Source organism: Leptodactylus fuscus, chromosome 11 (assembly GCF_031893055.1).
Source record: "Leptodactylus fuscus isolate aLepFus1 chromosome 11, aLepFus1.hap2, whole genome shotgun sequence".
Taxonomy (NCBI): Eukaryota; Metazoa; Chordata; class Amphibia; order Anura; family Leptodactylidae; genus Leptodactylus; species Leptodactylus fuscus.
The window spans coordinates 49,238,343-49,289,711 of NC_134275.1; the positions used below are offsets into that span (position 1 = coordinate 49,238,343).

At 46.7% G+C, this 51,369-nt stretch overlaps 3 protein-coding genes across 3 annotated transcripts; 1 reads left to right on the plus strand and 2 right to left on the minus strand.

Annotated features, from left to right (window-relative positions):
• Positions 1–369: 369 nt before the first annotated feature.
• On the minus strand, positions 370–1,425 carry LOC142184834 (G-protein coupled receptor 4-like). The gene has a single exon (XM_075259934.1). The coding sequence runs from the start codon at positions 1,402–1,404 to the stop codon at positions 370–372; it is 1,035 nt and encodes a 344-aa protein (XP_075116035.1). The 5' UTR covers positions 1,405–1,425.
• A 6,015-nt stretch (positions 1,426–7,440) lies between these two features.
• LOC142184308 (G-protein coupled receptor 4-like) lies at positions 7,441–8,478 on the minus strand. The gene has a single exon (XM_075259091.1). The coding sequence runs from the start codon at positions 8,476–8,478 to the stop codon at positions 7,441–7,443; it is 1,038 nt and encodes a 345-aa protein (XP_075115192.1).
• A 19,501-nt stretch (positions 8,479–27,979) lies between these two features.
• SHKBP1 (SH3KBP1 binding protein 1) lies at positions 27,980–44,445 on the plus strand. The gene is made up of 18 exons (XM_075259926.1): positions 27,980–28,075; positions 31,024–31,077; positions 31,232–31,277; positions 31,702–31,775; positions 31,861–31,919; positions 32,003–32,083; positions 32,758–32,928; positions 34,577–34,667; positions 35,805–35,995; positions 36,076–36,191; positions 37,212–37,299; positions 37,685–37,801; positions 37,894–38,064; positions 38,654–38,809; positions 38,890–38,986; positions 39,104–39,288; positions 41,520–41,652; positions 42,161–44,445. The coding sequence occupies exons 1-18, from the start codon at positions 28,017–28,019 to the stop codon at positions 42,711–42,713; spliced, it is 2,442 nt and encodes an 813-aa protein (XP_075116027.1). The 5' UTR covers positions 27,980–28,016; the 3' UTR covers positions 42,714–44,445.
• The last annotated feature ends 6,924 nt before the right edge of the window (positions 44,446–51,369 follow it).

Consider the following 51,369-nt stretch of genomic DNA (forward strand, 5'->3'; position numbering starts at 1 on the left):
GTTCCTGCTGATGTAAATGGTTTTCTAGGATGGATATAAAAAAAAGAGTAAAAGAAAATGTAATTTTATTTTAAAGAATATTCAGCTATTACAAGAGACATTGATATGTAAACGTGTATTTTCCCACAGGGCTAAGTGCAACGGGTTAAATAAAAGGAAGTTTCCAGAGTTTTCCATGAACTGCCTGGATTTGTAGTCTTATGAGGAATAAAAGGAGGGAAGGCATTAAACAAGTCTCTGGGGTTTCTTCTGTTATTGCTTTCCATGCGTACAGATGGTTTATAGACAGAGGAAATAGATACGGATAACTCGCCATCTTGGAGACCAATAGCTCAGGATGCAACGTATCACATCCACCGACCTTCCTGATCACACTGCAGTGTCCTGTTTCTTCTCCAGCAGATGGTCGTGTTCTATGTTCTGGACGACTGTGTTACCTCCACCATTCTTTGAAGTCCGCCGAGAGCTCCGTGCGTGGCGAAGGGATCGAAAGCCGGACCACACTGCTCGGACTTCCTTCAGGAGATCTTGCTTAATGCTTTCGCTGACAAAGATGTTGATGAAAGGGTCCAAGGCACTGCTAAGACTGGTCAAGGCGAAGGTGATGCGATACGCTGGACGTACCTTCATCTCTATATTGCAGGTGCAGATGTTACGGTCACTGACATAAGAGCGGATGAAGAGCACAATGTGATACGGAAGGAAGCAGATGACAAAAATGGCCGTCATGGTCAGCAAGAGTCCAATGATCTTCTGTTTTTGCTCTTTTTCCAAGCTTCGACTCCGGTGAACCACCCGAACGACAGAGCAGTAAGAGACCACTAGAAGTATCATGGGGATGAGGAAGACAACAAAGATACGGAAATAGTTGACTCGAGCCATCCACTGCTCCATCGGGTACTTCTCATAGCAAAGCTTGACATTCTGACTGGAGTTGAAGAGTTCATCCCGAGCAAGGAACACAGAATGGGACCCCAAGATAATCAGCCAGACCAAGGTACATGTTATCAAGGCGCCTCTCATAGTCCGCAGTGCCCTGGCGCGGAATGGGAATACCGTGCCTATGAACCGGTCAACGGCGATACAGCTGAGGAATGCGATGGTCGTGTACAGGTTGGCATTGAAGAAAAATCCTACAATCTTGCAACTGAGAGCCCCAAAAAGCCAGTCATCTTTGGCTGTGTAAGCGATCCATACTGGAAGTGTAAAGATATACAAGAGGTCTGAGGCACAGAGATTGGCAAGATAGACACCAAGTACATTACCCCGCTTGACATGCTGATAGATAACACCTACGGCTGCAACGTTACCAACCAGACCAAAGATGAAAACCAATCCATAGATCACGGGGAAGAGCGTGGCTTCGTAAGGGGCAAAATAGTCGCAGGTTATTCCACAGGCCATGGAAGAATCGTTCAGGACCCTCAGACACCTAATGGGAAATAAATACAGTCATGTAAATGTGTGTACAACAGGACATGTCAAAGAACAGAAGAATGGAGCGGCACGTAATGCTTACCATACCGGGCCTGGGGGGGTTAGGCTACATGTACACAATTGTGTGCGTTGTCAATGTAACGTGTGTCTAGCACACTGACCCAGTCTTTTCTAAGACCTTGTACACATAACGTCTACTATTACAGGTCCATGTGGGGGAACCTGGTGCTAGGAGGCAAAATTTAAGACTCTAGGCTCCTTCATTGAAATGTATGGTCCTGCGGAGGACACGGAGAGCACAAGAATACCACCCATGTGCAGTCTCTACCGTTTTTGCTCACAGACCCGCACACGCACATATTCGTGTCCATGTGTAGACATTGTAGGTTAGCCACCTAGGGCCCCATTAAAGAGCGAAGTGCGATTAGGACTAGAGATGAGCGAGTACTGTTCGGATCAGCCGATCCAAACAGCACGCACGCATTGAAATGAATGGAAGCACCTGGTACTTCTGCTTTGACGCCAGCCGCTTAACCCCCCGCGTGCCGGCTACGTCCATTCATTTCAATGCGTGCGTGCTGTTCGGATCGGCTGATCCGAACAGTACTCGCTCATCTCTAGTTAGGACTAATAATGTGACAGGTCTGGGGTCCTCCTCAGCACATTGGTCAGGGAACAGAACATGGTACAAGTGGAATAGACTGGGGTGACCGGCTAACCCTGAACTGAGAACTGGACCTGCGGAGGAGACTGAGGCAAGGGAACTGCAGGACAAGAAGAATTTATGCATGACTGCCATTAGTGGTGCAGGACGGACCTCACAGGCTTATAATGGGGTCAGTTGGGTTCCACTACGACCTTCATTGTTTGGATGGGCAAAGAGCCTCTGATGCAGGTGTGAACAGAACCTGGTGGACTAGGCTGCTGAACGATCAGGACGTCCCGCCATCAATCAGACGTGTTTTCTGACCAAGCTTCTATGGTTGACTTGGAATTTGTTGTCAACACAAAGAAAAAATTCCCAGAACCCCATTTTAGCTCGGAGACACATCCTGTCCTGCGGATCGGTGGATGTCCGGATCTCTCCGCTGATGAATACCCTTATTATGGAGTCATTCCATCTCAATGATAAATTCATTATGCTAGACTGGTCCTCGTAGTCAGCGGCTGCTCCATCGCTGTACACACAGTGTCCGTGTTTGGTTACAGGGAAATCCATACAGGCGGCAGATGTGCTACGATCAATGGCGGTCGCTGACCTGCACTTACACAACACCTCGCTCACAAACGACTTGTTAGATGTGAAAAGAAACATTTCCATTTCTGAATCAGAGAACCGTGAAGGAACCGAATGCGTTAGGTCATCGCTTAACCCTTAAGGACGCCGGGCAGTTTGTACGTTAACGCTCGGTGACCTTTTCAGATGGCTATGTGACGGCTTATTCTTGTACTTTCATTTGCCAGTGTTTGGGGTACATATATAATGTTCTGATCACCTTTTATTAACTTTTTGGTCTATGTAAAAAAGAAATCAAAATTCTAATATTCTTTGCACATTGTTGTTACGGCTGCCCTCACCTCCTACGTGGCCCCAGCCTCACCCGCGCACCCGTTCTCCTTCCATCTGCATGCGCAGCAGCACCGAGGCAGATCTAATGCATCTTTTAAAGTCTTTTTTTTTTTTTTTTTAAAGGATTTATCCATTTTTTAAATGGATCCCATCCATGCACAGCAGCCAGAGCCGGCCGTGGCACGTAACAGCGCCCCCCGCCAGTGCTTTACATACAAACTCCAACGGGCAGCCCCACTACCAATGTGTGTAGCTGGAATGCCGGCAAGAGGCTGTGTGTAGCCAGCCAGCAAGAGGCAGGGTGTAGGTGGCCGGCGTGGCAGCAGCGCCTGGAACATGTGGACTGCCGCCATGTTCATCACCGTGTCCTTGGTCAATCGCCACGCCCACATTTCGCTGCCACCGCTGGCTCCATAGCCCGCCCACACCCCGCCATGCACCAATAGGAGTTGCGTGGAAAGACCTGTGCTGGTGTAATGCCAGGTCCTACAGCGGAGCCGGAGTGAACTTTTGACGGTCGCGGTGGCGATTTGGGGTGAGTGACCCACATTTAGAGTAGCCTATCCTTCCTTCCTGGGCAATATGTCGGTGTGTGAAATTTCAAAAAAATCCATTCAGCCATTTGGCTGCGATTGAGGAACAAACATCCAAATACACAAACTTTCATAATATTAGTAGGATATGACTCGGTGGCTTCGTCCGGCAGGACGTTACGATTATGGAGATACCAGATTAGTAGGATATGACTCGGTGGCTTCGTCCGGCAGGACGTTACGAATATGGAGATACCAGATTTCTATCGGATTTATTATGTTTACTAATAAAACGTCACTTTTTGATAATGAAGGATTTTCCAGGGGTCTCTGTATTCGGACCCCCGAGAACCTTCATACTGTATTGTTAGTGGAGATTTGTCAGCGTTCACTGTAAGGGTTAAATAACACTAATTTTGTATAATTATTACTCACATGGGGACACCCAACATGTTTATCTGTTTTTAAAGAGAAACCTTCATGTCCTCAGAGATGAGGGTATTATATACCACTACAGTACAATGACCACTTTGCCGGTAGGCGCCCGGTGCTGGAGATAGTGTTGCAGTTCGTTTCGATGACATCAACACAGGTCCTTCAGCCTTTCTAGGATAGGATCATGCTAGGCAGTGGGTGGAGCTACACGCTATTTTGTGGGCGGAGCTATATAGGATGAAGCTGGACAGTGTGAAAGCTGAAAGAAAATTGAGTCTCATGGAAGATCAGGAGACTACAGAACATGCAGGCTGTGTGTGGGCAAGAGGAGGATATCGGGTGTAGAGTTTCAGTGAGTACGACAGGGAATGCGTTGCTCTGCCTCTGATGGGGGAGGGGGAGAACTTTGGCACATTTCAGCACCATCCTTCAGCCCTTTGTAACACAGAAGCTGCTCAGACAGTCACATAACAAAACCCCTGTAATCACAATTGCTCGATGTAGCAGAGCTTACGCAACGCAGTAACACACCTCTGTAGGCTCTCCATATGCAAACATGTACATACAGCTTGCATATACATGCAGTGATGTAGCAGAGCCAAGACGCGGGAGCAGGTTGATCGAACTTTGGCACATTTCAGCAACATCCATTCAGGCCTTTGTAACACAGAAGCTGCTCACACACTAACATAAGAACATAACTATAATCCAAAAGGCCAGATGTAGCAGAGCTTAAGCAGCGCTGTAGCACAGCTGAGTACGCTCTCCATATGCAGAGATGTACATACAACTGAGTTTGCTGCGCATATGCTGCGATGTAGCAGAGCCGAGACGCGGGAGCAGGCGGATCATCCACAGCAGCAATTGGTTAATTGCGGGCAGATGCTAGTATAATAATATATATATTTATTTATTATATATACACACACATACAGCCACTTTAAGTTCATGTAATGTCTGCGACGACTATCTTGGAAACCTTGTGATAGACACCATGTGACTCGCCATTGCAAGTAATTCAACATTTCACCCATGTTTTAAAGTTTCGTATCCACATTGGATGGATATAATGACGGCCTTGTGTGTTCCATGGACCATTGTCGAACATCCTGGGCGTATCGTCCATAGCAACCAATGACCACAGGTCTTTATATTCCCATTATGAAATTAATGCTGAGCTCCGATTTGTTGCCGTGGGTAACATCGCTCATACGGCCGCCATATGCCTCTGCGCTGCAGGGACGAGGTTGGCTAGGAGCGGCCCCGGGCCCAGTGACCCTGGAGGACCAATGCAAACTACGGATACGGTGGAAACCTGTGGTAGAAGAAGTCGCTGACTTAGTTTCCAGGCTGTAGCCACTGCACCTTCTCATGACCAATGTGGCGCTCAGAAGCCGCACTTGTACTCCGCCTGTGCACTCCTCTTATTCTCCTCTGGGGGCACTATAGAGATGTGGAGAGAGGATCCAGGAGGAGCACTGGCGGTGCGCACAGGCAGAGAAGAGTACAAGAGCGACGCCTCAGTCATCGGATGGTGCAGAACACAGTTCAGTGCAGGGGATGAGATACTGAAGATATTCAGGGGGGGGGCTACTATTTATAGTAACAGAGCCCCTCACATATAAGTAATGAAGTAATAGTATTACTTAGGGAATATTACAGTAATTTTAGTTTTTTTTTTTACTAGGACACCACAAACCACCAATTTCTAGAAAAAACTTTATTAAAATTTTGTCCATTGACATCAAAGAAGATCTTTACATACAGGGGTGTAGCTAGAGATCATCAAGGTAGTAAAAGGGAAATGCGGGGTTAATAATTTCATTATTTTTTTCCCCAAATACTGCAAGGGTCAAGCAAGGTCAATGAAAGGTCTCGCTATCTTTTTCCGACCATCAGCGCCACTCTTATCTATGGGATGCGCTTGGTATTGCAGCTGAGTCTTTACGCGGTGACACGAGCCACAGAAGAAGAAAAATCCTGTGTAATCTTAGCCTCGCCGCTGCATAACCCAACATAGAACATCCCTCTAAAATTAACCTGATAAAAAGGCTCAGTCACATTCCCACGTCCAGTCCTAGGACACCATCGCAGTAGTGGCTCACTCACAGTGTATTCACTAATAGTGCACTATAGAAGTTACTAATTCTTTACATTATAAGGTTCCTTAAAGGGGCTAGAAGTAAGAAAGATGGCTACCGTGTATCAGAAACAGCCCCCCCTTCCCCCCTTGTTCATGGGCTTTATCTGGTATTGCAGCTCAGCCCTATGCCCAGACTTACATTAGAGCACATGGTCATGGAGAAGAGCAGCTTCACCTGAGGAAGACAGCAGCCATGTTTTTCTAGATTCAAGGGGTTTTCTGGGACTTTAATCTTTATGGCCTATCCTTACCATAGCCAATGAGTAGCAGATGACTTAGCGTTCACTTCCCAATTCCCCCCTGAGCACCATGTTATCACCATTGGGTGCCAGGCATAGCGCCATACATTTTGTAGTGGCCGTGTCTGGTATTACATCTTACTCTGACTCACTAGAATAGAAGCTGCAGTACCGAACATGGCAACTACAAGATGTGAAGCGCTGTGCAATGACCGCCATGAGATGCGTTGGCCCCATCGGTGAGATGATCAGTCGGTTAGTGGGAACTGAAACCTAAGGATGGGCCGTCAATATCAAAGTCTGCATCAGGATAGTAGAGCAGGAAGAACACGACGGTAACAAAGTCAACACATTGGACCTGACACTGCCGGCACACCCTACACCTGAGATACATCACAATGATTTGTCTATTGTTCTCTGGTAGCAGCCATATAAAATGTTAATACTCCATGATAAATCCATCTGTATACGGGGCCCTGAGGTCTCCTGGACTGGACTGTCTGGGCCTTCACAACCTGATTTCCTTTATTTCTGCCTCAGATCTGATACAGATCAATAATTTCTAATATTTGATACAAAATCTAATCCAGAGGAAAGTAGAAACCCCGGCCCACCTCTCTCCGGCTACAGTCACATCTGCGCTGGTTCAGCAGAAACCCCAGAAGACAGTCCTGCACCCCGTCTTGTGTGTCTGGCAAGGTTTGGACAATTCTAGTGAACAGGACCGTTATGTGCAGATGTGAACCCGCCCTAATACTGCCACAAAAATAATACAAAAACACTGAGATCACAAATCCGTCTTGTCGGTCTGTGCTCCACGGCCTAGTGATCTCAGAAGAGGACAACTTGGCAGGTTGTCTTGAAGGGTTTCTATATCAAACACTGTATTCCAGGACATTCAGCCAAGGGTCGCCATAGATCACTCAAGTCATGGTCCGTAAATTTAGAATATAGCGAGGCCGGTGATGGAGCCCCTTCCCATTCATCTTATCTAGTCCTGTTTGATTGTTTTTGTTGGTGATTTCTCGCGCAAGCTACATATCTTGTCAAACCTACGATGGCTCCCGGTGAAAGTCCCTTTGTCTAGAGTCGAGTCTGCACTTTGGTTTGATGTGTGCACTGGAAACCATCATTGTTTTTCGCGGCTTCTTCACACACAAAGTTAAGGCACCGCCTCTTGAGGTTTTCGTTTCTTCCTCGATATAGCAAACAATGCCAGACGTTTCGGATTTCCGCCATCAAATCCCGCTTTACCCCTTCACTAACAAAGATATTAATGAAAGGGTCTAGAGCAGTACTGAGGCTCGTGAGGGCAAAGGTGATCCGATAGGCCGGTCTGACCCGCTGCTCAATCTCACAGTTACAGTGGTTAAGGTCGCTGACGTACGAGCGGATGAAGAGGACCACGTGGTACGGGAGGTAGCAGACGATGAAGATGGTGGTCATGGACAGAAGGAGGCCAGTGATTCTTCTTTTGTGCTCCACGTCCAGGCATGCTTGATGGATAGCGCGGATGATAGAGCAGTAAGAGAAGACGAGAAGAATCAACGGGATGAGAAATACCACAAAGATTCTAAAATAATTGAGACGCGCCATCCATTGCTCCATGGGATACTTCTCATAGCACAGCTCCACATTTTGACTAGAGGTAAAGAGATCATTACGGCTCAAGAAATAACCGTGGGATCCAAGGATAATAAACCACACCACCACACAAATCATCAACGCCTTCTTCATGCTCCGAAGCGTCCTGGAGCGAAGTGGAAAAACAGTGGCAATAAAGCGGTCTGTGGCTATACAACTGAGGAAGGAGATGGTGGTGTAGAGATTGGCATTGAAGAAAAAGCCCACTATCTTACAAGTGAGAGTCCCAAAAACCCAGTCCTCCTTGGCAGTGTAGACTATCCAGACTGGAAGGGTGAAGATGTACATGAGGTCCGAGGCACAAAGGTTGGCTAGGTAGACTCCCAAGATGTTGTTCTTCTTTATTAGATGGACGATGACTCCGATTGCCGTTAGGTTACCCAGCAGTCCCACGATAAAGACGCTACTGTAGATGATGGGGAACAGGATGGCTTCATATTTGTCTGGGAACGGGCACGATACAGTCTCGTTACACATTGTCGCACAGCGCGGCCTGTAGATCCTAGTGAATAATAGTATACAAGATCAGAGCTGTCCCACTAATCCTCCATGGATACTTACACAACATATATACATATACACACAGGCACCGCCATTATGGAGAACTACTAAAGCCAACTCCCACCCAAAAATAACACCAACATCTAACTCAAGTCACAAAGAGTAAACCAATACAAGAGAACCAATCACCCATTCCTTCCTTAAGAGTAGACTATAACACCATTTGGAGGTGCGACAATGATCCTCGGCATTACAATAAGAACACTACAATGGCATCCGTGGCCAAGACGTCAGCAGATGACACGATCGGCTTCTAGAACCCTATGGAGGTGCGACAATAAACCTCGGCATTACAATAAGAACACTACAATGGCATCCGTGGCCAAGACGTCAGCAGATGACACGATCGGCTTCTCGGACCCTATGGAGGTTCAGCCAGTCAATGAGTAGAACAGAGTTGCCATATGGCAAGAAGGCCACCTATCCCGATCTCCCAGTAGAACTCCCCGATAGATTGAGATTTCTTTTTATTTGCATGCTCTCGTCTTCATTTCACAAGATCCTTACATTCCTATTACAAAATATTCTCTGTGTCCTGCTAAAAACCTCTTCAAAAAAACTGAACAACCAACTGCAGACAGAAAAAAGTACCTGAATTTTAGGTTGGCTACAGTACACCCCCATATGCAATCCCTCATGTCACACTCAGAGGTTCATTCTCCTCATCCCATTAAAAAAACACTTGCACCCTTGGCTGATCTGAGCATGCTCACGGTTGCCCAAATTTTACATTTTTTTACCTACTCCGCAACAACTCCTCTAATCTCTGCTTTAAGGGGATGAGGTGTAGGGGATATGAGATATGGAGACCAAAAATAACAATAAAAAAAAAAAAAAAAAAAGCCCACATCTCTCCAGCCTACGTGCTTGGGGTAACGTAATCCTATTTCCATCTAGAGATTCTACAAGGTCTCGGCTATTTCACAAGTAAACACTAAGGAGAGCCCATTGTGATAGTTCACCCTCCTCGCCAGAGACCAGACAGTCCTTACAATGGCTTTATGGCTGCGTCTGGGTGAGAAGGAGTTAAATAAACACAGGACTCCTCGCTTCATCGAGTCCCAAATTATCTGGATTTTTCCAACCTGAACTGAAAAGCCCTCAAGTACCTCATTTCCTGAGTTGCTAGGCCCAGAGGGAAACCAGGGCTCTGTTTATAGTGATACCAGGAGGACAAGGAGCTTCTGCAGGACGGATCTAAAACGGCAACGCCACCCGAAATACATACACGAGGTCCTAGTCCACCCCCCTCCCGCTATAGCCCGGGCACAACTGATCCATACACACAACCCGAATGTTTGTCCATATGTCATCTTTTATTATCAGTTATAAGTAGGGTTGAGCGATCGGGATTGGAAAAGATCGGATTCCAATCGGTGATCAAGTAAATTTCACGATCGCGATCGGAATTCCGACAATGTTTTTCAGCGGGATTGAGATTGGAGGTTATCTCAAGATCGGCTCAGCCCTAAAAGTGACTTTTTCCCATAGAGAAGCATTGACTAGGGTTGAGGATCGGAAAAGATCGGATTCCGATCGGCGATCGAGCAAATTTCACAATCGAGATCAGCTGGAAAATGATCGGAAATCGGATTTTAAAATCGATCTTGAAATCTCAAGATCGGCTCAACCCAAGTTATAAGGGATCATTTCTATGACCTGTGGTATTTATGGATCTGTGCGCGGGTCATAGGACAGAGCTGCAATATATGGAGTAGGTTGTATATATGGGGTAGGGTGTATATATGGGGTAGGGTGTACATATGGAGTAGGTTGTAGCGCCGAGATCAGCAAAAAGCATGGACAGCCCACGGATGCCATCTGTTCTTCATTGACCCGCACAAGTCTACGCTCACACCACATCGGTATCCAACATTTGGCATATACTTCAGGGCACATTTCCAACAATATGTCAAATATATTCATAAAAGGTCGAATATAGAAAGGTCTATTCCCCATGACAATGGCAGAATGCCCTGGTGCTCTACCTTGTGACTTCCATAGGTCCAGACTGGGCATAAGGATCTGGTTTGCCCAATGGAACCTTCATTGGGCACTTTTTGGACACTTTTGAACAATGTGCCGAGCCCTATGTGAGTCCCCGACGCTGCAGCAACAAACGACTTCTTCTTACAGGTTCATGCAGACCCCTCTACTGAAACTACAAGATGGAGAGTGTGAGCCAAGATGTCTGAGAAGGGGACACATCTTATCTGGTTAACACAGTAGAAGGAACCGACGACAGAAGACGCTAAAGGGAAGAAGGAGCCAATGACAGAAGATGCTAGAGAGAAGAAGGACTCAATCACAGAAGACGCTAGAGGGTAGAAGGAGTCAACGACAGAGGACCCCAGAGAGTAGAAGGAGCTAATGACAGAGGACCCCAGGTGAAGACAAAGTCCCTCCCTAAATGAAAGGAGCCCCAGAGAGGAGACAAATTCCACACATTGGTCCCGGTCACAATATTATCGGCCATCACCAGGGGACTGGTTGCTACGACCACCCTTGGACTAGGAATTTGGTGACACCACAAAGAACAAGGCCTGTGGTCCTAGATTAATGATAGTCATGTGGAATGAAGGACAGCCTAGAGCCTTGTTCACACTGGGTTGTATAAACCTGTGGATTGAGTCTTTCAATGATTGTCGCAGGTCTGTAATAGGAGAGAATAATAACCCGGAGCTTTAGGTGGATTCTCATTCAACTTCCCCAATTCCAACCACAGCCCAGACATTGAGTCACGAGACCCAAACCCTTTCATGTCTGTACAAGAAAAACAGCAAACAATTCCCCGCCGTGTCCCGGAGATCGCTGCGGTGGCTTTAATGTCCCAAAGGTGGGGGCAGGTAAACACGACTGAATGTAGATCTATAGTCCTGGGACTGGGAACTGCGTGGGCCGATCTATAGGCCCTCCTGGTATCTGCACCACGCAATGTCTAGATATTCATTATAGTATACCAAGACCCAACATTCAATCTACGCCTCTCCCCTCCCCCTCTATAGCTCTCTATCTATCTATCTATCTATCTATCTATCTATCTATCTATCTATCTATATACATAGGTCAGGCGAGGACGTGATCCCAAATCAAACTATCTGAACACAGAATTAACTAAAATAATCATCCAATAAACCCAATAGACACACAATGCGCCATTTATAAAATACGGGTTTTCTTTAAGGTACCAAAACCATCACTGAGTTGGGTCAAAAATCATCAAAAACAGACAAAAACCTGTACTAACACAAAAAAAAAAAAAAAAAAGAAAAAAAAAAAGAAAAAATCTATTCATCCTGTATCGCAGCTGAGAAAGGGACTTGTGAACATAATCCAACTCTGCGCCCCTTATAGGACCCCCCCGGCTGTATAAGTGGCACCTCTGATGTTGGACTGATCCACTTCCTTGGGGCCCCCAAATAGAAACTAGGCACTCCACCCTTGTTCACACAGTGCAGGTTTTGATGCAGTATTCATCCGAGAGAGGAACAGCAGGAGACATAAGAGCCATCCCTGACCCATGTGAACAAGACTTTCATGCTGGAGAGGAGAAGCTTTGGGCTATAGTCACACTCTGCCTTGGTTTTGGACATAAAAACCCCAACAAAAACTTCCCATGTGACTCCAGTTGCCATCAGTATATACTGTGTACTGTGTATAAACCCCTGCTATATACAGATTACTGACTGCACAAGACTGCCATCCCCTCCACACTACTGAGGACTTGCATTCAGCACAGCAGTTGCAGTCATGCAGGCAACACACACATATATATATATATATATATATATATATATATATATATATATATATATATATACATACACACACACACACACATAAGCACACACATACATATGTACGTACATACATACATTCACACACAAATATACATAAGCACACACATACATACATGTACGCACACATACATACACAAATATACATAGACACACACATACATACATACATACACACATGCACCCCCTTACCCGGCTCCAGCACCTTCCTCCTTCAGGTCTCCTCTGCTCAGTCAGTTCCTACAATGTGTCTGAGCCTTGCCAGCTCCTCTCATCTGCACAGGGGGCAGGAGTGACACTCACTGGTGTAATGTCTGTCCTGTCACATCCTAGATTAACCCCCTCATGGCCGCTGCACACAATAGACAGAGATGTTTCCTGTATATACAGAGTCTGATACGTCTGAGACAAAGGCTAGAAGTATTGTCGGGGTGAGACCCGGACAGACATTTGTAGCTTTCGCCACAGACGGATCCTTCTCCTGTATTAACAAATAAACTATGGGTTTTGTCACCTTGTATACACTTCATTATGAGCGTCTGTGTATTCAGTGTACAGGGGCATCTGCCATTCAGGACTATTGGAAAGCTGGGTCATAGTGATCTACCTTGTGTGTAGTGATCATAGACCCCTGCTATGAGAGTTTCTCCCTTTAGTAAGAGCAGAGCTCCAGCCTAGGGGTAAATTCAGAGATTTTTACACAGATTTTCTGGCAGAAAACGTCTCATTCATTTCTATGGGAGAAAAAACTCAGTGTGACGCAATATAACAAATCCAAAGCCGCGGGAGCTTCAGCATCCAAAAGACTCCATGTCAACGTTCCCTTAAAAGGCGACATCTTTCTGCCTGATCAGCTAAAGACAGTATATATATATATATATATATATATATATATATATATATATATATATACATACCCTGAGAGTAGGGTCCTCAGGGGTTATACAGTCACTCAGGTGGGGGGTTGGGGTCTCTCGTAGATCGGGGTCCTTCCTGCCCCATTACTCACTCACTGCCATTCTCACCTATCATTGCTGCCAATAAACATCGAAACCCTTCTCAAGTATCTGCCATATAATGACACAGGGCAGGAGGTGGCGGGAAGCTTAACTAAGTGTCCTAGGGAGAACCAAACCGCCATCCCATACACACAGCACACGTCTCCGCCTGCGTCATACAATGCACATCTCCGCCATATCGTACACACAATGCACATCTGCACCATACCGTACACACAATGCACATCTCCGCCATACCGTACACACAATGCACATCTCCGTCATACCGTACACACAATGCACATCTGCGCCATACCGTACACACAATGCACATCTGCGCCATACTGTACACACAATGCACATCTGCGCCATACCGTACACACAATGCACATCTGCGCCATACCGTACACACAATGCACATCTGCGCCATACCGTACACACAATGCACATCTCCGCCATACCGTACACACAAGGCGCACACCTCCGCCATAGCTAGTATTTCACTATTACCTGACTTGTCTAAACCTGCCATATAGCCATTTATTTATTCACGTCTTGGAGGGGGGACAGTTAAAGCAAATATGTGAATAAGTCACCACTCAAGGACCTGCTCTTTGTCCTGCTGATGGTTTCCGCACTTGTATCAGACATCGACTTCCAATGGGGCTTATTATGTCAGAGTTGTACAGAAAGTTGGGAGAATCCGGCCCCCGCTCCCCGGTGATTACTTATTCTCTTATTTTATACATCTGAACCTGTCACAAAAAGCCACCAAATACTGACCGATAATATTCTAAGCAGAAATATAGAAGCTAAATGATACCGCCATATATTATCCAATAACTAACATAACACTGCTGTTTAGTATCCAACAGTGCTAACATAATACCGCCATATAGTATCCAATAGTACTAACATAATACCTCCATATACTCCTAACAGAATACCTTCATATATTACCCAATGGTACTAACATAATACTACCATATAGTATCCAATAGTACTAACATAATACCGCCATATAGTATCCAATAGAACTAACATAATACCTCCATATACTCCTAACAGAATACCTTCATATATTACCCAATGGTACTAACATAATACTACCATATAGTATCCAATAGTACTAACATAATACCGCCATATAGTATCCAATAGTACTAACATAATACCTCCATATACTCCTAACATAATACCTTCATATATTACCCAATGGTACTAACATAATACCGCCATATAGTCCTAACATAACACCTTCATATATTATCCAAAGGTAATAGTAATAAATATGGTAATGCTAATAATACCGCCATATAGTATCCAATAGTACTAACATAATACTGCTATATAGTACTACACATAACGGACAGTAACTGATGGCTGGTGGCTGATGGCTCTCAGTTACTGTCTCATATGTCCGTTGCCCATAGACCTCAATGTTAAAAGAAACCCCAGACACTGTTTTTCCCGCCATCTACACTGGAGAGATGAGGCCATTCATAGATTGTCAGCTCTTGTGACCAGGCCCCTCACTCCTCAGCAGTGATGTCCATGTAGAGGAGACATCGGCCGCCCTGTAATAATGGATTTACTGGTTTATTGTTTTACTGTAACAACAATGGAGTTAATTGCGTCGGGATCACAGCGGGAGGCGAGAGATCGGGGAAGGGGCGAAAGTCTGCCCCATATTATCCTCCTGCCAGGCCTATCTCTCAGGGTCTTTGTACGGGCGCTCACTACCCCCCATTGTCTGCTCTGCCCATTGTCATGGTGTATTCATTACATTATAGGAACAGAAACCCCTCCCTCCCGCCCCCTCCCCACACCTCTGCGTCCCCCCCTCACCCCCGGGCTATAGTGCTCGATTTATTATTAAGTTTTGAAATTTTTTAAATTGTGAATAAAACCTGATTGAGCGAAGCAGAAAGGGTGTAAAGCGGGTAAAGGGTTTGTTCGGGATTCGCTAAACATGGCGGCTTCCCTCATAGATGACCCCAAACACATCAGACACAACCAGGGGTTACCCAGGGACTCCCTTGCCTTCTTTTGGGATCTCCTCTCCCATTGTCACCTGTACTACTACCCCAATCATCTAGTCTGCCTGACCCCTTAGTAAAGGTAAGTACCAGGAGACGTGGAGGACGGGTCAGGTCCGGTGTTGGGTTCTGGTTCGAATCACAGGACACCGGGTCAGAACCAGCCCGAGAGGTTTGAGCCAAATAAAGAACCCGGGGGCAATAACAGCCCTGGAGAAGCCCTTTAAGGAGGGGGACATTTAATGACTAAATTATATCACTTATCCTAAACCCCTCCAGGTCTCCACGACAGCTGTGACCTCTCTCTTATAATATATATATATATATATATATATATATATATATATATAGTTAAAGGCAGACATATACACTGTACCGCCATATAGGGGTGTACATGGGCCCCATCACACACAATCCACAAATGGGATATGAAGCAGCAAAACTTAAAGTGTATCCGATACTCCCCGATGTGATACTGGTGTGCAGAGGAGAGTACTGTATATAACACTGTATAGAGAGCATGATACAGGTAGGGCATCACAGTATATACAGTACATTATACATCAGATGGCGGCCTATAAACCAGTTGCAGATTTTATTGCAGTTTTACAATCCCCTGTATATGAATATATGGTAAGTGTCGCTCCTTTCAATAGAAGCGATAAAATCTGCAAAATAAAGGCATTTTATGGAGTGGACAAAGAGTGCCATATAGAATATAAGAGTGGAGTGCCATATAGAATATAGAAGAGTGCCATATAGAATATAAGAGTGGAGTGCCATATAGAATATAAGAGCGCCATATAGAATATAGAAGAGCGCCATATAGAATAAGAGTGCCATATATATTATAGAAGAGTGCCATATACTGTATAATATAGAAGAGTGCCATATAGAATATAGAAGTGTGCCGAATATAATATAATATAATATAATATAATATAATATAATATAATATAATATAATATAATATAATATAATATAATATAATATAGAAGAGTGCCATATAGAATATAATATAGAAAGGGGACACCAGATTCAATCACAGCAAAATATTCGCCATATAGTTTGTGAACAATTGAATAAACTAATAGATCTCAATCTCTTTGGGTAAATCTGTTTGTTTCAGTTTCTTTCTATATATTGTATATATATATATATTATATGTATATACGTATTATATGTATATATGAACGGCTTTTAATATTCTCAAGCACTTAAGGCCAAAGTATCACAAGAACTCCTGATGAAGTGTCCTGAGCCCCATTACTGGGAGTAGCTGTGACTGTGGCCCCCCCTGCTGGAAAGAAACTAATTGTCTACAATCTATGGGGGGGGGGGGGGGGAGGGGTGTGTTGGAGTCTTTCCCAATACTAGAGGTGTCCTACACATAAGAGATATTTACACACATACAATATTGGGGACGTTCTCACTTGCGCCCGTGTCCGTCCTGTGTCATTCTGCCGGGTTTCCATCCTCAGCCCCGGAGAGACTGGACAGGAGACGTCTTCCAGCTGGTCCGTTTTAAAACCCATTCACAAAGTCCTGCATGTCCAACCTTTGTGTCCAGCAAAAAAAAAAAAAAAAAAAAAAAAAAAGGTTTCCCCACAAAGAGGCTCCATGAGGACCCGGCGGTTTGCTTTTAAAATCCATTCAAATGACTGACCACCGGGAAGACGTCCCCTGTCCAGTGTCTACGGGGTGGAGGATGGAAACCCGGCGGAATGGAACAGGGCGGACACGGGTGCAAGTGTGAGCGCCCCCATACATACACTATACATATAATATATATATATATATATATATATATATATATATATATATATATATATATATATATATATGCGCATCGCCATCCGCTTGCAATCTAAAAAACATCAATCAACAGACCCCAAGGCTGAGGCCACTAATCAGGGAAAAGTTTTGGAGCAAAATTTGCAACAAAAATCACAAGATGATTCAAAATGAACGTGAGATAAAGGAATCTTCTTATGCGCCTCCTTTTCTTAAGAATAGCAGGGAGAAAGTAAAGGGCTGAAGTGATTTCATTCTCCTCGTAGTGAATCGAGTATTCAGCCGGCACAACTCACATGAAAGAATATTTTTTTTATTTTTTGCCTAAAGCAACCTTAAGCTTTGTCTCCTCCTATACAAAAAACGTAAATAACGTCAGTTTTTCGGTGATGAGTGGCAGATACCACTGTGAGAGTGGACGGGGGACGAGCGGCAGATACCACTGTGAGAGTGGATGGGGGACGAGCAGCCGCTTTCTTATACAGTCATGGCCAAACGTTTTGAGAATGATACAAATATTAATTTTTACAAAGTCTACTGCTTCAGTTTTCCTAATGGCAATTTGCATATACTCCAGAATGTTATAAAGAGTGATCAGCTTAACAGCAATTACTTGCAAAGTCAATATTTGCCTAGAAAATGAACTTTATCCCCCAAAACACATTTCAACATCATTGCAGCCCTGCCTTAAAAGGACCAGCTAACATCGTTTCAGTGATTGCTCCATTAACACAGGTGTGGGTGTTGATGAGGACAGGGCTGGAGAGCAATCTGTCATGAATAAAGTAAGAATGACACCACTGGACACTTTAAAAGGAGGCTGGTGCTTGGCATCATTGTTTCTCTTCTGTTAACCATGGTTATCGCTAAAGAAACACGTGCAGTCATCATTTCACTGCACAAAAATGGCCCAACAGGGAAGTGTATCGCAGCTAGAAAGATTGCACCTCAGTCAACAATCTGTCGCATCATCAAGAACTTCAAGGAGAGAGGTTCCATTGTTGGCAAAAAGGCTCCAGGGCAACCAAGAAAGACCAGCATACGCCAAGACCGTCTCTTAAAAGTGTTTCAGCTGCGGGAACGGGCTACCAGCAGTGCAGAGCTTGCTCAGGAATGGCAGCAGGCAGGTGTGAGTGCATCTGCACGCACTGTGAGGCGGAGACTCTTGGAGCAAGGCCTGGTCTCAAGGAGGGCAGCAAAGAAGCCACTTCTCTCCAGAAAAAACATCAGGGACAGACTGATATTCTGCAAAAGGTACAGGGAGTGGACTGCTGAGGACTGGGGTAAAGTCATTTTCTCTGATGAATCCCCTTTTCGTTTTGTTTGGGACATCTGGAAAACAGCTTATTCGGAGAAGACGAGGTGAGCGCTACCACCAGTCTTGTCTCATGCCAACTGTAAAGCATCCTGAAACCATTCATGTGTGGGGTCGCTTCTCAGCCAAGGGAATCGGCTCTCTCACAGTCTTGCCTAAAAACACAGCCATGAATAAAGAATGGTACCAGAATGTCCTCCAAGATCAACTTCTCCCAACCGTCCAAGAGCAGTTTGGCGATCAACAATGCCTTTTCCAGCATGATGGAGCACCTTGCCATAAAGCAAAGGTGATAACTAAATGGCTCAGGGAACAAAACATAGAGATTTTGGGTCCATGGCCTGGAAACTCCCCAGATCTTAATCCCATTGAGAACTTGTTGTCAATCATCAAGAGACGGGTGGACAAACAAAAACCTACAAATTCTGACAAAATGCAAGCATTGATTGTGCAAGAATGGACTGCTATCAGTCAGGATTTGGTCCAGAAGTTGATTGAGAGCATGCCAGGGAGAATTGCAGAGGTCCTGAAGAAGAAGGGTCAACACTGCAAATATTAACTTGCTGCAATAACTCATTCTGTCAATATAAGCTTTTGTTACTCATAATATGATTGCAATCCTATTTCTGTATGTGAGAAAAACATCTGACAAACATAAAAACCAGAGGGCAGCAGATCATGTGAGAATAGAAGATTTGTGTCATTCTCAAAACTTTTGGCCATGACTGTACATTGGAGAGGTTTACAATAAGGGCTTCCATGTTTGACTTGTCTTTCTGTCCCTACATGTCAGGCTCAGCAGGCTCGTCCTCATTTTTATAATTCTAGATAAGATTGAATTTTGACCTAGGGGAGAATTCACACACGGCAGACATTTCAGAGATGTAGATGTCCATGGGGTGATTCCTGCTGCCCCCGTTTAGGTGAGATTTCTGCAGCGAATTTGTTGCGTCTCCTTTCACAAGCGACAAATTTTGTTTGTGGAGTTTGAAATGTGAATGTAAAGTAAATGAGGAAAGCTCGATCCAGGATGGAGGGGATTTCTGCAACCAATCTGTGATGTGCAAATTCACCCCAAATATCTGACTTGACCATTTCAAGTCTATAAAGCTCAGGATCCTGATAATCTGAAGTGTTACTTCTATAGAAGAGGCTTTTGTGAGATTCTGCTCTTTGGTGGTAAAATAAAAGCACATTATTAGAGAGGAACTAAATAGTCAAAAGCCATTGCAGAACAAACCGCGTCTGAAGAAGAAGCCACAAGACTGAACAAGGCCGGCAGAGGTTATGTCTTAGGTTTAAAAGAAAGGCTTGTAAATATTGTCTCCCTAAATGCAGGGGCGGCAGGCGGGTGATGGTCTTACCTGTTAGGTTTTAGATGAAGGCAGTCACAGTCTGTAGCCGCCGATACTCGGTGTGTGATAGTTTGTTAGTAATATCTGCACACAACATACATCACTGTGCGCAACCCATCCAACTGGAAAGACATCACTGCACGCAATCCACCCAATGGGGAAGACGTCACTGCGCGCAACCCATCCAAAGGGGAAGACGTCACTGCGCGCAACCAACCGAACGGGGAAGACATCACTGCATGCAACAAAACCAACAGGGAAGACATCACTGCGCGCAACCATCCCAATGGGGAAGAAGAAGAGTCTTGCAGCTCATTGGGTGTGTTCCAATACTGGAACGGGCACAATTTTTAAGGCATATAACTTGTTCAATAACATTCCCCGACATTACACACATCCACATTTGCTAATTAACAGGGCAATTGTTTTTGTCTGGGTCTTTAGGAGATGACTGCGGAGTCACAGGTGAGCACGGACCACAGGCTGAGAAGAGAATGCGCACAGGGGTCCCTGTCCATAGGGTCTAGACCTTTTGTGCACAGAGAGCCTATCTGCACCCCCAACCAGCCATTGTACCCAGAGCAGCCCCTCGCACAGTCAGACGAGGTTCACACTCATTTCTGTGGTCATTGGCCCTGTTCACATCATGTTGTCCATGCCAGGTCTGTGACGAGATCCCCATAATGCCGTTTCCCATCACGCTGTCCGCACACAAAGCTGCGCCATTTTGTCAGGGCCTTTTAATGGGGTCTCCTATTGAAGCCCATGACACAGATGTGAACACGGCCTTACACCATGCCCACCCTCACCCCCCAGGATGGAGCAGTATCCCCCTAGTGGTACACATGATGTAATGCTATTTATTGTGGGGGTGGGAAATAACCTGCAGTTACCGGGTTTGCACATAATCCTTCCCAATGGCCGCCTACACACTTTGTGCCTGTATTTTGCGATGGGGCCCCCGCAGCGCCCCCCACAGGGTCACATAATAGAGATCTGCTCCACTGCACTTATTACAAGGTTTCTCCATAAATATTTCTTACATTATATGAAGACGTTTATTTACCTGTGAAGACTTCCAGGGGAGCGGAAGGTTTTCTCGGATTTTATACCATCATGCTCAGCTGGTTTGCAGATTCCTTTCCTTATTATGGGATGTTCAAAGACAAAAAAAACTGCAAACACCACAACCTCTCCTTATACTCCGTGTAAGATTCAGATTTTCAGACACCAGTGTCGAATTTTATAGCAGAAAACTAGTTAAACGCCCCCTCCCCCCTAGGGAGTGTCTGCAGGGTGAAACCTATTAAACTCACAGCAGTTACATAGGTCGGGCTCACCTGAAAGCAATGCTGATATTTATTCATTTTTTACAATATGCAAATGAGCAGCCTGGAGCACTGAGGGCGGTCCCATCGCTCTAAACCACTGCAACCCTCAGTACTCTAATAGCCTGGGCCAGTCTTGTTATTCAAAGCATGGAGGGAGGGGCGGCGGTTTGGAACAGCAGGGAGGTCGGGGATCATGGCCGCCTATTCTGGTTCTGTCCATGATTAGCTGAGATGGAAGCGACTCTGTAAAAAGGTCCTCACATTAGAGAAAAGTCAGTGGAAAGTCTATGGAGAGCCCTGACAAGGTGAATAAATACATGCTAGGCAGAGTCAAGTGTACATGTGTATGGTGTAGTCAGGAGGAATAGCTATTGGTCAAATAAGCTTTAGACTGACAGCTAGTGAAGGTTTCTGGGACCTGTGGCTCGCCCGCACATGGCTGTAATGTACCCAGAATTTTCAGACCATATTTTGGTTGCAAATCCCATTCCAAGCAGATTATAGGGGTCTGCGATGCTGCAAATTTTGGTAATTTGGCCCAAGGATAGGACTGAATTTGCAGCCATAATACAGTCTGGTAGATCCAGGTACATTATGGCTGTATACAGGAGGCCAGGCATGCATGTACATGAGGAGGTGTAAGGAAATGTAATAGAACAGAGGCAAATGTAAAAAGCAAAAGGCATATACAGGCATATCTAACCTGAGAGAAAGACTCAACTTAATACCCTCACTCTGTATCTACATACCCTGGCCAAGGCAGACTAGCTTGTTCACCCCAGTCCCCTGGGGCACATCCCCTACCCCTAATATATGACATAGTCAGGCTGGAGCCCACAGTCCATATTCAGCAGGCTGGCACAATACTCTGTATATGAAGGTGCACCCACTAATGTTTCCTCATCCCGGTCAGACAACCAGTGATCACTGGGGAGTTTTTGCCGTTGAACCCACCGGGCAGCGATCTGTAACCTGGGAGTCAATGAAGAGTCAAGCATGATCCTGGAACCAACTGGAGAGAATCCACCGGCAAAAATAGTCTGAGATTCCTGTTCATGCAACTGCCTAACAAAGAAGCCTCAATGGAAGACTCTGCTTTATTCTGAGTGTGGGAATTCCTTGAGGCGCTCAACCCTCAGGAGCAACAAAACCAATGGTGCACAAGTATCAGGGTAATAAGGACGTATTCACATGAGTGGAATGGACATCTATCTATCTATCTCATGACCATATATACGGCCTCTTCCCTCTGATTAGAGCTGACCCCTCGGCGTACGTGCACACTATGTGGGTTATGCATACAGAAAATCTATTGTAATACGGTGACATTTAAGTCAATGAGATTTTCTTGCCTCTTGTACACATTGCAGAATTTTTTCAGTGTGGAAGTTGTCAAACGGTGCGATGAACATCACAGAAAATCGGTGGCAAAATGTGTAATAAAGCTGAATGTAATCCAAGCAGATTGGCCACAAATTAGTGTCAAAATCCATTGTGGAAAAGGGTGTAAATGTGACAGAACCTTATAGATTGTTATAGGGCCGGACTTGCATCCCTCAGTGTTATTGGACAACACAATGAAATAAGTGCTGTCCAAGTAATGTTGTGTGACCACGAGCGGCGCCAGCCTGATATATGTGGTGAGGTCGGGTTATTACACCAGGGGTCAGGATCAGCTCCATAAGTGGCTTCTCCTTTAGGGAATGAATGACAACTTTGAGGGTCTCACCATAAAACACAATCATTCTCCCAATAAGATAAAGGGTCACCCGCGTATACAATTTCACGCAGATTATGCATTTTGTGGACTATTAGAAAACTATGGCGGTCGTACGACCAGGTGTATTTTCTGTGGAATCCATTACCCATAGGAATCTACAAAACTAAGGACCTGGTGTATAGAACGGCCTGATGGGGACAGAAAGGACCCTGCTGTGGTCTCCATCTGATGAAAGAATTGCCCCGGGATTCCTTTGTGAGGCCATATCATACATTACTACAAACCTCCCCCTCCTTACCCGTCGTTCACATCAGCGTTCGTATTCTGTCCGGGTTAGTCTGCATGGGGACTCCCCGAACGGAATACCAAACGCAACTGCAAGCGCTGTGCAATAGAAACACACGGACCCCATAGACTATAATGGGATCCGTGTGCTTGCCGCATGCTGCCCGCACGAATCATGCGGACAGGAAAGTAGATTGTGAACTACTTTCATGTCCACATGATCCCTGTGGAGATCTGGCGGCAAGCACACGGACCCCATTATAGTCCACGGGGTCCATGTGCTTTCATTGGCACACCGCTTGCAGTTGCGGTCGGTATTCCGTTCAGGGGGGTTCTCATGGGGACTCCCCCGGACAGAATACGAACGCAGATGTGAACGAGGCCTTACTACAATCACAGTGAACGCATCAGGTGTGAGCTTGTGTTGTAACCCTGCACGAGATCACATTACAAAACATCACAAGTTATGTCACCATGAATCCCCGGCACTTTAGGAATGCAAAAAGACCCCGATCCAGACAACGTGAGAGTACTGAATGAACTGTGTGAATGAAAGATATTACAATCTAACAGGCCACCCAATTGTGGACTAATGGTATAACCATAGAATACTGCACCACTACCAGTCTGAACACAGACATAAACAAACAGTTAGGGAGCCTTCACACAGAGTAAACGCGCGTGTATTTTTGCAAAATACACGTGTAAAAAATAAGACTCCCATTGACTTCAATGACATTTTACAGGCGTATTTTTACACGTGTAAAAATATCATTGAAGTCAATGGGAGTCTTATTTTTACACATGTATTTTGCAAAAATACACGCGCGTTTACTCCGTGTGAAGGCTCCCTAATAAACGGGACAATGCAAATCCAGCCCTTGTACTAGTAAGCAAAGCAATACACTTACCTGGAGGAGGAGGCGGCTGTATACAGGGAGCACCTACACGGTGGCTGTATACAGGACTCATGATCAGCAGGGAAGCAGTAACAAGACACCCAGGTGCTTCAGATTGGGTGGATACTTAGGATCTTCTACCCCCTCCCCAGGTCAGACCCTCCCTGCTGCAGGCGATGCTTTTACATGTCATGTTTAGAATTTTTGTCATTTAACCCTTTGCAGCACTGGAAGGATGGAAACGACTGTGACGGTGGATATGGTGGTTGGTGCTGCAGGCAATAGACAGAATACAAAGTAAGGGTACATTCACACTGAGTAAACGCTAGCTTATTATGTAGAGTAAAATTACACTTGTAAATTTTGCTATCCCATTGACTTCAATGACATTTTACAGGCGTATTTTTACAGGCGTATTTTTTACAGGCGTATTTTTTACAGGCGTATTTTTACACTTGTAAAAAAATATCATTGAAGTCAATGGGATAGCAAAATTTACAAGTGTAATTTTACTCTACAAAATAAGCTAGCGTTTACTCAGTGTGAATGCACCCTAAGGGTGCATTCACACTGAGTAAACGCTAGCTTATTTTGTAGAGTAAAATTACACTTGTAAATTTTGCTATCCCATTGACTTCAATGATATTTTTTTACAAGTGTAAAAATACGCCTGTAAAAAATACGCCTGTAAAAAATACGCCTGTAAAAATACGCCTGTAAAATGTCATTGAAGTCAATGGGATAGCAAAATTTACAAGTGTAATTTTACTTTACAAAATAAGCTAGCGTTTACTCAGTGTGAATGCACCCTAAGGCTATAAAGTGTCAGCTGTGCAAAGAGGAGTCTGATACTGAAATATTCAGGATGGAAATGCCTCCGAGACCCCCTCTGATAAAAAGTAGTCTTATACCTAGGCTTCTTAAGGGTGCATTCAGACTACGTAACGCCGGGCGTGTATGAGAGCCGTACACGCCGGCATTACGGCAGATTGCCGAACACTTCCCATTCACTTCAATGGGAGCGCTCGTAAACGCCGCTGTTACGAGCGCTCCCATTGAAGTGAATGGGAAGTGTTCGGCAGTCTGCCGTAATGCCGGCGTGTACGGCTCTCATACACGCCCGGCGTTACGTAGTCTGAATGCACCCTAAGGGTGCAACGTAGCAGTCATTGGATGGCACCAAAGCCCAGCCTGTATGTGGTTAGCAATGATCGCACGATTATACCGTATAACAATGCACAGGCGACGGCAGTGTAATAACGCAACCTAAGGTCAGAGCAGGCGCATGTGGACAAAACCCAACAATCAGGATTATACAGGTAAAGACGTCTGTTTATCCTACAGAATTGTGCGCTTGGACTAATTGGGATGAGGTTTTGTTCACAAAAGGAAGTCACAACAGTAAGACTAAGGCCGGGGCCCCACGGGACGTAAACGCAGCGCTAAAGCGCTGCGGAAAGAACCGCTGGGTGATTGCATTGCGGTTCTCTCCGCAGCGCTTTTAAGAGAAAGTTCAGAGTTTTCCTCTGCGAACTTTCTTTTTACCATTATGTCTACGGGAAAGCCGGTGGTGTTTCCACAGATATAATTGACATGCTGCGATTTGCAAAGCTGCGACGGCTTTGCAAATCGCAACGTGTCCGCGCTGCGATCTTTTCCGCAAAGTGGGGATGGGATTCGCATGAATCCCATCCACTTTGCCTGCACTGTACAACGCCGCGATTTTTCTCGCAGCGTCTCCGCTGCAGGCAAATTGCGGCGTTTACGTCCCGTGAGGCCCCGGCCTAAAGCCACACCATGTGGAAACGCAGCGTATTTTATTACAGATTTTGCTGCGTTTTTTTTTTTTTTGAGCCAAAGCCAGGAGTGGATTCAGCAGAAGAAGAACTTTCTAGATATCGCCCAATCCTTCTGTAGCCATTCCTGCCTTTGGCTCAGAAAAAGAGCAACAATCTGCAACAATGAAACCTGCATTTCCGCAACGTGGGGCCTCAGCCTAAAAGGTTACTCAGGATTGAGGAGAAGGGGCCTGTTATCTTTGCAGAAATCGTGCCCTCATGTCGATGGACGGTATCTGGTATTGGAGCGAAGATCTTATTCACATGAACACCATTAACAAATGATTACATAAATAGCCCCATTTACATGAATGATTACAGAATCTCTCCACCTTGGCGTTGAATCTGGTGGCCATGAGGCCCACCTCAGGGAGACCCCACTTCAGGGTGATCCTGAGTGAGGGACCTCTCGCCTGACACCGTGATTCCCCGACTCACCTGGTCCGCTGGTATGTTCAAGGATTATGAACAGGGGAGGGATACGTTTGATTGAGGTCTGTCTCCCTGAGCAGGGACGATGACCTGGTACCTCCCTGATTGTTTAAATCGAGAACCCGTCATGTTGTCCCAATGAACCTGTACTGCCTTCCTGCAGAGAAAGTGGAGGAGTACCAGGCGGACTGCCCTGAGTTCCAACCAATTGGATGACCTGGTCTTCTCTATCCAATTCCATGTTCCTCTTCTGGGAAACTCTTCTAGACGCGTCCCCCAACTGGAGAGGGATGCATCGGTGGTCAACAGGGTTCAGGTCAGCTGGACCGTGGACATCCTGTCTTTGAGATATGCCACCATCGGAAGGAAAGACGGGTTTTGTAGGAAAGCTGAACAGACCTTTCTAGACCCAGTGGGCTGCGGTTCCAGACTTCCAGAATTTCCTTTTGGAGGGGGCGCTTGTGGTATAGGGCCCAAGGGACCGCGCTGACATGAGACCCAGTACCGTCATGGCAGTTCTGATGGATCCCCGCTGTGTCACATATAGATAATGAGTTGCTGTGATGATTGCAGGGAGACCAGGGTGAGGCCTAGACACTTCTTCCATGTGGATGGACTGACATCCGATTTCTCCCAATTTATGATCCAGCTGAACTGCTGGAGAAACGTCACGGCCAACTGCAGATGAAGACGTAGGATCACCTAGTGGCGGAACCCTTCTGCTAAGGAATACCCCTCTTATAGGGGGGAATTGTCTAATTAATCGTGTTAATTAAAAGTTCCGCCTGTCCTAACAGCAGACAGGGGCAGAAATACATACTCAAACTGTAAAGGGGGTGTGGTTTTAAAGAGGGGCGTGACCTAAATAATCGCCATTCTACGTAATCTCTGGCCCCATCTTCTAGTCACAAAGAACTTGAACTCCTGATTAGTTTTGTCCTTGGACGTTCCGGTTGCGGCCCCCTCACGGTCACAGCGACTCTCCATTCACTTACATTGGTGAAGAGCGACATTGTGGTCATGTGACCGGAGTCTCAGAGTTGTGATGGAGAATCGAACAAAATGGTGGTTTCCTGCGGACGCCATGGACTATAATGAGAGAAGCAGCGCAGAGGAGATTCCGCCATGCTGGACCCGACGTGCCGGACTCTTCTCTCTGATAAGTTTTGGCGGTTTCTGTGACAGACGTGACCTTTGCCCAGCGATACCGAGTACATGTATGACGTGACATCCGCCATATGTAATATATGAAGTATATACCCTGTACAGCTATGATAAAACGGGTGTGTCTGACTGTATCATGTGAATAGCACCTTACCAGCAGGCTTATATAGGTCTCTAGTCTGTATTTCTTTAAGACATGGAATACAAGAAATAGAACATAAAAGTGGCACCAAAGTCGCTTGAACTAATAAACTTCCTAATTATGCACACGGTGCGTTCATCTCATCGCGGTACCGCCTGACAAACCGCTTCACCGAATACGCGCCGGTGTGGCCCCGCCCTCATCACCTCACACATAGGACAGGGGCGGGGCATCGCGGTGACTGACACGAGCTGCAGCCAATCAGCGCTCCGGATACTGAGTGCCGGCGCCGTCCGCTGTTGCCGGAAGTATGGCGGCGGAGACCGTGTGAGGGGGCGACGAGAGATGGCGGCGCCCGGAGGCTGCAGCGGGGACGTCATACACCTCAATGTAGGGGGGAAGAGGTGAGTATGGCCATACTGGGGTGTGAGGCCGGGTCACGTGACCGGTGCCGCTTATGTCCGGCTTCTAGGACTGGTCACATGATGCGGTTTTCCTGCTTTTCTCCTATAAGTTAATGGAGCTCTCCCTCTCCCTTTAGTCATTGTTGTGTGACGTCACCGCCCGCCATGTTGTGACGTATCCGCGTGTTACATCCGTACAGCGCGCAGATGGCGGTCATAAAAGCGTAACCTAAATGTGGCGAATACTGAGGCGAGAATGTGGGCGCACGAAAATCCAGCAAGGCTGAGTCTCGGCTGTCAGACCACAAGGAGCTGGCGTGTAACGCGCCGCCATATTGGGAATTTTATGTGCAGTAAGAACATCTGTATACAGGACATAACGTTACGTCCCGCTACAATTTTTTCAGGTTTTGCTGCAGTTTTCCCTTTCACCCTCGCCTTATAGAGCGCCAACCTAAGCCGCAGCACTGTACAAACTCTGGGGAGTCCATTGTACTGCACATTCAGCCCAAGGCGCTTTCTTGCCCCAAACGTGCACCACAAGCCCTGTTCTGTGCACTGTCAGCTGGGTGGGGTCAGTCAGGGCGGGGGCGGTGAGGTCCAACATAGTCAGTATAACCCAGGCTGGTCAGGGTGGGGGGCGGCGAGGTCTGATATAGTCAGTATAGCAGGGGCCAGTCAGGGCGGGGGAACCAAGGTCTGACATAGTCAGTATAACAGGGGCCAGTCAGGGCGGGGGCACCGAGGTCTGACATAGTCAGTATAACAGGGGCCAGTCAGGGCGGGGGCACCGAGGTCTGACATAGTCAGTATAACAGGGGCCAGTCAGGGCGGGGGCACCGAGGTCTGACATAGTCAGTATAACAGGGGCCAGTCAGGGCGGGGGCACCGAGGTCTGACATAGTCAGTATAACGGGCCAGTCAGGGTGGGGGTGGTGAGGTCTGACATAGTCAGTATAACAGGGGCCAGTCAGGGCGGCGAGATCCGATATAGTCAGTATAGCAGGAGCCAGTCAGGGCGGGGGCAGCGAGGTCCGACATAGTCAGTATAACCCAGGCCAGATCTCCATTGTGGGGTGTGCGGAGCCCCTTTATAAATCTCTTGGTCCCTGCACCACTTGTGACCTTTCTAAAGCTTGCAGTGCGATACGCCAGTCCTAATATATCTGCCCCAATGTCGCCACTCACTGCCCCATGTAGCTCTCACAATGTCATCTTAATATCATGTATCCTCCTCTAGCAGAATAAAGAGTCACTCTGCCCCAACGTCCCATAGAAGTGTATGGGGTAGGAAATCCTTCTGCTGAGGGCTGCAGAATCCACCTTTGTCTAGTTTTTCGGACCTAACAGAGATCAGCGGATCCATTTTTAACCAATGTGAGATGCGCTGACGCGGTTTTTACTGCAGACTTTGCATCGGATTTGCTGCCATCCCATCCACTTTGCTCTGCTGTAAAACCCTGTGATTTTTTTTTTGGTGGCGTTTCTGCCACGTGGAGCCCCAGGGTTGTCTGGGTCTTACATATTGATGATTTATCCTTAGGACAGGTCATATGATCCGTCTCTTGGGACCCCCACAGACCAGCTGTTTGAAGACCCTCACTAGCACTGAGGCCTGTTGCAGATGCCAATGAGATCTTCTTTATCAGTCACTTGGTAGAGCAGCAGCTCAGTCTCATCCAAGGGAATGAGATATGTACGGCGCGGTGCTCAGCAAAGAGGCCGCAGCGCCGTCATCCTCATATACAATGAAGCATCTGTGACCTGTGGGACCCCTCTGTATAAGACGCCCCCTTTCTGCAGCTGTTCCCATAGTCTTTATCACGTTTCGCCCCGATGTTTTCCTTCCTGATTTTCATGATGGTAGAGGAGACAGATGTGTCTCCCGGGATATTTGTGTTCCTGTCTCCGTCCTGTAGATCTGTAGGATCACGATGGCTATGGCCAGCTCTGAGCATTACACCAGGGATGAAGAATGTTGTAGGACGGCATTACCATGTATGTGAATGGGACGAACGGCGGACACATCCACATGTGACTGCTCATCCGTCCTTCTCTGTAAAGGGGATCTCTGCTTGGACAATCCTCGCTTGTTAGTCTGAGATAACCTGGCCATAAGCGTTCAGTTTCTTTACAGCGTCTCCTTAGGGGAAATGAGGTATTACAGGCTGTTCACAGGACAGGATCTCTACTAATACTGTCTGGAACTTCTCTGCCAAGGCTAATAATTCCCTAAGAGGGGACACGGGTCATGTAAGCCAGAGAGCCCCCATAACATGTGCAGCGTCCGCACTTACAGCCGTCGCCCGGCTCACACGTAGGTTTGGCAGCGATCCCGCTATTGTTGTTCAATGCTTTCCGTAAATCCATTAAGGTGGAGATTTGTCTCAGGATCTTGTATTCAGCCGCCATGTATATGAAAGCTCTTCTCCACCCAAATAATGGCACAGCCGCTCCTATAGGCCCCTCTTCTATAGGCGCTGCAGTAGTGTACACCGCTGAGTATAAAAGGGAACTGGACATTGGTTTGGACCTAAACGGATATAAAGGGGCTGCCGAGGCCAAAACATATCCGCGGATCACTGCAGAAATGTGCAGATGTGTTAGATATCTGACCCCCTCCATAGATCAGCTCGGAGCAGTAGCTGTGGTGTCAGAGGTAGCCCACAGCGCCATTTACTATATAGTGGCCACACCAGGTTACTGCCGCTCATTCAAGTAAGGATTGGTCATCAATATCTAAATCCCAAAACCCCCTCTCATAACCCCATAATCAGATTACTCTCCAGGTGTCCGCTGACCCGACGGCCCCTTCAGGCTCCATTAATGTCGCTGACGCCCTCAGTATCCTCTACTGCAATGGAGATGTCTGTGGTGCTGCGATGGCGGTCACTGACTGAGTGTTTGGACATGTTCTGACTATAATGAGATCTTGTTGTTCTCCGCAGGTTCAGCACTTCTCGGCAGACCCTGACCTGGGTTTCTGACTCCTTTTTCTCCAGGTATTTCTTATATAAGGCTAGTTACCTTATAGGCAATAAAATGTATAAAGTCCATTAAACAACGTCGTCTTCTGTCCTGTTATAGACTGATGCGCAGGTTGTTGTTGCCTCGTCTGCTTTGTCACATTGACGGTGTTTTTGTCTTTTCCTTCAGCCTTCTCAGTGGCCGCATCTCCTCCCTAAAGGATGAAACTGGGGCGGTGAGTTCCTGCGGAAATCCTGCACAACCTGCACCTGGGAATGGTCCTTACATGTCTGGCTCTGTATAGACGGCGTAACGCTAACTAATAGACAAATGCTCCTTATACAGATTCCTGCATTAGTCTCTGTATCCTGGGCTGCGGCTGCCATGACGTGTGATGATGTCATTGTGTGACTGATGATGTCATTGTGTGACTGATGATTGACAGCCGCGGTCACGTGTCTATTACGGCGGTCATTGCTGCGGCCGGAGACACAACCCTGTAACTGTATCGCTGGATTGGAGTTTGCAACTGTTGCGCAGCCTATTCCAAATTCAGAAACCTTACAGGGATTTCTTTGTGTGTGTGAATACAGTTCATCAGTTTGTGGATTATTTTTATTATTTTTCTTTCCTTTTTTTTTTTTTTTTTTTTTTTACAGATATTTATCGACAGAGACCCCACAGTGTTTGCCCCAATACTGAATTTCTTACGTACCAAAGAGCTAGACACCAGGTCAGTCGATAGTTAGACTCCTTTTCTTATCCCCTCGTTCCTTTAGGTGCATTTTCCTTACTTAGTATATTTTGGTGTCTTCCAGAGGTGTGAACAGTTCCCTCCTACTACATGAAGCAGAGTTTTATGGGATCACCCCATTAGGTAACTTGCTTTATAGCCCCTTGGGGGTCTTTCTACACTAGAAGTCGATTATTAACTCATTGTATGCCTTGTTCTTTTCTCAGTGAGACGTTTACAGCTGTGTGAAGAGTTGGAGCGTTCCTCGTGTGGGAGCGTGCTATTCAATGGATACCTCCCCCCGCCAGGTAGAGGAGTCTCTTAGGATTATTTTCTGTTTTCATCATGGTCCTTGTTTTATAAAGTTAGACTTTGTATACCCTAACCTTCCATGTCTGATGTAGAACTGAGACAGAGGCTGTGCGGTCGCACTGATCATCCATAGCGACCCAAACGGCCTCAGCGTGTCCCAGCAGACATGGGGGAGATGAAGGAACACTGTCTGTATGTTCACACAGAGGCATTTGCCATAGATTGAGGGTGGATTCCGCCTTCAGTTCCGCGGCACATTCTGCCCACCATTGTTTTAAAAAAAAAAAAAAAAAAATAAGCGTCCTGCTGAAACTTGCCACGGCTCGAGACTCCCTGCTGATCAGACCATTCATCTGAGCCCAAACAGAGGAGGAGAGCCGTGACAGAATGCCGATGCCTGTGGCCGAATAAGGTGGCGGAAAATGTAGAGGAATTCCTATTCATTTTCCTCTGTGTGAATTTACCCTAAGGATTAGACCTTGCAGAAAGTAGCGATTAAGGACAGGGAATAAAAGCTTAGATTCCTTGTGAAAAGAAATGGTCTCCATACTTCATACTGGACAGGGATATATCCACTTTCTGACAGTGCTGCCATCCTGTAGGCTGCCTCCATCTGCTGTGCTGTTCCGTGCAGAGGCCTCCACATTAATGAAGGGATTTTGTGTTTCAGTCTTTCCAGCCAAGAGGAGGAATCGGCACAGCGTATCCGGGCTGCAGGTCAGCTCTAGAAGTGCAGCCAATGAGCGCGCCCCTGTCCGCAGGAGCAACACCATGCCCCCTAATTTGGGGGGTGCTGGCATTCTTGGACGCCTGTTAGAAGAGAGGAGCTATGGGAATGGAGGTTTGTTTCATATTGTACATTGCTTAATATTGGCATATTTGTATCAACTGTACACGCACAATACATAGACCGTAGTAGTGGATGGTATACACAAGATGGCACTTATATATTAGTAGGATGTGCACACTGGGGATAGTACAGACTACACAACAGAGGAACACTGAAACACTGGATGTATACACAAGATGGCACATTATATATATATATATATATATATATATATATATATATATATATATATGTGTATATATATATACATATACACTCACCGGCCACTTTATTAGGTACACCTGTCCAACTGCTCGTTAACACTTAATTTCTAATCAGCCAATCACATGGCGGCAATTCAGTGCATTTAGGCATGTAGACATGGTCAAGACAATCTCCTGCAGTTCAAACCGAGCATCAGTATGGGGAAGAAAGGTGATTTGAGTGCCTTTGAACGTGGCATGGTTGTTGGTGCCAGAAGGGCTGGTCTGAGTATTTCAGAAACTGCTGATCTACTGGGATTTTCACGCACAACTATCTCTAGGGTTTACAGAGAATGGTCCGAAAAAGAAAAAACATCCCGTGAGCTGCAGTTCTGTGGGCGGAAATGCGTTGTTGAGGTCAGAGGAGAAAGGCAACAGTGACTCAAATAGCCACCCGTTACAACCAAGGTAGCCAGAAGAGCATCTCTGAACGCACAGTACGTCGAACTTTGAGGCAGATGGACTACAGCAGCAGAAGACCACACCGGGTGCCACTCCTTTCCGCTAAGAACAGGAATCTGAGGCTACAATTTGCACAAGCTCATCGAAATTGGACAATTGAAGATTGGAAAAATGTTGCCTGGTCTGATGAGTCTCAATTTCTGCTGCGACATTCGGATGGTAGGGTCAGAATTTGGCGTCAACAACATGAAAGCATGGATCCATCCTGCCTTGTATCAACGGTTCAGGCTGGTGGTGGTGGTGGTGTCATGGTGTGGGGAATATTTTCTTGGCACTCTTTGGGCCCCTTGGTACCAATTGAGCATCGTTGCAACGCCAAAGCCTACCTGAGTATTGTTGCTGACCATGTCCATCCCTTTATGACCACAATGTACCCAACATCTGATGGCTACTTTCAGCAGGATAATGCGCCATGTCATAAAGCTGGAATCATCTCAGACTGGTTTCTTGAACATGACAATGAGTTCACTGTACTCCAATGGCCTCCACAGTCACCAGATCTCAATCCAATAGAGCATCTTTGGGATGTGGTGGAACGGGAGATTCGCATCATGGATGTGCAGCCGACAAATCTGCGGCAACTGTGTGATGCCATCATGTCAATATGGACCAAAATCTCTGAGGAATGCTTCCAGCACCTTGGTGAATCTATGCCACGAAGAATTGAGGCAGTTCTGAAGGCAAAAGGGGGTCCAACCCGTTACTAGCATGGTGTACCTAATAAAGTGGCCGGTGAGTGTATATATTACTAGTCCGGTCTCCATTCCTCACTGCAGATGTCACTACTTATTAGGTGATGTTTCGGAAAGTTCACAGGTTACATATAAAGGTTCTGTCCTATTTTTAATATATTTGTAGATGCTGGAACCCTATATTCTTTTTTTTGTTGTTGTTGTTGATATTGCACTTAGCTACGTATGACTTGTTCATTTTAGGGCTGGCTGGGGACCCCGGGATGGTTCGGATCATTTGTGGACACCATAACTGGATTGCAGTGGCTTTTGCTCAGTTCATAGTCTGTTACAGGTATTATTTGGGGCACTGTTATCTTTTATCAGGTCTATCTCTAAACTACAATAACATTTTACCCTTTTTGGGATAACTTACAGTCTGCCCCCACCCTGTCCTGTAGATAGGGATAAGGGTCCTAAATGGCACTGCCCCTTTAAAGGGGTTCTCCCATCTCAGCCAGGCTGTATGCAGTGTCTGCTTCTCACTTCCGGTATTTGTCTCTCTCCCCCTCCCTCCTGCGTAGCGGGACAAACAACACTTCTGCAGGTCAGATAATATGCAGATTCTTGTACAGAATGGACTCCGTGTTATCTGTGTGTTTACTTAGAGAGGTAACAGACTCGGCTTTATCAGCAAAGTGCAATTAACTGAACTGATTCTCCTGCACTGAGTAAGTGATGTCACTTGTCCTATCTCCCAGGTCCGTGGTTATAGCAATGCAGTGTAAACAATAGGAGGAATAAGGTCACATAGTAGGCAAACAAAGCAGAATTTCTAAAGCAATATATTAAGAAAAAGGCTTCAATTTACATAAGCTACCAGAGTATAGATAGGATCCTTGAGATGGGACAACCCCTTTAAGGCTCTGATATCTGTTATGAAAGAAATGCATTGGAAAATATTTCCTGGTCTGAAGATACTCAAAAGTCATAACCAGCTCCGCTATAACAATCTACTCCTCACACATAGAGGATCTTCAGGCTACCTAATGGATTTTCTGGCGCTTACATATTGATGTAAGGATAGGTCAGGAATATGTGATTAGTTGGGTCCGATACCTGGGACACTGGGTGTACAGCCGGTTGAAAAGCACATGGCATTCGAGCGTTGCAACCTCTTTCCAGTACCGATGATGGCATGTTCATCAGTCACCTGGTATAGCAGCAGCTCCGTCCCATTCAAGTGACTGAGGCTGAGCTACAATCCCCAGCACAGCCACTGTACGATACATGGCGCTTTGCTTAGTAGTCAGTGAATAGGCTGCAGCGCTCGCTTGAATACTGCGGCCTCTTCAATTAGCTTATCTGTGGGGGTCCTGCGTGTCAGCCCCGTGCCAATCACTTATTGATGATCCATCCAAGTCTTGGAAGCCCCTCTAATAAAATCTAATGATATCTTTTTTCTTCCTACGTTGTTGTTGTGTTTTTCCAGAATGAAGGAGACGTCAGGGTGGCAGCTGATTTTCACTAGCCCTTGCCTGGACTGGGTGATTGAGCGAGTGGCTCTTAATGCCAAGACTATCGGAGGGTCCCTGGGAGACAATGATAAAATGCTCGCCGTCGCCTCCTGCAGTGAGATCATCTTATGGGCGATCACTGGGGACGGCAGTGGAAGTGAAATAGGTGGGTGATGTCAAGACTGAGACATTCACATTACGTATGGCTCCACATGACGTTGCTTCCCTTTATTATATGTGTCTCAGGGGTTTTCAGTCTCGGGGTCCCAGTGGAAGCCTTGTTTTTTGTGGGCAATCAGCTAATTGCCACCAGCCACACCGGCAAGATCGGAGTGTGGAACGCAGTGACCAAGCACTGGCAGGTGAGACCTCTGCATTGCATATCGGGGGATTCTCTGCTAATAGGAGACGTGTTTCCCCTCATTTATCTGAGTGTATAGACGGCCATAGAATATAACATTCCCCAGATAGGATTGTCCTGCTTGTAGCTTCTATGGCTAAACTAGTGGATTCACTGCTTTGTCTGTCGTAGCATCACCTGGAGGTGCAGACATGTTACCTGCAATGGTAAAGATTAAGTCTTTGTTTCTCTCGTCTAACAAGACGTGCCATACAATACATTACCTTTCTTGGAGAAATGCGTGTAACTCTGCCCTGGTAATAGCATCTAAAAGGGGACTTGTCGGGCTGTTTGGGAACACTAAGCTGGAGTTTAGAGTCCCCGACTATGTCCTGCTGCCACCAGGATCTTTAGCAGTCAAAGGTAAACAATCTCTGGCGTCTGGTGAGAAGATTTACTGACCTCACATCAGTGTGCACGATACACGTGTGCCAGAGCCAAGGTAGGACACAGAGATTTGGGACCCTTAACCCCATCTGCTTACCGACATGTTGGCAGTTTAGTGTTCCCAAAGGGTATGTTCACACGGAGGAAAAGGTCGCCAAACCTTTTTTCCGCCTTGTGAAAATTCTGCGCGGTATCTCGCTCCTGATTAGGCCCGAATGAATGGACCTAAACAGGAGCTTGTCTCGAGCCGCAGACGCTGTGGCTGATTCAGCTGCGTAATCCGCGGTAAGAGAGGACATCTCACTTCTTTTTTGCACTACTGACTAGTGGGGGGAAAAAAAAGCGAGCGGCTCCCATTACAGTCAATGGGAACCGTTTTTGCAGGCGGATTCTGCATCAAAATCCGTCTGCAAAAAACTCTGTGTAAACTAGCCCATAAGAAGCCGGACTTGTCTCAGTCATCTGATCTTCAGGCGGTCTTCATGAATCAGCCTTGTTGTCTTCAGACCCCTGCTAGGGTCTCACGTGCTCCCCTCATATCCATCTTGTCCTCAGTATGAGCCTGTGACTACTTATGCTCTGTATTCGGTGACAGATCCAGGATGTGGTTCCCATAAACAGCTATGACACAGCCGGATCCTTCCTCCTGCTTGGGTGTAACAATGGCTCCATCTACTATGTAGGTAAGCGCCTCGGATTTGTTGCAGATAATCACATTCAGTATCTCCAGTACTGTGCAAAAGTTATAAGCAGGCGTGGAAAAATAATGCTTTCAGTTCTAGAAGGGTTAATAATTTATTTTTGCAAATGAAATAAAGAACTGCAGCCTGGACGATGGTGAGATCAGGGCGATATCTGTGGGGGTCGGATCATCACGTCCAAGACCCCTCCTCCGAAGGGCAAAGGTCACACCAAATATTGATGTGATTAACCCTTCTATTTCCCATGCCTGCCTAAAACTTTTTCACAGCGCTGTACATTATGTGGGTGTGTTTTTATTTCTTGTTTGTTGTTCTTTGTCTTCTCCGCTTTGTTCTTCTCACGTTGCGCCTTTTTGTTTTCCCGCAGATGTCCAGAAGTTTCCATTGCGTATGAAGGACAATGATCTCCTTGTTACAGAGCTTTACCGGGATCCCTCGGAGGACGCCATCACTGCCCTCAGCGTCTATCTCACGCCCAAGACAAGTCAGACTACTTTTATTACTGTATTCTTATACGACCATTGACTGTTTTCTTTTCCCAACGCTCTGACTCGCTCACTCTTCTCTCCTGCGCAGGTGACAGCGGTAACTGGATTGAGATTGCTTATGGCACAAGCTCTGGAGTTGTCAGAGTTATCGTTCAGCACCCCGAGACGGTTGGATCCGGACCTCAGCTGTTCCAGACCTTCACCGTCCACCGAAGCCCCGTCACTAAAATCATGTTGTCAGAGCGACACCTCATATCGGGTAACTATAAGCAACACTCATCTCTTAAAGGGAATGTGCCATCAGGAAATGGCGTATTTTAAATCAAGTTTTTATGTTAAACATGTTTTTTAATTTTTGACTTTGTTTTCTATGTCACTACTGTACTGTATACTGCAATAGTCACTGCAGCCACTAAGCCAAATACAGTGGCGTTTGCCAGTTCTTGCAGAAGTCGCCTCATTCTCATCACAGAAATCATAACAATAGACGATGACACCACTGTAGATAACACCACAGACTCATCATTACATCACTACTGACAATAGATGATGTCACAGCTTAGTTCCTCTCCCTCCCTGCACAGCGTGTCCTGGTAGACCTCAATGTAGTGACTGCCTGCGGCCATGAGAGTGCTGTAAAGCAGGTCACTAAATGCTGTTAAGAGCAGAGGAGAAGTTCAGGGAATAAAATCTACGCCAGGTATTTATTGGATCCCGCAGTATTTCCATAGAAGACTCTGCAGAGTAGATGTTATAGTATAACCTGCAGGTTGTCGTGTAGATATAAAGGATCTTTCTGTCTCTGGATTCTGCAGCCATTGGTCTCTGTACTTTTGTCTCCCGCTCAGTTTGTGCAGATAATAACCATGTTCGCACCTGGACGGTCACTCGCTTCCGGGGTATGATCTCCACCCAGCCGGGGTCCACTCCTTTGGCATCTTTCAAGATCCTTTCCTTAGAAGATATTGATGGACATGGCGGCTGCAGTGCAGGAAATGATATCGGTAAGTACGTCCCCGCTAACTGTCTGATAGTGATCGAGTCTGCTGCGTGGAGAATCGCAACGTTCACTTTGATTTTGCAGGGCCCTTTGGAGAGCGAGATGACCAGCAGGTTTTCATTCAGCGCGTTGTTCCAGATTCTAACATTGTCTACGTCCGTCTGTCTTCCACTGGCAAGAGGTAACTGTAATGGCGTCCATTCCTCTGCCCATCTGTGGGTCTTTGTGTAGGTTCTCGTCGATCTGCTCATTGTCTTTGTCGTATTCCCTTGGCTAATTGCTATGGTTTTATCTATAGGATCTGTGAGGTGCGTTCTGTGGACGGGACTCCTATCACTTCCTTTACCGTTCATGAGTGTGAAGGATCTAGCCGTATAGGCTCCCGTCCTCGGCGCTACCTCTTCACCGGACACGCCAGTGGTTGCCTTCAGATGTGGGATCTTACCACTGCTATGGAGGTTGCCAATAAGGGAGAAAGTAGAGGTAAGTCTGTTCTGACCTTTGTGGGGCTCGACCTGTATATTCTAATGTGCAAATAATTCTTTACTCAGCCTTCTGGTCTTATGTACCACACTGGGTGGTACATTGCTGAGGTCCTGACCAGTCTTATAGGGTATGGTGAGGTGTGTGCACACACTGGGTGGTACATTGCCGAGGTCCTGCCCAGTCTGATAGGGTATGGCGAGGTGTGTGCGCACACTGGGTGGTACATTGCTGAGGTCCTGACCAGTCTTATAGGGTATGGTGAGGTGTGTGCACACACTGGGTGGTACATTGCTGAGGTCCTGACCAGTCTTATAGGGTATGGTGAGGTGTGTGCACACACTGGGTGGTACATTGCCGAGGTCCTGCCCAGTCTGATAGGGTATGGCGAGGTGTGTGCGCACACTGGGTGGTACATTGCCGAGGTCCTGCCCAGTCTGATAGGGTATGGTGAGGTGTGTGCGCACACTGGGTGGTACATTGCCGAGGTCCTGCCCAGTCTGATAGGGTTTGGTGAGGTGTGTGCGCACACTGGGTGGTACATTGCCGAGGTCCTGCCCAGTCTGATAGGGTTTGGCGAGGTGTGTGCGCACACTGGGTGGTACATTGCCGAGGTCCTGCCCATTCTGATAGGGTTTGGTGAGGTGTGTGCGCACACTGGGTGGTACATTGCCGAGGTCCTGCCCAGTCTGATAGGGTTTGGTGAGGTGTGTGCGCACACTGGGTGGTACATTGCCGAGGTCCTGCCCAGTCTGATAGAGTATGGTGAGGTGTGGGCGCACACTGAGTGTTACATTGCTGAGGTCCTGCCCAGTCTGACAGGGTATGGAGAGGTGTGGGTGCACACTGGGTGGTACATTGCCGAGGTCCTGCCCAGTCTTATAGGGTTTGGTGAGGTGTGTGCGCACACTGGGTGGTACATTGCCGAGGTCCTGCCCAGTCTGATAGAGTATGGTGAGGTGTGGGCGCACACTGAGTGTTACATTGCTGAGGTCCTGCCCAGTCTGACAGGGTATGGAGAGGTGTGGGTGCACACTGGGTGGTACATTGCCGAGGTCCTGCCCAGTCTTATAGGGTTTGGTGAGGTGTGTGCGCACACTGGGTGGTACATTGCCGAGGTCCTGCCCAGTCTGATAGAGTATGGTGAGGTGTGGGCGCACACTGAGTGTTACATTGCTGAGGTCCTGCCCAGTCTGACAGGGTATGGAGAGGTGTGGGTGCACACTGGGTGGTACATTGCCGAGGTCCTGCCCAGTCTTATAGGGTTTGGCGAGGTGTGTGCGCACACTGGGTGGTACATTGCCGAGGTCCTGCCCTGTCTGATAGGGTATGGTGAGGTGTGGGCGCACACTGAGTGTTACATTGCTGAGGTCCTGCCCAGTCTGACAGGGTATGGAGAGGTGTGGGTGCACACTGGGTGGTACATTGCCGAGGTCCTGCCCAGTCTGATAGGGTATGGCGAGGTGTATGCACACACTGGGTGATACATTGTCGAGCTCCTATCTATGATCCTCTCCAGACGCCATAAGGTTGCCTTGGTAGTTGTACGTCCTGCATGCACTAGTCCCTCCCCACACCTAGTGTAAAGGAGATCAGAGTCAGAGACCACTTTATGTTCCCTTCTGTAATTTTGGAGCCCCTACTGCAGAAGGACAAGGTAGATGGTATTTGGACTCTATGCGAGTAATTACCTTTATAAGGGTAAGTTCACAAGGAGGAATCTGCTGCAGATTTGGGGACAGATTCCGCCCAGAAATTGCAGCAGGACATTGAAAAGCATCCTGCTTGATCTTGCATTGATGAACCTGCATTGGCATCTCCTCCTTGTTTTTTTTTTCCCGTGTGAACTTCCGTGTGAAAAAGATTTCACGTTAGCTTTTCTATTTGTACACAATGACTTCATTGCTGCTGATCAACATGAAAGGTTGTCCAGTAGCTGGGGGCCATTCTGTGCCTTACAGCAGCAAGGTCCCTTCAGGGGGGTCCTCTCATGTGGGAGCTCTCGGGTGTACTCTGAGGGGGGTCCTCTCCAGTGGGTCCTCTCAGGGGGGTCCTCTCATGTGGGAGCTCTTAGTGGGGTCCTCTCATGTGGGAGCTCTCAGGGGGGGGTCCTCTCATGTGGGAGCTCTCAGGGGGGTCCTCTCCGGTGGGTCCTCAGTTATCACCCCTTAGCTGTGGTATGTCCTGCATTGGTCTTCTACTGTAAACTCTTATTTGTCTCCTCCTGGCAGAGCTGGGTGGTCTTACTCAGGAGGAGCTGCTGGAACAGCTGGAGCAATGTGACCTGGCTCTGACTCGGACCCCTGAGATGAGCCCCGCCACCTCCTTCTCTCACCCTGTGAACCCTCGGGCATCAATATCCAGGTATGTTCTGTCAGCGGAGGAGAAACTCTGTAACTTAACACAACTTCCTGCGGGTACTTTATATGCTGAATCTTGGGGTTCTGGCTGGTCCCCACTTGGTTCATGTGATCAGATCAGCACTTGTCCTCCAAGAAGTTCAGCCTCTTCCCTTCTCTCCAATCTCCAGAGTTACCTGTACTATGAGGGCTGGCCTTACTATTACAGTTGCACCCATAGTACAGGTATATACCAGTGAGCACGGGAGAGGGGGCAGACCAATTGGGGTCAGAACCATCCCGGAGCCCCTTCAGCTCACACATAAAGATCCCCAGAGGAAGTAAATGTGGACACATTCCTCAGATAACCCCTTTAATGATTCACACAGAATTTGGAACCCCCCAATCTCCTGTTTTGTGAGGGTCCCATCTGTTGGACACTTGTTACCTGTGAATAGGGGGAGTGTTATTATAATGGCTCCGCCCCTTTAACCCTTAGTGCCCTTTTAACTCTTTCTGTGTATTTTCTGCAGCTTACAGTCTCAGCTAAGTGACAGCACACGTGATCGATTCTCTAGGCTCATGGTGACCTCCGCACATCGCCCGCAGGCTGCTCGCCCCTCCGAGGCTTGGGCCTCTCTATGCAATTTACAGCCGCACTTATCAGGAAGCTTCAATTCATTGCACAAGTCGGACACGCTGCCTCGCTCCAACACAAGACCCAATAAAGCCCCCAACAACCAGCTGAAAGTTGACGTCCAAGGCTCTTCCAACCCTCCGTCTCCTCATATCAGTGGTAATTTTGTGGAGCGTTGCCAAGAGCTGGCGCGTTTCACAGAGTCCCACCAGCCTGACTCCCGTAGGTCGAGCATCGATGTGACTACCAACAGAGCCAGGCCGTCTCGGAGCTCTGCATCTGTCAGACGCCCGGCCTCACCGGCCCCGCAGCAACCACCACCTCTGTGCATCGCCCCATCACCGTCTTCTCAGCCGGCCGCAGCAGTGTTCGATATCGCCACACCTTCACCTTCACCGTCTCCTCCAAAACCTCCACCAAAGCCCAGGCTGAACGAAACTTCCTTCTAACCATGGCAGATCTACTGAGAAGCCGCATTAGAAGAGCGGAGTTCATGTCCAGATCCAATCCATGGGCTCTGTCTAGTATCGCAGCTCCACTTCATTGAAGTGAATAGGGTTAAGCTGTAATACCACACGCTGCCTGTGGAGGGGTGTGGCGCTATTTTGAGATGAAAGCAGCCTGGACCGCTCCTTTAAGTGTATTCCTTGCCAGCCGGTGCTCTCTTTATTGCCTTTTTTCCTATTTATTACGGGACCGTTTTTATACATAGTTTAACTTTATTCTTTTACTTTACTTGTTTTTCTCTGATTTTCTAATTCTCGGATCCTGAATCAAGTTCCCCGTCACATCTTTGTATCCTGATTTGTGCCTTATTATATCGGGTGCGTTATTCATCGGTGCCTTGTCCGAGCGCCGGCCTGGCTGCCGCCATTGTACCAGCAGGACTTCTGTAATGTGAATGTGACTGGGTGTAATAGGACGGGACCACTATGAGCGAGACAAACAGGGAATCCTACTGTAGTGTCATGTGTTAGCGGCGTCTTAGCAGCAGTATATAGAGGTATTTAAGTAGTATTCTACCTATCAGTATTCATTGTTCATAGCCTCCTCTGCACCTACTGCTATCACCTTAAAGAACAGCTCTCCACTCACTCCAGGTCTTTGCATCATTTAATAGCCACTTTTTCACCGATTCTAGCATGTCATTGTTTTTCTTGCCCCCACCATTCCTGGGCAGTCAGTGTAGTTAGTTTTGGAGACGGATTTCTTAACTAGACCTTCTAATGTCAAGTGGGTGGTGTCAGACAGGAGCAGACAGGCTCCTGCCTGACACCACCCACTTAATATTAGAGAGTCTAAAGACATTTCTATGGGAGCGTGCTATTCGAAACGGCTGTTTCAAATAGTGTTCGCTCATCTTTAGTTAGCACCAAAACTAACGACAGTGGCTGCTCAGAAACGGCGGGGGCAGAGAAATAATTCTCACTACTCCAGAATCGGTGGAGGACCAGCTTATAAACGATGGCGGTGGTGAAAGGTTCTCTCGTTAGGATTGTTGATTGTATTTGGGCATCGGACTTAAAATTGCGTCTTGACCAAACCTGTGGAGAACAATTTTGGGTGGAGTTGGCGGGAAAATAAAAAATTCCAACTCAACTTCAAAGTAAAATGATGAATAATTATTATATAAACTTGATAGTTTGTACAGCGCTGTATGTTGGCGCTCTATAAATAAAAGGTATTATTATATCGTTAGATGTATAATGTCCTGTATTAGGAATCGCCGGATTATTACTGAGTTACAATGTCTGACAACGACTATCAGCCACGTACTGAGGAGTCGGAGTCGCGCTGTCACTTCTCTATTATTCCACTGCCTGACTTCGACTCCTACAACAAACTATCCGTCTTATAAATCCCATAATATCAAGAATTCTATAATTAATCATTTTATTTTCAGCTGAATTCGGTAACGGTTTTCTGACTCCGCCCAGAATTAGCCCCGGCTGTAATACCATACATGTCCATGGAGAGGCGCTGTGCTGTATAGGGTTTATTCTTATATGTCGGGGTCAGTCCCTTTTACTTCTTCTCCTCAGAGGTTTCTCATAGTCTCAGTATTTTTACCTCCAGTTTTTGCACTTTTCATTGTTACTGCTGTACCTGCCGCAGGTAGTAACTTGGACCAGTTCAGTGATAGTTAAAGGGGTTGTCCAGGAGTGATTTACCTGGTCCTGGGGAGGCCTTTTATCGGGTCATGTGATTGGAGGGTCCCAAGGTGGCACCGCCCACTCCTCCGCTGATCTCACATGGGCACTGGGTTACTATAGTCAGTCCCTATAGCACGGGGGGAGGAGTGGGCAGAGCGACCCGGGAAGCTTATGGTCACATGACTCAGTGGGGAATCCATCAAAAGCCTCCCCAGGACCAGGTAAGGAATACATACAGCCCAGACAACCCCTTTAAGACAAGAATCTGCGCCTGTATTAATGTCTGTTGCTGCTGTTCCCATCTTATTCTTGTGCTGAGATACAACTAAGTCCCAGCAGACGGATGAGGGAAGACATTTCCTTCTTCCTCCTTTCAGGACCGATAAGTCTGTGTAACCCCTTAGTGTCCACTCGAGGGTCGTGTCTTTGTTCTGTGGGTGATTCACACGTCTTGTACTGTAAGACCATTGGGGCAGATATAACCTAGACCTCTGCAGACCGTCTTTCCCTGCAGCAGGTTGTTCCGAGCGTCTGCCCTTGTTCGTTGCACCTCACACTGGATTGTCCCTGTGATTCAGAAGACTTACTAGATGTTTCTGACAATGAGAAAAAAGTGCCAAAACTTTGTACGGATTCAGCTGCATCCACTGGGCCCTGAAAGTGTCAGAAAGACTGAGAAGATGAGAAGTAACAAGGGGACAATTCACACCACAAGTCTGCTGCAGCTTCACTCATTGGTCCCAGGGCTTGTGTATTCTCCAGCGTGCAGGGAAGACATTGTCAGGGTGCGGCCTCTGCAGTCTCAGGATTTTTTTGGGACCTGCAGCAATCAGATGAGGATTTAGTCATTGATGGCCTAATTGTAGGATAGATCATCTAGTGAAGATCTGCAGGGATCCGACACTTGGGGACCCCTCAGAGGAACACTCCTCAGACATGACCTATGACCTGACCTTAGTGCACGGGCTGAGCAGTGACCCCCCATGTCACTAATACAGTATTGACCAGGCTGCAGTGGTCACATGAACCCTGCAGCCTTGTCATATAGATTATAGTTTGGGTGTTGGACCCCTGCCATCAGGGGTGAACCTAGGGTTTCTGCTGCCTGAGGCGTACGTCAGAAAGCCGCCCCCCCGCGGAGGAGGGGGCGGGGTGGAGCAGAGGGGGCGGAGCAGAGCGAGCGTCGTTAGCAGGCAGGGAGAGGACCTGCTCTCTGCCTGAGCATGAGGGGCGGCTGCTGGGGCAGCACTGCGTCCACGGGGCCGCCCCAATCCACCGCTTGGTGACGGTGACTGGCTTAGGTCAGCAAAGATGCTGCCCTCCCCGGGGCCCTGGCATAGCGCCGACTGAAGCGGTCGCTTCAGGTCGCCTCATGGGAGGTGCGGCGCTGCCTGCCATCCCAGCCCCATGCACATGAGCGGTTGTGCCTCCGATGTGGGGCTGAGGCTACAGTGTAATGTACCCGGATGGCACTTGGAGTGGGGGCCTCTGATCCATTCTGTGACAGTGACATGGATGGGTATAGAGCAAACCATATAGAGGTGAGTGTGTCACAGGGTGGCAGGCCGAATACCTTACACTGCACACTTGGCTCCAAGTCACGGGCACACTCGGCCCCACGTCACAGACACACTCGGCTGTGTACACCGACCCAAAGGAAGGTCATCAATGAATAAGTCCCAGAAAACACCTGCACAGTGGGGGGCTGAAGAGTACAGAGCCCCGATATATATATATATATATATATATATATATATATATATATATATATATAATATATATATATCCCCATACTAGCATATGAGGAGAGGCGCTGTGCGGGCTCATTGACCTCTCCATATAAATGGCTGCCATGTTGAAGTGACCACCTGTCTTGTGGAACGATCCCTCTAACTTGTCCTCAGCTATTAGAGGCTCAGTCTCCATACTTACTCCTGGCCATTACATTTGGGGTGGGGACTTTGTCAATGATGTGATCAGAAACCTGTTGAGTAGACCCCATGTCCTGTGTTCCCCTGAGGGGCGAGCGGACCCTACATTGTATTGGGACTTGTTTGTGAAGTTTTATTCGTCCTTCTGTCACTTCCGTCGTTTCGTGTTATTAATAATAAAATTAGATTCTGGAATTTTCCTCCTTTTTTTGCCCTTTATTTGATTTTTCAGTTTTTTGATAAATGTGTTTTATTTCCAAGGCCGCCGTTCTGTCTCTTCAGTCCTTACAGTAAGTACCATTGTACACGTTCTTTCGGTCCTTATTGTATTTCTAGACTGTATGTTGGGTGTGCGGGGCTCGTAACTCCCTTCTCCTGATTCAGAACACATGCACACTTGGGCGAACCTGTATATGTGGGCCGGGAGTAATGGCTACTTACAGCCTAGTGAAGGTATGTAGGACTTTGAAGCTGGCCATACACTTTGGATAGCTGAATGCCTATTTGGATGACGGCTAACCCCTACCCCCTGTATATTATACTTGGGGCGCCTGGTACACATTTTGCATTGGGGCCTTGGGGCTTTATCTTACACCATGAGCTCCTTCTTTATTGTGACATTTGCTGTTGGCAGAGCTGGGTCCCCCCATTACCCCCCTCCCCCACAGACAGTATGTGGTCACCCGGCCTCGCTGGAATCATTAGGTCCTAATGTGTATATGAACCTTAAATGTCACTGGAATCCCCCCTCCCCCAGTTATAAGGGGTCCCTTTTATTTTGTATGTATGAAGATGGCAGCGTGGCTGTGTGACCCTGACTGCATGTGGATGGGGACGCCTGTGTGAGGGTCCAACCACTGGAACGTTCACCAGTCTGAGGTTGTGGATAGGTTACAGGTTATACCCCTTTATGGTAATGATAAGACGTCTGACACCAATAGGATTGTCCAATAGGATTCTCTCCATAGCTTTAATTTCTATTTTTCCAGATTTTTATCCTATACTCCCCCCCCCCCCCCCCCACTGAATAATGTATGGGATGTCAGGATTATGGGGTTGGGATGTGACAACAGACATGAGCAAATCTAAGTAAACGTGATACTAAGGTAAAGGTTTTTACTACACTGGTACAATAAGCGCATATTCAGACAGCACAGACTGTGGCAGACATGAGTTTCTTGTCCTAGACGATGATTTGGCAGTAAGTGCAGTCCGATGGAGACCAATGTGCTGTATATAGGCCGGTTATACTGCCCCCTATGGTTGTACACGGTATTGTCCCCTGACATGTTTGTGTGTTTGCAGGTTCAGAAGGTGCAGGCGCAGACAACGCCCAGGACCATGATATTCCCGACCGTGGCCAGAATGGCGATCCACATCCAGATGGTTTCACTGACGATTCGTCCCCTGTCGGCCGGGTCTGTCCTCTGCATTGGGCCGGTGCTGAGCGTGGAGAGGGACGTCTGGAGGGACAAGTCCCCATTATAAGAGGCGTATAAAAATAACCCACTCATGGCCGAAATCTGGGGAGATGGAACAACAGGAGGTACAAAATGTTATATAGATAGATATATTATATGGCTTGTTATAGAGGAATATATACAGTCCTATGAAAAAGTTTGGGCACCCCTATTAATCTTAATCATTTTTAGTTCTAAATATTTTGGTGTTTGCAGCAGCCATTTCAGTTTGATATATCTAATAACTGATGGACACAGTAATATTTCAGGATTGAAATGAGATTTATTGTACTAACAGAAAATGTACAATATGCATTAAACCAAAATTTGACCGGTGCAAAAGTATGGGCACCTCAACAGAAAAGTCACATAAATATTTAGTAGATCCTCCTTTTGCCTCTAGTTGCTTCCTGTAGCTTTTAATCAGATCCTGGATGAAGGTATTTTGGACCATTCCTCTTTACAAAACAATTCAAGTTCAGTTAAATTTGATGGTCGCTGAGCATGGACAGCCCGCTTCAAATCATCCCACAGATGTTCAATGATATTCAGGTCTGAGGACTGGGATGGCCATTCCAGAACATTGTAATTGTTCCTCTGCATGAATGCCTGAGTTCATTTGGAGCGGTGTTTTGGATCATTGTCTTTCTGAAATATCCATCCCCGGCATAACTTCAACTTTGTCACTGATCCTTGAACATTATTCTCAAGAATCTGCTGATACTGAGTGGAATCCATGCGACCCTCAACTTTAACAAGATTCCCGGTGCCGGTATTGGCCACACAGCCCCAAAGCATGATGGAACCTCTACCGAATTTAACAGTGGGTAGCAAGTGTTTTCTTGGAATGCTGTTTTGTTTGGACTCCATGCATGACACCTTTTTGTATGACCAAACAACTCAATCTTTGTTTCATCAGTCCACTGGACCTTCTTCCAAAATGAAGCTGGCTTGTCCAAATGTGCTTTTGCATACCTCAGGCGACTCTGTTTGTGGCGTGCTTGCAGAAACAGCTTCTTTCTCATCACTCTCCCATACAGCTTCTCCTTGTGCAAAGTGCACTGTTGTTGACCGATGCACAGTGACACCATCTGCAGCAAGATGATGCTGCAGCTCTTTGGAGGTGGTCTGTGGATTGTCCTTGACTGTTCTCACCATTCTTCTTCTCTGCCTTTCTGATATTTTTCTTGGCCTGCCACTTCTGGGCTTAACAAGAACTGTCCCTGTGGTCTTCCATTTCCTTACTATGTTCCTCACAGTGGAAACTGACAGGTTAAATCTCTGAGACAACTTTTTGTATCCTTCCCCTGAACAACTATGTTGAACAATCTTTGTTTTCAGATCATTTGAGAGCGGGCTGTCCATGCTCGGCGACCATCAAACTTAACTGAACTTGAATTGTTTTGTAAAGAGGAATGGTCCAAAATATCTTCATCCAGGATCCAGGAACTGATTAAAAGCTACAGGACGCGACTAGAGGCAAAAGGAGGATCTACTAAATATTAATGTTACTTTTCTGTTGAGGTGCCCATACTTTTGCACCGGTCAAATTTTGGTTTAATGCATATTGCGCATTTTCTGTTAGTACAATAAACCTCATTTCAATCCTGAAATATTACTGTGTCCATCAGTTATTAGATATATCAAACTGAAATGTCTGTTGCAAACACCAAAATATTTAGAACTAAAAATGATTAAGATTAATAGGGGTGCCCAAACTTTTTCATAGGACTGTATATATATATATACACCCCAATAATGTAACTGAGCCAGCCGTCATCTGTACTCGCCGTCTCCATCTCCTAATTTTCCTAATTTCAGACTCCTGTCCCTTATCTATAGTACTGTTCCCTGTTATGGGACAGAAGATCCTTTTGGCTCCTCCAGCTGTGACCTCTTTAGCACTCTTTAGCTGCCCCCCAGGATATTCCTACACGAAATGATGAAGTTGTGATGGAGTGCAACCCTCTAATGTACCCCTGAAGTACAACCTTCTAATGTGCCCCTGAAGTGCAACCTTCTAATGTGCCCCTGAAGTGCAACCCTCTAATGTACCCCTAAAGTGCAACCCTCTAATGTGCCCCTAGAGTGCAACCCTCTAATGTACCCCTGAAGTGCAACCCTCTAATGTACCCCTGAAGTGCAACCTTCGAATATACCCCTGGAGTGCAACCTTCGAATGTACCCCTGGAGTGCAACTTTCTAATGTAAACCTGGAGTGCAACCTTGTTAAAGGTTGAAAACTCCTCTGAGACAGCCGCATGACAGCCTGCACCAGCCCTGGAGCTCGTCACCCAGCTTTCTAATGTGCGGTCTTAGCCTTGGGTCACTGCGGTGAGTATTACTTATTGGTGAAGGACACGTCACCCCAGAAATACTAACTGTATGCTGGAGAACTAACGTCTAATATCCCCCCAGAAAACTGTATTAAAGGGATCCCCTGACTCTACAACCTCATTTATTAGAGGAAGTAGAGAGCCCCTTTAGGGTCTCCCCTCTCTCTGGAGGACTTGCCTCATCCATAGATCACATGGAGCCCAATCTTTTCAATGCTTAGTTTGCCCTATGGGGGCACTGCAGGGAATTGATCCCTTTTGTGTAGGATTCATCAGTGGGGTCCACGATGCCCACCTGCTAATAACAAAGGATCGTCCATATTAGACAACCCCTAGAAAGTCTCCAGAGCCAAGTTCTGGGTTTTAAGGTAAGTGAATCCCGGTAAGTCAGTCGCAGTCCTGATAACAGAGATGATATTGGATGATTTTCTTCCTACCTGCTCGTCCACCAGTGAGAAATCCATTCTTATGTGTTGGCCGGACGATGGTGGCCGCTCATCTGCTGGTACGAGGAGGGCGCAGTCCACCGATCCACGGTCAGTACTTGTATATAACCTGTATCACTAGAGGCGACTCTGCCGTCCCTGTAATCTGTGAGCGCTGAGAACGTGACTTTAATTTGCTAAATCTCTCCAGATGTTCGGGGGCTGATTGCATCTTGTCTGGCAATAGGATTACAAAGTGTATTCAGGATCGCGGTACAGAGGGCAGAGCCCAGAGGACACTCAGACCCTGGGGGGGGGGGAGACCCGCATCACTAGGACAGGAAGGTACCAGATACCAGAGCTCTCCTTAGTATAGGATATAGGCACCCAGGACCCTTGCAGATCAGCTGCTTCCATCTCACAGGCCACGTGATATCATGTTCATCAGTCACATTGCCAGATCACAGATCAGTCCCATTCAAATTTGGGCTGGACGATGAATCGAAAAATACCCAAAACTGAACATCATCCAGGATAACCGAGGGGATTTTGTTCATGTCTGTTATTTCAGCTCAGTTGTTATAATGTTTGTGAGGTTCTACCTGCAGTCATTAGGACCGAACACGTCCGAACCGAACCTGCTATTTATATTCTGGGGCCTCTTCATACCCCTGAGTATAATGATGGGAGGCCCCGGGAAGGTGATCAAACATAAAACAGCAACACAAACCCCTCCCCTGGGCTCCGGCGCAACTCCCTGTTCTCTGGCACTACTAGACTGTGATTGGGCTTCAGCGGGT

Coding starts and splice junctions, on each gene's coding strand:
- LOC142184308 (XM_075259091.1), bottom strand. CDS start 8,478: ATGTGTAACGAGACTGTATCGTGCCCGTTCCCAGACAAATATGAAGCC.
- SHKBP1 (XM_075259926.1), top strand. CDS start 28,017: ATGGCGGCGCCCGGAGGCTGCAGCGGGGACGTCATACACCTCAATGTA. Junction 31,078..31,231: donor TCTGACTCCTTTTTCTCCAG/GTATTTCTTATA, acceptor CTTTTCCTTCAG/CCTTCTCAGTGGCCGCATCT. Junction 41,653..42,160: donor CCTCGGGCATCAATATCCAG/GTATGTTCTGTC, acceptor TATTTTCTGCAG/CTTACAGTCTCAGCTAAGTG.
- LOC142184834 (XM_075259934.1), bottom strand. CDS start 1,404: ATGGCCTGTGGAATAACCTGCGACTATTTTGCCCCTTACGAAGCCACG.